This window comes from Bos taurus, chromosome 21, assembly GCF_002263795.3.
Source record: "Bos taurus isolate L1 Dominette 01449 registration number 42190680 breed Hereford chromosome 21, ARS-UCD2.0, whole genome shotgun sequence".
Classification (NCBI taxonomy): Eukaryota; Metazoa; Chordata; class Mammalia; order Artiodactyla; family Bovidae; genus Bos; species Bos taurus.
Genome location: NC_037348.1, coordinates 16562456 through 16632756, shown reverse-complemented (window position 1 = coordinate 16632756; position 70301 = coordinate 16562456). Strand labels below are relative to the sequence as shown.

Here is a 70301-nt window from a genome sequence, read left to right as displayed (position 1 = left end):
GTTCCGAAGTTCGTGTGGCCATCTGTCTGCTGAAGGACATCTGAATGCTTTCCAGTTTTTGACTATTACAAATAAAGCTGTTATGAATATTTGCATACAGGTTTGGGGGGAAATGTAAGTTCTCATTGCTCTGGGATAAATGCTCAATTGATAGGCTGAATGGTAAGTGCATATCCAACCTTATAAGCAGCTGTCAAACTGTTTCCCGGGGGTGATGGTACCATTTTATATTCACTTCAGCAAATGTAAGAGTGAGCCCATTTCTTTGTTTCCCCGCCAGCATTTGGTGTTGTCACTACTTTTTATTTCAGTCATTCTGCTGCTGCTGCTAAGTCTCTTCAGTCGTGTCCAACTCTGTGCAACCCCATAGACGGCAGCCCAACAGGCTCCCCCATCCCTGGGATTCTCCAGGCAAGAACACTGGAGTGGGTTGCCATTTCCTTCTCCAATGCATGAAAGTGAAAAGTCAAAGTGAAGTCACTCAGTCGTGTCTGACTCTTTGCGACCCCATGGACTGCAGCCTACCAGACTCCTCCGTCCATGAGATTTTCCAGGCAAGAGTACTGGAGTGGGGTGCCATCGCCTTCTGATACGTAGGTAATAGCTCATTGTGGATTTTTTTCCCTTTGAGATGTAGTTGTCTACAATAATTATTATTTTCAGGTGTTCATCATGGTTTTATTTTGTATTTCCCTGATGGTTGATGATGTTTAAGACTTTTCACATGCTTATTTGCCATCTTACACCCTTTTCAATGTCTTTTACCCATTTTCTAATTAGATTGGTTGTGGTTGTTGTCTTTTAATGTTGAGTTTTGAGTTCTTTATACATCTAGAAATTGCTCCTTTGTTGAATATGCTTTGCAAGTATTTTCTCCCACTGTGTAATGTTTCCTCTTCAGAACAAAAGTTTTTAATTTCAGTGACATCCAGTTTATCAACTCTTCCTTTTATGGATCACGTTTTTTTTGTGTGTGTCAAGTCTAAGAACTCTGTCTCTAGTTCTAAATTCTAAAGATTTTTGCCTGCTTTTTCTTAAAGTTTGTAGCTTTATGTTTATGTCTATGATCTGTTTTGACTTAATTTTTGTATAAGGTGTGAGATTTAGGTGAAAAGAGATTCTTTGTGGATGTTCAGTTGTCTTAGCACCATCTTAGTAAAGGCTATTTTCTCCTCCGTTGAATTATTTTTGCACCTTTGTCAAAAAACAGTTGAGCATAGTTGTTTGGGTCTGTATCTGGGTTCCCTATGACCTTGAGTATATCTCTCTGTCATTAACACACAGCCTTGAACACTGTAGCTACGCAATGTCCTGAAATCGGGTAGATTGATTTTTCCCACTTTATTCTTCCTTTTAAAAATTATTTAGGCTATCTTTTGTTTTGTATGTCTATATAAATTTTAATTTTTAATGTTTATTTATTTTTGGCTGTGCTGGGTCTTCACTGCTGTGCAGGCTTTTCTCTGTGTGAGCGGGGGCTACTCTCTCGTTGAGGTTCGTGAGCTTCTCATTGGAGAGGCTTCTCTTGTTGCAGAGCACAGGCTCTAGAGTGCAGGCTCAGTAGCTGGGACACATGCGGTCAGTTGTCCCATGGCATATAGGATCTTCCGGGATCAGGAACTGAACGTGTCTCCTGCATTGGTAGGCAAATTCTTTACTACTGAGTCACCAGGGAAACCCTCCATATAAACTTTAGAAAAGGCTTATCTTCGTTTGCAAAAAACCTTGTGAGATATTGATAAGGGTTGTTTTAAGCCTATCAGTCAGTCTGGGGAGAACTGGCATCTTTATTGAGTCTTCCAATCTATAACACAGTATGTCTTCCCATTTACATAGTTCTTCTTTGATGTTTTTCATCAGCCTTTTGCCGTTGTTAACATTCAGATCCTGTACACGTTTGGTTAAGTGTACAATATAAGTATTTCATTTTCATTAGACTGACTGAATGGTATTGTGAGAATATCTTTATTAGCTCTCAGAGGGTTGGGGCGGGGATTTTCTGTGTAAACAGTTAGGACATCTATAGATAAAGGTAATTTTCTTTTTTCTTTCTTACTCTTTATGCCTTTCATCTATTTTTTTCTTAGATTTGTGGACTGGCTAGCATTTCCAGTACCATGCTGAGTAAGAGTGGTGAGAGTGGACACCTTTTGCCTAGTCCCAGATCTTAGAGGGAAGGCAGGCAGTCTTTCACAGTTAAGTTTAAAGTTAACTGTAGGATTTTTGTAGAGGTTCTTTATCAAGCTGTAGAATTTCTCTTCTGTCACAAACTTGCTGAAAGTTTCTATCATAAGTGGGTATTGGATTTTATCAAATGCTTTTGTGTCATGATTCTGGGTGGCACCAGCAATAAAGAATCAGCCTTTGGATGCAGTGAGATGCAGGAGACACAGGTTTGATTCCTGGGTGGGGAAGATCCCCTGGAGAAGGAAATGGCAACCTGCTCCAGTGTTCTTGCCTGGAAAACTCCATGGACAGAGGAGCCTGGTGGCTACAGTCCATGGGGTCCCAAAGAGTGAGACACGACTGAGTGACTAAGCACAAATTATAATCATATGAGTATTGTTTTTTAGCTTGTTGATATGGTGGATTTCATTGAGTGATTTTGAATGCTGAACCAGTCTTGCATACCTGGAATGAATCTCACTTGGCCTTGGTATATAGTTCTTTTTATATTTTGCTAAATTCTACTTGCTAGTATTTGGTCAAAGAGTTTTGTGTCTGAGTTCATGAGAGATGTTGGTCTACAGTTTTCATTTTTGGTATTGTTTTTGGTATCAAGGTAATAGTAACTTCATAAAATAAGTTGGGAAGTGTTTCTTTCTTGACTGTTTTCTGAAGAAATTATATAGAATTATATACAAATTATATAGAATTATATAGAAATTATAGAATTATAATTATATAGAATTATATAGAAATTATATAGAAGAATATTAATTCTTCTTTAAATGTGTGGTAGAATTCTCCAGTGAATCTATCTGAGGATGGATTTTTTTTTTCAAGACTTTTAAAATGACTAGTTCAGTTACTCTAGTGGTTACAAGACTAATCAGATTGTCTGTTTCCTCTTGTTTGGATTTTGGTAGTTTGTGGGGTTCTTTTGAGGAAATGGTCCTTTTTTACTAAGTTGTCAAATTTATCACTGTAAAGTTATTCAGTATAGTATAACCTTATTATCCTTGTAGTAAAAGATCTGTGCTGCTGCTGCTAAGTCGCTTCAGTCGTGTCCGACTCTGTGCGACCCCATAGACGGCAGCCCACCAGGCTCCCCTGTCCCTGGGATTCTCCAGGCAAGAACACTGGAGTGGGTTGCCATTGCCTTCTCCAATGCATGAAAGTGAAAAGTGAAAGTGAAGTTGCTCAGTTGTGTCCGACTCCTAGCAACCCCATGGACTGCAGCCCACCAGGCCCCTCCGTACGTGGGATTTTCCAGGCAAGAGTACTGGAGTGGGATGCCATTGCCTTCTCCGAAAAGATCTGTAGTGCCCCCTCATTTTTAAAAGAGAAAAACAAAGAGTTTGTTACTCTATTGTATGTTACAAAAGAAGTATAGACTGTGGAATGCAGTTTAAAGATGACATATGCCAACAAGCACCTTGTATTATATAGCACTGCCATTATGCAAAATCTTTTTATCTTGGACTTGTTTGGCACTAAAAAATTAAAATTTGTGTTCACAGGCACACCAAGGCATGTATCCTATAAGGATGATATCAGTGATTTTTTAAAGTTGTTGTTATTCTGGAGCCTCAAGCATTATAACTTCTGTAATAATTATTTCTTTAACACTTTAATTATTTAATTAATTATTTGAATTATTATTATTTGAGCTTCCCTGGTGGCTCAGATGGTAAAGCGTCTGCCTGCAATGCAGGAGACCCGGGTTCGATCCCTGGGTTGGGAAGACCTCCTGGAGAAGGAAATGGCAACCCACTCCAGTATTCTTGCCTAGAGAATCCCACGGGTTGAGGAGCGTGGTAGACTACAGTCTATGGGGTCGCAAAAAGTCAGACATGACTGAGCTTCCCTTCACTTTACTTCACGTAACATTTTAATGTTTATTTCTGTAACATTCTACATTGATTTTTGGAAAATCATCGCCCTTTTTTTTCTTTTAACAAAGGGGGGTAGAAAGTTTGTTACCCTATTGAATGACAAAAAATTGACAGAATCTGTAGTGATATCCTCTATTTAATTCTTTTTATTGTTAATTTATGTCTTTTTCTGCTTCATCAGTCTTCCTACAGCCTTATCAGTTGTACTGATCGTTTCCCCGAGAACCAGATTTTTGTTTCATTGATTTCCTCTATTGTCCATATCATTGATTTCTGCTTTTGTCTTTATGCCTTCCTTCTTCTTGTTTTGGGTTTATTTTGCTTTTCTTTTTCTAGACTCTTGAGGTAGACGCTTAGGTTATTAACTTGAGACTTTTCCTCATTTCTAGTATAAGCATTCATTGCTGAAAGCATCTCTCTCTGCACTGCTTTTGTGTCATCCCAACACATTTTGATACATTGTATTTTTTGTTTTCATTCAGTCCTATAAGGTTTAATAGAGTGTGCTTTATTCATTCTCCATGACCCAGTCTTAATACAATGATGCCATGAAAAACTTCAGTTTACAGACAGTTCTCAGCTATGTCCTGTGTAAAAAAGAAAAACACCAAGAAAGTAGAATTGCTCTCAAACTCAAGTGTGCATCTGGAAGCAATTCAAAGGTATCACACTGACCTTAGAGGAGAGTCAGGAAGAAATTATGTGGGAAGAAGTGAATGTAGTAGACAGTCAGTCCAGCCACATGTCAGCTTCCTGAAGACCTGCTCTGCTCCTGTGAGGAGAAAACATGAGGCATTTACTAGCTGGTATGCGTGAAATTCAATCCTCTTTTCATTATGCCAGAAAGCTTCTTATTAAGACCTCGTTTTCTCTGCTTACAATAGTTTTACAGGGAATAAGAAAGCCTTCTTCAGTGATCAATGCAAAGAAATAGAGGAAAACAACAGAATGGGAAAGACTAGAGATCTCTTCAAGAAAATCAGAGATACCAAAAGAACATTTCATGCAAAGATGAGCTCGATAAAGGACAGAAATGGTAAGGACCTAACAGAAGAAGAAGATATTAAGAAGAGATGGCAAGAATACACAGAAGAACTGTACAAAAAAGATCTTCACGACCCAGATAATCACGATGGTGTGATCACTGACCTAGAGCCAGACATCCTGGAATGTGAAGTCAAGTGGGCCTTAGAAAGCATCACTACAAACAAAGCTAGTGGAGGTGATAGAATTCCAGTTGAGCTATTCCAAATCCTGAAAGATGATGCTGTGCAAGTGCTACACTCAATATGCCAGCAAATTTGGAAAACTCAGCAGTGGCCACAGGACTGGAAAAGGTCAGTTTTCACTCCAATCCCAAAGAAAGGCAATGCCAAAGAATGCTCAAACTACCACACAATTGCACTCATCTCACACGCTAGTAAAGTAATGCTCAAAATTCTCCAAGCCAGGCTTCAGCAATACGTGAACCACGAACTTCCTGATGTTCAAGCTGGTTTTACAAAAGGCAGAGGAACCAGAGATCAAATTACCGACATCTGCTGGATCATGGAAAAAGCAAGAGAGTTCCAGAAAAACATCTATTTCTGCTTTCTTGACTATGCCAAAGCCTTTGACTGTGTGGATCACAATAAACTGTGGAAAATTCTGAAAGAGATGGGAATACCAGACCACCTAATCTGCCTCTTGAGAAATTTGTATGCAGGTCAGGAAGCAACAGTTAGAACTGGACATGGAACAACAGACTGGTTCCAAATAGGAAAAGGAGTTCATCAAGGCTGTATATTGTCACCCTGTTTATTTAACTTATATGCAGAGTACATCATGAGAAACTCTGGGCTGGAAGAAACACAAGCTGGAATCAAGATTGCCAGGAGAAATATCAATAACCTCAGATATGCAGATGATACCACCCTTATGGCAGAAAGTGAAGAGGAACTAAAAAGCCTCTTGATGAAAGTGAAAGTGGAGAGTGAAAAAGTTGGCTTAAAGCTCAACATTCAGAAAACGAAGATCATGGCATCTGCTCCCATCACTTCATGGGAAAACAGTGGAAACAGTGTCAGACTTTCTTTTTCTGGGCTCCAAAATCACTGCAGATGGTGACTGCAGCCATGAAATTAAAAGACGCTTACTCCTTGGAAGGAAAGTTATGACCAACGTAGATAGCATATTCAAAAGCAGAGACATTACTTTGCCAACAAAGGTTCGTCTAGTCAAGGCTATGGTTTTTCCAGTAGTCATGTATAGATGTGAGAGTTGGACTGTGAAGAAGGCTGAGCGCTGAAGAATTGATGCTTTTGAACTGTGGTGTTGGAGAAGACTCTTGAGAGTCCCTTGGACTGCAAGGAGATCCAAGCAGTCCATTCTGAAGGAGATCAGCCCTGGGATTTCTTTGGAAGGACTGATGCTAAAGCTGAAACTCCAGTACTTTGACCACCTCATGAGAAGAGTTGACTCACTGGAAAAGACTCTGATGCTGGGAGGGATTGGGGGCAGAGGGAGAAGGGGACGACAGAGGATGAGATGACTGGATGGCATCACTGACTCGATGGACGTGAGTCTGAGTGAACTCCGGGAGTTGGTGATGGACAGTGAGGCCTGGCGTGCTGCGATTCATGGGGTCGCAAAGAGTCGGACACGACTGATCTGATCTGATCTGGACTTCTGTGGACTTTAATATTGAAAAGATGTCTTATTGAGATTGTGTGTGTGTGTGTGTGTGTGTGTGTTCTATTTCCCCGCCCCACCCCCCACCCCCCGCTGAACCCCCCAGGGGAAGGCTTCTTTTTTGATCCATGGTTTTTTGGAACTGAGTTGTTTAATTCCTACATGTACAGAAATATTCTAATTGTCTGTTATTGATTTCTAGTTTGATTCCATTATGGTCAGAGAACATTGTGTGATTTCATTTTATTTATCTATGTTTTTATTAAAGTGATTTTGTTTTTTAAAAAAATTATTGAGGTTTATTTTATGTCTCAGGAGATCATATATCTTGGTGAATGTATCTTGGGCACTTGAAAAAGAACTTGTATTTTGATGGTGGGTGGAATGTTTTATAACTGAATTAGAGCCTGATGATTGATTATGCTGTTCAGACCTCCTGTATCTCTGATTTTAAGGCTGATTACAACTGTAGTTGTTGTGAATCACTAAGTCATGTCCATCTCTTTGTGACCCCATGGCCTGCATCCTGCCAGATTCCTCTGTCCATGGAATTCTCCAGGTATCTAGTAATTCTTTTTTAACAGGTATTTTTAATTCATTTATTTATTTGGCTGTGGTGGATTTTAGTTGTGGCAGGTGGGATCTCTAGTTGAGTGTGGGCTCTAGTTCCCGGACCAGTGATTGAACCGGGGACCCCTGCATTGAGAGCTTGGAGCCTTATCCACTGGACCATGAGGGAAGTCCCAAGAATGCTAGTAGTTCTGTAAGTTGCTGAGAGGGAAGGGTTGAAGTCCTCAACTATAATTGACTTGTCTGTCTCTCCCTCCAAGTCTATCAGTTTTTACTCTACCTATCTTAAGGGTCTGTTGTTTGGTATATATATTCTATTTTCCTAGTGGATTGATCCTTTTTAATAACTTTTTAAACCCCTTTTGTTGTCATTGAGTCCTTTCTGTTTTCTATACCTCTTCAAGGTATTTTTAATAACTTATATTTTCCCAGAAAACCTTCCACATCATTGAGGTTCTCAAAACATTTTGTTATCCCAAAGCATATTGTGTGTGTATGCATACATGGTGTTTCTATATTTACATAGTATAAACAATAATGTGCAAACACTATATACTTTATAGCATTGCTTTGGAAGATTTTATAATATACATAAATGTGATTGCACCTATGTATCCATTTGTAGATTGCTTTTCTCACTCAACATCATGTTCTCCAGATGTATCCATATTAACACATAAAGATACCTCATTGCCTTTAAGTGCTGTGCAGTAACCCTTTGTGTGAATACACATGAACAGTTTATCCGCTCTCATGCCTGGTTTTTCCTGTCCTGAATTTTCATTGTTATGGGCCTGAGTAGACTCTGATGCAAGACAGTTAATTGGGAGTTAGTCACACTCTTCCCTGCCTTCTGGTGCTTTCTCCTTTCCCTCCACCACCCATCTCCCTTCTCCCTGCCCTCCCACAAACTCCTCCTGGGGCTCCTCTTTTTTTCTGAAATCTCTCTCCAAAGTTTTTTCATGTCAGGCCTTTATACCTTGGGAAGCTTTCTCTACCCTGTAGAATTTTCCTCAGTCCGCCAGCCCAGGGCAAATGTTGTTCAGCCTCTTGTTGTCCAACTCTTCATGACCCCATGGACTATACTAGCTAGGCTCCTCTGTCCTCCACTGTCTCCCGGAATTTGCTCAGATTCATGTCCATTGAGTCGGTGATGCTATCTAACCAGCTCATCTTCTGCCGTCCCCTTCTCCTTTTGCCTTCAATCTTTCCCAGCATCAGGGTCCTTTCCAGAGAGTCAGCTCTTCACATCAGGTGGTGGTGGAATTGGAATTTCAGCATCAGTCCTTCCAATGAATATTCAGGGTTGATTTCCTTTAGGATTGACTGGTTTGATCTCCTCATGGTCCAAGGGATTCTCAGGAGTCTTCTCCAGCACCACAGTTTGAAAGCATCAGTTCTTCACTGCTCAGCCTTCTTTATGATCCAACTCTCACATCTGTAAGGGGCAAACACGGTCTCCAAAAGCCATCTTCCCCTCCTCAGCTCTGCCACAGCCTTTCATTTGAATCTCTGTGGAATTGTCAGGTTCATTTTGCAATGTGTGCATTTTCTGCCCCCATTGGGTCTGGTTTGTGCTATTTTTAAGGACAAGTACAATGATTTATTGACCTCTGTGCCCCATCTCCCTTCAGATTTACTCAGCTCCCAGCATTGTTCTAGAACCTGCTGGGTGCTTGATCGACATTTTTCAAATCAGCACACCGATGAACAAAGCCTGCAGCTTTTAAACAACTTCTACAGGCCACTCCCACTCAGCTATGCAGGGACTCATTTGAGTGTGGAATAAAATCCCACAGGGCACACTGGCTGTTTTCCTGGGGAAGCTTTTCTGGAGTCAGACTCAGGAATCCTGCAGTCCAGTCCTGGCCACACCCTGCACTGCTTATGTGCATGTTTGAGAGAGGTCCTGAGGGGTGGAAGGCCCCCATCCAAATAACTGGGAGGGATCAGACCCCTAAATGGAACAGATTTTCAGGGGGGCCCAGTGAGAGGTCCAGGACTCACACCTATCCAGCTGGGGAGTCACCAGAGACCACCTGCAGAGTTTAGTATTACTGAATGATAATTACAATTAGTTCAATACTTAGGGTAAGTCACCCAGGAATATCTCTCAGCATTTGACAAATCCCAGCTGCTAATCATTGATGGTTTATTAGGGCCAAGACTCTGGGCTAGGTGCTCCTCACAGATTTTTCTTCTTAACTGAACCCTTTTAAGTTCCCTATGTGTGCTTCCCGTCTGGCTCATCGGTAAAGAATCCGCCTACAATGTGGGAGCCGCAGGAGACCTGGGTTCGATCCCGGGGTCGGAAATGGCAACCCATTCCAGTATTCTTGCCTGGACAATCCCACGGACAGAGAAGCCTGGTGGGCTACGGTCCATAGGGTCGCAAAGAATTGGACACAACTGAAGCGACTTAGCATGGCACGGCACAGCAAGCACCCTTGCTATAGTGGGAACAAGCAGCAGTGCTAACAGTACTGTTCCCACTTTACTGATGGAGAGTCTGAGGCTCAGATGAGGCAAAATATCCTGCTTATGGTCACACAATAAGTAGCAGAGCCAGGATACAAGCCCAGCTGAGTCTGCAATCTCCAAATGCTGTTTTTCCTTCCCTCCCTCCCTTCTTTTCTTTCTCCCTTCTTGTTAAACATGATTCTTTATCATACAAAGAAAACCTGATTCCAGGCCATATACCTAGGGTACAAATCTCCTTTACCCTTCTCCCATCCTGGGGCTTCCCTGGTGGCTCAAATGGCAAAGAATCTGCCTGCAATGATGAAGACCCAGGTTCTCTCCCTGGGTTGGAAAGATCCCCTGGAGGAGGGCATGGCAACCCACTCCAGTATTCTTGCCTGGAGGAGCCCATGGACAGAGGAGTCTGGAGGTCTATAGTCCATAGGGTCACAAAGCATTGGACATGACTGAGTGACTAACACTTTTTCTCCCATCCTAATCTGAGCATAGAAACACGTGGCTCTATTTCATTTCGAAGCCCAAGACTAGTTTTTAAATGATATTTTTGGAGAGGCGATAGATTCCCATGGCTCAGAAATCAAACTCTCTAACTCTCCAGGACTGTCAACACCTCTACCCCGCACCAACCCCACCTCCCCTCCTCACCCACTGGGCTCCTTTTTCCAAGTCCTCCCAGAGCATCTTTATTTACATCCATGCATGGACAAGCGCCCTTTCTGATTCCTCCCACTTCAGCCCAGAGATAGCACGCTGTGCACACTGCTTTGCATCTTCAACAGTTGTTTATGAACCATTGTTGCATACTGTGTTTTGCCTCTGGTTTGAGAGAAGGAAAGGAGTGGGTTTAAGGCCCCAGCCAACATTTCTCAAAGGAGGCGTTTGTTCTGAAATGTTCTCTCCTCTTCCTTCCTTCGGTTCATTCCCAGCCCCTCCGCCTGGCTTCTCCTTTGCTGGTGCCTGGATGTCGGAACCTCTTCCCCAGTGTCTCTGCATGTGCCCACTGACCAAAGGCATTCCTCCCTTTGCCCTTCCCACACTGCCAGGATGCACTGCTTGATACAGAAGCATCAATGTCCCACTCTATTAAGGAAAAGGGGCTTTTTCGGCAGTGTAGGGAGAGTGCCCGTGAGAAATGGGCTTCATTTGTTGTTGTTCAGTCGCTCAATCGTGTCCGACTCTTTGCAACCCCATGAACTGCAGCCTGCCAGGCTTCCTTGTCCATCACCAGCTCCCTGAGCTTGCTTAAACTCATGTCCATGAGTCAGTGATGCCATCCAAGCATCTCATCCTCCGTCGCCCCCTTCTCCTCCTGCCTTCAGTGTTTCCCAGCATCAGGGTCTTTTCCAGTGAGTCACCTCTTTGCATCAGGTGGCCAAAGTTTTGGAGTTTCAGCTTCAGCATCAGTCCTTCCAATGAATATTCACAGTTGATTTCCTTTAGGATTGACTGGTTTGATTTCCTTGCAGTTCAAGGGACTCTCAAGAGTCTTCTCCAGTACCACAGTTCAAAAGCATCAATTTTGTGGGCTTTATGGGCACTGCTGAATGGAGATTGCCAAATGGCTACAGCATCTTGGGTTGGAAGGAACAGGAAACCCAGAGTCCTTCTTCCTCATGCATTCCCACACTGCCACCAGTGAGGGCAGGATGCTGTCCCGCCTCCTGCAGCCTCTGTCCTGCCAGCCCCAGCCCTGCCCAGCTCCTTTGTACTCCCAGAGCTGAAACGATGACTCATCAGTGACCTTGATCCCCGCTGCTCCCCTAGAAGGGCCGTCACTGCCTCCCGGCCCCTCCCTTGGGAACCAAAGCTGACAAAGCCATCTCTTGCCACAGCCTTGCCCTAGGTGGGGCCCACCTGACCAGGAGTTCCATTCTGGGGGAGCTTGACCAAAAATGCAAGGCCTGATTGAATTTATCCAACACTGAGATCAGAAACCACTGACTTAATGGTGGCTAATACTGCTGCTAAAGCTACATTCAATTCATTCTGAATTCATTCAGTACAGATGTATGGAGAGCCTACTGTAGTGCAGGCACTCTTTAGGTCTAGAAATGGAGCAGTGACTACAAACCCTTGTTCTCAGGGAATTTACACCCTGGGAGAGAAGGCAGCCAGTTAGATACCCCCATGCCAAGTAAAGTGTGTGTGGGGTGGGGGCGGTACTGCCAATATTTGTGTATTTGCATGGTCAATCAGGAATACCTATAGATGAACAAGTTGAGTCTATTACTTGTTGCAATAAGGGAGCCCACATACCATGGGAGAACAGAGGGCATCTCGGCCCAAGGGTGTTAGGTGGTACCTAGAGTAGGATTTGGGCTTTGGCTGGGTAGTTTGGGAGATAGCCCGGGGAAGTGGGGGCATTGGTCTGAATTGTGTGCTGTCCGAAAGCAGTGATGAGTCCATGATGGTGTATCTTAGTAAACCTTATCTAAAAGGAAGGAGACCAAGTGGAGGCCAAAGCTGTAAGTCATAAAGAAACAGAGGTCACTCCTATTAACCAGGAGACACAGATTTGAGTATTTTGTGGCTTGGATGGTGCTCATGTTTTGCAGTGTTCAGATGTGATTATGGTCTTGTTTTTGTCTTGACACAGTGCGATCACAGAGAGACCTTGTCTGATGGTGATGTTCTGCCAATTATTTACCTTCAACTGGAAAACAGCACAGCCTAGCTGTGCATGCACGGCCAGTTCCCAGGGGTCATGGCTGCTTGTCCGTCAAGCTCTCTCTCACTTATTCGCTCTACCTTGTCCAACTCTTTGCAACCCCATGGACTGTAGCTTACCAGGCTCCTCTGTCCAAGGGATTTCCCAGGCAAGAATACTGGAATGGGTGGCCATTCCCTTCTCCAGGGGATCTTCTCGACCCAGAGATCAAACCCAGGTCTCCTGCATTGCAGGTGGATTCTTTACCATCTGAGCCACTGAGGAGCCCATATATGCTAGTATACCTGTTTAAAAAGATAAATAAATAAAAAGCCCCCTCCAGCTGCTGTGTTGAGAATGGACTCTAGGGAGCAGAGATGGAAGATGCTTTGAGGGGCTGCTGAGATGGCTCAGGGGAGGAGAAATGATGGTGGTTTGGATAAGCCTGGCAGAAAAAGTGGTAGGAATCACTCAGATTGGACACAGATTTAGAGGTGGGGTAAAACAGAATGGTGCCAAGATTTTTCATTCGAGCAAAATATTGAATTATCCTTTCCTGCGATGGGGAAGCCCCCTGAAGGAGCAAAATGTCTTTTGCAAGGTAATGCATCAGGAGCTCATGGGGGAGGGGGCATGCCAAGTTGAGGTGTCCCTAGAATCCAAGCCCAGCCGTTGAGTAAGCAGATGCACCTGTAGGCCTGAAGTTCCTGGAGAAGTTTGGTGGGACGACAGATCGAGAGCTGCCAGTGTTTATGTGAATATAAGGCTTGGCCCTGGATGAAATCACGTAGATCCGAGCATATTTAGGGAAGAGGTTTTGTCTATCTTCACTCACTTCCCAAGCACTCCAATTATTTGGACATCTGGGAAGTGAGGAGGAATCACCAGAGGAAACTATCACCAGACTATCATCCAGTGAGGTAGAAGAACCAAGAGTTTAGCCATCTATTCACAAATATGTATTGAATTCTGCACATCATCTCAGAATTTCTAAGATGTTAGATTTTGAACTACTAGAGTACTGGACAGGTGGCATTGCCAGGTCGGGAAAAAAGGTGTGAGCCAAGACTGTTGGCTGACACCAAGAATTTGTTCCCTCTTTCTTGATAAAAGAACCACGACTCTGTTTGGAGAGGCAGTGTACCCATATAAGTGTCTACATAAAATGTAAATGGACGTATTATGTGGAACTTTTACAGCCTGCTTCAGTGGAGCTAATGTGGCCGGGAGGCACACACCTGCTCTTCTACTCTTATTCCTTCCTGCTGTCTGAAAGATAGATGTGACAGTTGGAGCTCCAGCAGCCATCCTGAATCACGAGGGCTCAGCAAATGGAAACCAAGCATTAAGGATGGCAGAATGGAAGTACAGGAGCCCATAATCCTCATAACTGTGGAGTTGCCAACGAGTCATAGATTACTTAACTTTAGATTAAGTTAAGAAAGAAACAAACTTCTATCTGTTTAAAATTCACAGTTATTTTAGGTTTTCTGTTATACTGTGGCAAAATTCAATTCTGACATGAGATTTATTCACAGTATTTCAAAACTATGTGGGCCACTTGTGTGAGGAACCAAGTTGTCTACAGAGTCAGTCATGATCCCTGCTCTCCCAGGACTCAGTCGAGTGGACTAACCAGTACACCGCTGTTACTTGGGTCATAACAGCATAGGCTGGAAGGGGCTGTGCTGGTGGGTGTGCTCCAGGGTCTGCAGTGCGGACTGAGACAGATGGCAAAGCAAGTTCCATCTTCTCAGCTCCTTTCAAATCATATCTAAATGCAATGACTCAACACGTGTTCTTGGTCTGATTTTTGTTCCATTGCCTACATTTAATTTTAATTTATTCCAGTACCTAATTTAAGCTTGGAGTTGAGGAGGGGGAAAAATGATAATGTGGACCAGATTTTAGACGGTTGGCACTTATAATTTCACAGAGAACCTCGATGGAATAATAAGCAATGGTTATGAACTTGCTAAGAATCAATTTGGTATGTGGAGCTTCATCCAACTGACAATTATATAAAGACGCAAGCTCTAGAAAATTGGCAGGAGGCTAAAACTACAAATGTGATCTGTGTCATTTCTTTAATGGACAAGTTATTTTGATGCCTCTTTTTCCCCTTGGAAGGCACCTTAACACACACTTGGCTAACTTCTTACTTCTGGCCAAGACTGCTCTTGACTATCAGAACTTTTGTGTCTGACCTGTCTCCAGATTGAGGCCCAGTGGAGACATAAATCTATTACACGTATATGCTGTAACTGCACAGTTGCTCAGTCATGTCTGACTCTTCCTGACCCCATGGACTGTAGCCTATCAGGCTTCTCTGTCTGTAGGATTTTCCAGGCAAAAATACTGGAGTGGGGTGTCATTTCCTCTTCCAGGGGGTTTTCCCTACCCAGGGATAGACCCCGAGTCTCTCTTGTCTCCTGCATTGGCATCTGGATTCTTTACCACTGCACCACCTGGGAAGCGGAAATCTGTGATATACTGAGCACTGATTAGGTACCAGGCCCATTGCACGTGGGCTCTCATCTGTTTACAATAACCCTGCAAAATAGGTTCTAGAATCTTCCTTTCACCAATAAGAACCCATCACTCAGAAAGCCTGAGCACTCTTGTCTCTAGTCCTCAGCAGCTCTTGAGAGTAGAGCCGGGATTCAAACCCTTTGCTCTACACCGTAAGGCTTCTGTCCCATAATGCCTTGTGTCTCCCCCTGTCCTCTAACAGCTTTTGAAGGCTGGAATCTCTTCTGTTCAATCTAAATGGCTTCCTGCCCTGGGGGTCTCCTTCCCAGTGTCCACCAGTCACAATCCCACCCCTCACACAGATCTTTTGTGCAATCGACCTCCCTCCGCCATAAACTTCCTTGTGCTCCCCGTCTGTGTGAACTCTGCTTCCTGGGAATTCTCCCCACCCCATGCGTGGCTCCACCAGGGCTTTTGGTATCCTTAAGTGACATACCTGAATGATCCATTTTCAGTGGGAGGGCGGAACGAAAGGACATTTTTTTGTGCACTTAATTTTGTTATAGGAGTTTGTTTCTTTTCATTCCTCAAATAACCCCATGAGGACTTTTTAACCCGCCACTTTATAGGTGAAGAAGTTAGATACACAGCAGCCTAAAGTGGTGCAAACCCAGGAAGCAAGAAGGAGAAATTATAATTCCCGCCCCCCGCCCAACCCCCACTCTGAGCCTAGCTCATCGCTCAGGCATCCAGCAATGTTTGTGGAGTGAATTAATGAACGGATGAATGAATGAATGCCTGCCGGTCAGCTTACAAAAGGAACTCGGTGAGAAACGACACTGGGAGAAGATCCGAAGTACCCTGAAAAATGCTTATTCCAAGTACAGACGGGATTCAGTGGCTGAAGAAAATCTAAAACACTGAGGCAAGCTCAGCATAAAAGAGAAACGTTTGTTTAACGCTTTCATGACTAAAAGTATGTCTCCGAAGAGCAGGCACAGAGGAGGCATTCGCAGTCCACAAAGCTCGCTCCTTAGGAGAGCCCCGGAACACCCGTCGGGTTTTGTTCACCAACTTCGGCCGGCCGCGGGGGCGGGCCGGCGCCTGCCCCTTTAAGAATCTGGTCGAAGTCCTTTTCCTCTGCCTGCCCCGCCCCCTCGCGGAGCCGGCGCGGCCCGGCGCCCACCCCTTTCTCCCCTGGAGGACTTAGCTACGGGCTCGACTGCCCGTCCGTCACAGAGGTGCCGCCTCTGATTGGCTGCGGGGCGGGAGGCGGGGCGGGAAGGCCAGAGAAACAAGTTTGCTGGCGGCGCCCGGGCTGAACCGCAAAGCGGCGGCGCGCTCCGCGGCGTTTGGGAGCCGGGGGAGGGGAGCGGCAGCGGCGAGGGCTGAGGGACCTCGCGCTCGCGCGGCCTGGGGGGCGGCCTCTGAGCGCGGCGGGCGGAGCAGCCCCGAGCGGTGAGTACCGGGGCCGGGCTGGGGACGAGAGTCGGTGTAGTTGCGCTCGCGGCCCCGGCGTTGGCACTTGTCACCACCCACCCCGCCCCGGGGCCGAGACCAGGGGCGCCGGGTCCTGCGCGCCCTGCCGTGTGAGCACCCCCCCGGGCAGAGTGAGCCTTGCGGGCTCGCCTGCCAGGGGTGCAGCGCCCCGGGGCTCGAACCCCCGGAATCCCCTCGTGCACCACGGGGTCTCGGGGCCGGGGACAATGGTCGGGAGTGGAGGTCTGGAGAGAAGCACCTCTCCCAGCTCCGCTCCTCCGGTCTCGTGCGTGCCTGGGGACCCGGAGAGGTTATTTGCTTGAAAGCTCTGAGCGACGGAATGAATTGTTTTACAAATAGGATGTTGCGCGCGGGAGCTTCAGCTCCCCCGCCCCCCCCTCTCCCCCCCGGGAGTGCTTGATTCATTGAGTCCGCAGACTCTCTTTTTAAAAAATTACTATCGATCCTGGAAAGATGAGGCTGCCTGTCTTTGAGGATGTGAGCGGCCCGGGCTCTGCGAGGTAGTCCCCGCGCACTTGACGCCGAGAGGCCAGATGGCTGCCTGCCTCGTGCAGAGAGAGGGCCGAGGGGCTTCCCCACGGGAAAGATCGTCCACGCGAGCCGCGCCCCACTTGCGTCCCACCTGACAGGGCCCCTTGTCCTGTGCTGAGAGCTTGGAGCCGCCGAGGAATGGGCACCCGCCCGAAGTCCCGCCGCCCGGGGTGGCCGCCACCCTAGCGGTGCAGAGCGAGCCTCCTTTGGCCCGGCTGTCCGGTTCACTCCATTCCGCCCTGGCTCCGGGACCCCGCTGCACCTGGGCACGCACTCACTCCTTTTCCCCCTTGTGGTTGCTTGAGGGATCTTCGGGTTGGGAGTCCGTGCCCCTGAGGGGCACCGTACACTTCTGCGCTGGTGTTTCAAAGCCGTCCCCGCCAAATTGATTTCCGCTCTCTTTGAGCAGAGGAATCTTTATAGAGACCTTAACAAAGGGGTTGGGGAGGGGACCGACCCAGGACCCCCGCAGGTTTAGTGCAGCGGCTCTTGTTCCTGCTGGGTTGCTTTGGGGCTGGGTCAGGGCTCCCTGAGCTTTGGCCCTCCCTGCTGATTCAGGGTGGAGAAGGCCAGGTGTCTGGGCCTTTTGGTTTCACTCTGGCAGCGTGCTGGAGGGAGGGAAGTTGCCAATGGCCATAAGAGAGGAGGCGGGAACCCCAGCGGCTTGTCATGGGCCAGACTCCGGTGACTGTGACTTGGGGTCAAGCCCTTTCAGACCCAAGGCTTCAATCGCCCCATTCACGGATGGGTCTGATGCTCCTTGAGCCCAGGTGCTGTTCTGATTGCTTGCTCCAGGGTGTTGTTAAGGCTTGCATTTGAGGACTGGGAGGAGCAGCACCCAAAGCCCACCCCACCCAGGGGGCAGGTTTGGTATTCTTCTTAACATGGGGGCCTCGAATCCTCAAGACCTGCCTTTGAGGATGACGAGTCAGTCTTCTTACAGGCCGGGCAGCTGTCTCCGCCTTGAGTCATTCCCTTTGTCAGGAAGTGACTCCACGGAGGTTGTTAAAAGGAAGGTAGTTAATGGTAGACACCTTGGTCCTGGGGCTGCAACCGGTTTTATGTTTGCAGTGCCCAGAAAGGAGCTGGGGGCGAGTTGCACACTCCCCCTAGGAGGCGGTTTCTGCAGCCTTATGCCCCTTAATAGCATCTTAGACCTGCAGGCGCTCCGTGTGGGAGAGGAGAGCAGGAAGAAAGACCACATTACCCGGGCCTCGGACTTCCTGGGCTGCAGGGGAAGGAGGCTTGGGTCTTTCCATCTCTCACTGTGATGGGCTAGGGGCACAGAGGGAGTGTCCTTTAGTGGGTGGTGCGTTCATTCATGTGTTAATTAATGTTTGAAGGGGCTTGATTGGGCCCATGCCTTCCGGGAGCCCCCCTGGACCAGGATGTGCTGCCACGTGGGGTTAGGAGGTGCCCATGGTACCCCCAGTGAGAGAGACAGCGAGGGGATCTAAGAGGGGCACAGGAGGGGAGCACGGGTGGCGAAGGCTTCCTGGAGAGAGGATGCTCTGATTGGGTAAAGATGAGAAAAGCAGGTCCTGGGCTACCTTCCCCGACCCATTCATGCTTCTCCCAGAGGCCGCTTCGTTGGCAGCCTCCAGGCTGGCGCAGGTTGAGGGCAGAGAGCAGGCAGGTGGGAGGCAGTGGAAAGGTTAACCTGGGACTGTGGTGGTCTGGCCCAGGAGTCCCCCAGGAAGATGAGGGGGGCGCTCCTGGATGTAGCCTCTCTGCGCAGGGAATCCTGGGAGGTCCACCCCATGAACCCCCAAGACCAGCCTGTCCCCTGAGCCCTTAGTCGCTCTGGACCGACCAGCCCTCAGTGTGGGTGTGGCCCGTGAAAGGAGGGGGCCAGCAGGTCTGGCACGAGAAAACAGGGTGACCAGACACAAATGAATTGGCTGATTGAGATGCTGGTTTTCATCTAATGTGGTAAATTTCATAATTGAATTGCCTTAGGCAGCCCAGGCTGTTGAAGCGTTTTCCCAGCCAGAAAACACTTAGTTTTCCCAGACATCTGGGGGGCGGGGGTGGCAATGGGGAGTGTGTGTCCGGAGCTTTTTACACTGCCTCCCTGCAGGCCTTTCCCCTTAGGAACCTGGGTCTGTCCGCAGGTAATGGAGTCAGTCCCGCCTCCCCAGCAGGTTCCAGTCCCTTTCCCAGATCCCCTGGCCCCTGAGCCACACTCCTCCCACCCCAATCGGCTGAAGCTGATACCTGTCACCTTCAGGTGCTCACCTGGCCAGCCTGACTCCAGGTCCCTCAGCCGTTCATTAGGAGCAGGGAAGGGGGCATGTGGGGCTGGAGGTCAGACGGGGACTCGGGGCTGGGAGGGCTCCCTGTTACGAAGTCTCTTCGGCACCAGGTTGGGGAGCGGGGAGAAGAGCATGGGCTCTTTGAACCCGACCTTCTCCTGGGGCCCCAGCCACCTGCACCCACCCTGCCCGCTCCCTTTAGTGCCAGGAGACTCTGTTCTTTCTTACTGGTAAACCTTTCCTTCCCAGTCCTGTCACTACACTTTTGGATGAAAAACGGTAGGCGTGTGTGGCTCATCAACCTGTTTTTAGAAGTGCCAGCTCTGTGGTCTCAGAAATCCAGTTAAGCTGGGAAATTCCAGTGCATTTTCTGCAAATACACAACGATCTCCTAAGCTGTTCCTTTCCCCACGATCATCTCCTGCACCCCTGGGCTGGACAGAGTTTAGAAGAGGATCTCTGGGCCTCACCTTGTTTCAGTGTGACCGAGACCAAGGCCACCTCTTTACCGGCCATCTCGCAATTGGAACCCTCGCACCTGGAAGGTGTCGGCAGATAAAGCCCTGACGGTGGGGCCTGGGGGTCCTGCCCTGCCGCTGCCTGGCTGTGTGACTTCCTGTAGGTCTGCTTACCTCTCTGGGCCTCGATTTGCTCTTCTGCAAATTGGGTGGATGCTCTTCTGTACAGTGCTTCTATTAAATGTCTTGCTGTTAAATCTCAAAAAAGATTTTTGGTATCATGTCATTTTATAAGGCACGAGTTACTTGCATAGCTCTCCTGGGCAGGAGGGGCGAGGGGCAGCTGGTAGAGTGGAGGGAGCTGAATTAGAAGGCAGGAGCCTGGCATCCTGGTTCCCAGCTCTGCCTCTGACGACGGGTGCTGGGCCTTTGGGCACATCACCTTCATTCTCTGGGCCCTCATTTTTTCCATCTGTAGAGTGAAAGGGGGAGTGGTCGGCAAGCGCCCCACTTCCTTTTCTTTCTGGGTGAGTGGAAACTGAGTCAGACTTTCTCGGTAACTCCAGAGGGACAGGGCTGTGCCCTGCCTCTGGCCCCTTGGAGTCTGGGGCCCAGGGGTGAAGGGCAGCAGGTGAGGGTGCACTGAAGTTGCTCCCTCCACTCTGGAACAGATGGAGTGAATCTTGCCTGGGAGGTGTCCCCTGGGCATTCCCCGCACTTTGCCAAGGAGGTGCCTGCAAGGCCAGTCTGATGGCTCCTCGTGCGAGGAGGCGGGTGGCGGGGGCTGAGCAGGGCCGTGGGAGAACTGTGTCAGACGCCGCCAGAGGGAGGCCCACATTGGCTACGGTGTGGCTCCCCACCCACTTCTGTCTGCCAGGAAGGCGCCTCCGACTGGCGGCCTCCCCTCAGAGTAGCATGCAAGGGATAGGGTGGAAACTGGAAGCCTGGCTGGTTTTCTGCCTACTCCTTGAAGGAGAGGCCGACCGCAGATCAACGTCGGCTGACCAGAATTGATCTCCTAGTTAAGATAAGGAAGGCTCGGCCCCTTCAAACTCCAGGACGAGGTGCCTGCCAGGTTTGCAATTGGCCAGGTCAGATTCTTCTGCTTCGTCTGGGCTGGGGTGAGGGCCGAGAGACGGGGGAGCTTTTTTTCTCGAAAGCCATGGTGATTGCATCCTCCATCCAGTGTTCAAGTCCTGCTGCGTCCCAGCTGGGCTTGCGAGACCCTGGGCAGCAAGTTCCTTAATCCGCGAGTGAAGGCCCGTGTTGTTTGCAGCTTTGGAAATTGGATAAAGCAAGAGGTACAGCTCCATTCAGGCAGTGAACATGTATTTAGCACCTTGGGAATGGCTCACCCTGGACTAGAAACTGGGAGGGGAAAGTCAGCTTCAAAGACGGTTGTCCTTGGAATTCCACTCAGCCTCTGGCTTGGGAGACAACTAGCTGGGTGGTTATGGCTCAACGCTAGGCTGTGAGTGATGTGACCAGAGCCACAGGACACACGAGGAAATGGACTGTCGTTGGTGTCCCGATTCTTCATGTGGCCAGTGAATTTTTAAAATTTTGTTTATTTTTGGCTGTGCTGGGTCTCTGCTGCTGCACACAGGCTTTCTCTAGTTACAGGGAGTGGGGATGACTCTCTAGTTGTGGTGCTCAGCTTGTTGCTGTGGTAGCTTCTCTTTTGCAGGGCATGGGCTCTCGGTGCATGGGCTCCGTACTTGCGGCTCTCGGGCTCAGTTGGTCCGTGGTATGTGGGATCTTCCCCAACCAGGGATCAAACCTGTGTCCCCTTCATTAGCAGGCCGAGTCTTAACCATGGGACCATCAGGGAAGTCCCCAATGAGTGTTTTTTTGCAAGCTGTTTTCTGCCAGGCTCTGCGGTGAAGCAGAGAACAAGGCAAGGTCCTCACCATCCTGGAGCCCCCATTCAACTGGAGGAGGCAAACAACAGATAGATAAATAAATAGAGCTGAGGTTGGGCTGTAGGAGGTGGGTGGGGTGGGGTGGCAGCATGAGGAAAAGGATCAAGGTGGGGCATCCCCTTAGACTGCTGCTGCTGCTAAGTCGCTTCAGTTGTGTCCGACTCTGTGCGACCCCATAGATGGCAGCCCACCAGGCTCCCCCATCCCTGGGATTCTCCAGGCAAGAACACTGGAGTGGGTTGCCATTGCCTTCTCCAGTGCATGAAAGGGAAAAGTGAAAGTGAAGTCGCTCAGTCGTGTCCGACTCTTCTCAACCCCAGGGACTGCAGCCTACCAGGCTCCTCCATCCATGGGATTTTCTGGGCAAGGGTACTGGAGTGGGGTGCCATTAGGGAGCCTAAAGAAAGCTCCTCTAGGCTGACAACGTTGAGCCGAGACCTCCAGGACAGCAAGATGCAGCTGTGGGAGGATCTGAAGAACAGGGTGTCAAACAAGTGCACAGGCTGTGAACATTGTGTGCTGGAGAGGGGTTTGAGATGAGACCCAGAGATAAGCTGCTCTTCTGATTTGTACAGAGGCCAAGAAAACATGTTCCTTTTAAGATGTTTTATTACCTTTAATGTCAATCATACATTGGTGGATTCCTTTATCAACAAACAGTATCAGAAGAAGTGGAACCTGCTATGAAACCAGCCTGGTCCCTGGTACCTGTCTGCAGTTTGGGGCATACCCTTCTTGTCCCCCTTTTCTTATGCAGATTTTGTCCTTATGTAATTTGGATCACACTCAGTATTCCAGTGTCTATCACTTAGTGTGTGGGTGGATCTTGTTCCCTTTTCACAGCTGCGTAATATTCCACAGCGTGGCCAAAGCACTGTCTTTTCTTTTCTTTTAGTCTCCTAATAGGGGACTTTTGGATTGTGTCTGATTTTTTTTTTAAACCCTCCATACAAGCCATGAATTCATGTACGTCTTGATCATGTATCTTTCTGATCTTTAAATTTTCATTGTCTAATCTAAATGCTTCTTGCAAAGACTAATAAGCCAGTTTACTCTCCTACTGATGGTGTCTGGGAGCCCACCTCTCCACCCATACTTGCTATTATCTACATTTTCCTTTTTAGCTAATGTGATTGGTAAAAATGATCTCATATTCCTTTAAAAAAAAAAATGATCCAGTTTATTCAGACTTCCGGTTTTTTTGTAATCCATCATTGTTTTTTCCAGAAGATCAAGGTTTAGCGAGTGCTGGCTCTGCCTCTCGCTGGTCTCCTGACCAACGGCTAGGGACTTAGCCTTCACCCTGCGTGCTCATCTGTGAAATGAGGCCCTTTTAATCCCTGCCCCCTGCCAGGCTGCTCCGTGTTGTGCATGGGGAAACATTCCGGAAAGTTCATTTTATGCTGAAAAGCTCTGCAGACATCATGGGTTTTGCTAGTGAAAGGCGACTATCTGGAGCCTGGAATATCTGAACGGATGTGAGTGTTTCTAAGCAGCTAGTGTGTCCAGGGGAGGGGCTGGGGTGGCTTTAGGTGGGATGTCTGCCTTGCATCCCTGAGATGGAAGAGGCCTCATCCAGCCCAGGAGGGTAGAGAAAATTCTCTAGCTGGTCCAGGGAAAGGCTCAGAAAGGGGCATTGATCAACACAGACTGATCCCTCCTTTCTCTTTTGTTCAGTCGCTAAGTTGTGCCTGACTCTTTGCGAGACCCCATGGACTGCAGCATGCCAGGCTTCCCTGTCCTTCACTGTCTCCTTGAGCTTACTCAAACTCATGTCCATCAAGTCAGTGATGCCATCCAACCATCTCATCCTCTGCCATCCCTTTCTCCTCCGGCCTTCAATCTTTCCCAGCATCAGGGTCTTTTCCAGTGAGTCGGCTCTTTGCATCAGGTAGCCAAAGTATTGGAGCTTCAGCTTCACCATCAGTCCTTCCAGTGAATATTCAGGATTGATTTCCTTGAGGATTGACAGGTTTGATCTCCTTGTAGTCCCAGGGACTCTCAAGAGTCTTCTCCAACACCACAGTTCGAAAGTATCAGTTCTTGGCGCTCAGCTTTCTTTACAGTCCAACTCTCATCCGTACATGACTACTGGAAAAATCATAGCTTTGACTCTATGGACCTTTGTTGGCAAAGTGACATCTCTGCTTTCTAATATGCTGTCTAGATTTGTCATAGCTTTTCTTCCAAGGAGGAAGCATCTTTTAATTTTGTGGCTGCCGTCACCATCTGCAGTGATTTTGGAGCCCAAGAAAATCAAGTCTGTTACTATTTCCGGAGGCCAAAGGCTGGGGCTCCTAGAACTTTGTGGATTGCCATGTTTATTACTTTGGGGGTCCTTGTCTGTTTTCCTGTAATGGGAGGCTTTAAAATAAGCAAAAGATTGACACAAGAGCTTTTGTACTTGATGTGGAGACAGGAGGGGAAACTGTGGGGCCTAATGAAGGAAAGATGGGGCCTGGAGCCTCAGGCCCCACAGTGGGGGAGGTAGGGAAGCTGGTGGACCGGAGTCCCTGGAGAAATTCATCTCCACTGGGATTCAGGAGCCTGGGGACATCCAGCCAGGCGCTCCTGTCCTTCCCCAAGTGGGCTGTGACATGGTGAGCCCCTGTCTTGGGGAGCAAGCAGCATCCAGGCTTGGCTACAGTTCCCCTTCAGCAGCGTGGGACCTCAGGCCTGGTGAAGGCGTCAGCCTGACCTGGTTGGGATGGCCGCAGGGCCATGGACAGGAAGGTGAACTGGGCAGGGTGACAGCATATGAACAAGGGGACAGTGGCATTCCCAGAGGGCTCTGGTCAGGAGGCGTCCTGCCTTTTTAGCTCTGCAGCCAGTGAGCAGGAAGAGAGGCAGCGGCGGCTGTGGCTGCAGATGTGTTTCCACCTTTGTTTGTTGTTGTTCAGTCACCAAGTCATGCCCGTCTCTTCTGCGACCCCATGGACTGTAGCAGGCTGGATCCTCTGTCCACAGGATTTCCCAGGCAGGGATAAGGGAGTGGGTTGCCATCTCCTCTTCCAGAGGATCTCCCAGGCCCAGGGATCAAACTTGCATCTCTTGAATTAGCAGGCAGGTTCTTTACCACTGAGCCACCAGGGGAGATCTTTTTGCAGTTATTGGGGCTGGGTTTTTCATGGAGAGAGTGAGGGGAGCATCTCACGCAGGAGTTGGCAGTCAGCGGGGGCAGGGCAGGGCTTTCTGGCTAGGTGCCTCCTCACTGCATGCCCAGCCCAGCTCAGAGGGGCTTCGTGGAGTCGGAGTCAGATGGAGTCCCCAGGTTCAGTTCCAGGCAGTGGGATGGACTGGCCCGTCCGTGTCGCAGGAAGTTGCAGCTGCTATTTTTACCACTCCAACTAGGACTTTTTTACAGGAAGGTACAATTACAATACAAACAAAATGTCAGGGTTTGGCTGGTCAGCTGAGCCCTGGGAGGCTGCCACAGCTTGAGGCCGGGACCGCAGCATGGTCCGTGCTTGTGTAAAGTGAGACTCATTTGCTGTGGACACATACCTACCCTGGGTGCTGGGTGACTTCCTCTGAACTGCCTGCTGTGTCTAGGGTTTTTCCTCCAGGCCAGAAAGAGACCTTTGCTGGGATTTGCCCAGATTGGTGCCCTGATTGGGGCACCTTGACCTTGTGATGGGTCGCACGGTGGTGAAGCCAGCCTGGACAGCTGTAAGTCATTCTGTTCCTGACTGCCCGGGGAGTTGAAATCTTATCAAATGAAATTATTTAGAACCCACCGTGTGATAGCCACACTGCTGAGTGCTAGGGGTAGGGGCGGGTTAGACAGAGCCTGCTGTAGAGCATCGCCCGTGTAGCAGTAAGGACCCAGAAAGCGCCAGCTGTCCACGTTGGACCAGCACCTGATTTTTTTTTTTTAATATTTACTTGTCTGTGCCAGGCCTTCATTGTGGCACACGGGATCTTCAGTCTTTGTTGTGGCGTGCAGGATGTTTCGTTGCAGCAGGAGAAATCTTAGTCGCAGCATGTGGGACCTACTTCCCTGACCAGGGATCAGACCCATGCCCCGTAGATTGGGAGCTCAGAGTCTTAGCCACTGGACCAGCAGGCAAGTCCCCACCTGATGTTTTTAATGTATATGCATTACGGCTAGAGGACAGGCAGGGCTTATGGTAGCTTCTGTTGCTGCCTAACAGATCAGTACTAACTTAGTGGCTTAGTACCTGTCTATTAGCTCACAGTTCTCTGGGTCAGAAGCTTGGACTGACTCAACTGAATTCTCCACCTAGGCTGTCACAAGTCCAGGGTCAAGTGCCAGCTGGACTGGGCTTTTATCCTGAGGCCTTGGGTTGGGGGTGGGAGGGAGATTCTGCTTCTAGGCTCATTCAGGTTGTTGGGAGACTCAAGTTCCTGGTGGTTGTAGGACTGAGGTCCCTCTCCTCCCTGGCTGTCAGTAAGTGGGCTCCTTAACTCCATGCCAAATACCCTTCCACCCCACCCCACCTCCAGGCCAGCAGGACCCTCAGGTCCTTCCCTGCTTCAGATCTCTGACGTCCACTTCTGCAGTCAGCTGGAGAAGACTCTGCTTAAGAGGAGTCATGTGATTAAGCCAGGCCCACCCAGAGCATCTCTCTATTTTAAGGACTCCTGATTAGTTAGTAACATCAGTTATGTCTGCAACTCACTTTGCCATGTAGGTAACATGGTCACAGGGGTGGAGAGAGTCGTCTTTGACTTTTTCTGCTAAGGGCTCATGCCAACAGGGATTATGATAGCAGCAGTATTAGTAACCTCTGTACTCTTGAGTGAATTTTGTGTGTCTCACTGTGCTCTTTACATGGGCTGTCTTTTATTTATTTGGCTGTGTTGGGTCTTAGTTGTGGTGTGTGGTCTTTCCCTGTGGCGTGTGGGATCTTAGTTCCCCAAGGAGGGATCAAGCCCTCATCCCCTGCATTGGAGGGCAGACTCCCAACCACTGAACCACCAGGGAAGACCCTGGACTGTCTCATTTAATTCTCAGGATAGCTGTTGACATAGGAACAGTTATTTCCCCACCACCGCCACCCGCCCCCCGCCATTTTCCACATGGAAATACTGAGGCTCAGAGAATGTAAGTACCTTGGGCCAGTCATACAGGTAGAAACAGCAGTGCTGGGATGGAAAATCAGGGCCTTAGCACCTCACCACCCCATCAGGTGCTTGCAGCCAGCATCTCCAGTTTGAGTCCTGTGATTGGCAGAACACCCTTTAGAACACGGAGGAAGGTTGCTCTTTCCCATCCAACCTTTAAAATACTTAAGTGTGAAACATGCCTATCACACTGCAGGTTAGCACAGCAGATACTGAGGGCCACTCACTCGGATATTTTTGAACTTTATTGCAGTGGGTATTTGTGGTTCATCTTCTTCCCTGCTCAGCAATATTACTGAACATCTGATGTACTCCAGGCAGCAAAGAAGACACAGAATACCGTCCTCAATGAGTTGGAGATAAAAATAAAGGCAGAGTACACGATACTCTGAAGGAATAGATATTGCTGGGCTAGAGAAGAACTGTCACAGCGCTACTGCCTAGGCCAACAGCTACTAGAATGTTAATTGCAGGAGCTGTTGTTGTTTAGTCACTAGGTCGTGTCCGACTCTTTGCAACCCCATGGACCGTGACCCACCAGGCTCCTCTGTCCATGGAATTCTCCAGGCAAGAATACTGAAGTGGGTTGCCATTTCCTTCTCGAGGCGATCTTTCTGACCCAGGGATTGAACCTGGGGCTCCCACATTGGCAGATGGAGTCTTTACTGCTGAGCCACTGGGGAAGCCCTAATCGCAGGAGACAAGACAAAAAGTGTTCTCCTGACTCTCTGCTGTGCTCCTGGTGCAGCTCAGGGCCCAGCAGCTTGCAGGCGCTCCGAAATTACTTGTAAGGTATCTGTTGGGTTGGGTTAAAACATTTGTCTGAAGTTTTCTGAAGGATGGAACAGAAAAACCTGAGTGAACTTTTTGGCCGACCTAATACTGTGTCCGAAGTCCTTACACGCCAGACAGATATCAAGTCCAGGAGGCTTACGGAGAGAGTGAGTGGAGCTTGAGCAGGAAAATGGGGGAGGAGAGAACTTTAAAGTCCAGTGTGTGCCCCAGTGAGTGGTGGGGGGCGAGGGGCTGGGGAACAGTGAACGAGACTTGGACGTCAGAGCCTCCTTGGAGGCTTTTGAGCAGGTGGTCCAGAACCAAGCGTCTGGCACCGGAGTGCCAGGAGAGGGGCAGCCCAGGCCGCAGTGGCCAGGCCCGCCCCTTATTTCTGGAAGAACTAGCCACACAAGGGACCCGGGAAGCAGGATTTAATGGAACTTGGTGGGGCCAAACGGTATGCTAAAAATGTATCTATGAATGAGTTGCAATTTCTGGGCACCCATGTATTTGGCTATAAATACACATTACATGTGTAATTTCAAGAGACCAAGAATTATCAGCTGCGAAGCCCAAGGGCAGCAGCCCACGCCAGCCCCTGTAGTTTGCTGTCTCAGGCCCTGCCCTCTGCAAACCGCCAAGGACTGTTATTTGGGGGGAAATGAGGGGCCCTGTGGCGAGAAGACAGCATCTGCGGATGGAGGGAGGAGCAGAGGGGCCTGGGTGCCCCGAGGGGAGGCTGGCGAGTGGGAATCAGAGGGCGGCCCTGGCGTGCCCGGTGCCCTCACGCTGGGGAGGGGCTCTTAGGAGCCCCTCCAAGCAGGTGATTGCCCTGTCACTGCCCATCACTTTCCACGGCAGTTTCTTTTTCCGAGTTCTTATTTTAAAAACATGGTACACGTGGAGGGTGAGGAAGTTCTGCTTCTCACAGCATAGTGCTAGAAAGTCCCTGGGATTGTTTTGGGGTCCACGGCATCAAAGCTGTTTTCATAGTAACACCCAGATATTATTTGCCTTTTTCACCCATTCTCTCCAAGTGCAAAACCCCGTGAACCAGTGTTTTCCAAGTAACCATTGCACGAAGCTACCAAATCACACATGGGTAAATGAGCCAGAGTGCAAGACAGACCGGAAGACGGGAAGGTCAGAGTATGTATGTTCACCACACGGCTCAGGTCCCACACTGCAGTTGATCTTTAAGAAACTGCTGGTCAGGCTGCCCTGGTGGCTCAGTGGTAAATAATCCGCTTGCCAATGCGGGAGATACGGGTTCGATCTCTGGTCTGGGAAGATCCCACAGGCCGCAGAGCAAGTACTGCTCAACAAGTCTTAGCGTTTTGTCAAAGAGGAATATCCACAATAATCTGGAGAGGCTCTTAAAATCTCCTCCCTTTACCAACTCCCCATCCAGGTGAGGCTGTATTTTCTTCTAGTCTTCAATGAAAATATTTTACAATGTTTAGGAGTATGGGATGCATAGATACATACTACTATATATAAAATAAGCAATGAGGATTTACTGAATAGCACTGGGACCTACGTTCAGTATCTTGAAATAATTTATGATAGAAAATAATCTACTATATATATATATATATGTAACAGTCACTTTGAACACCTGAAATTAGTACCATATTGTAAATCAACTATATTTCAATTAAAAAAAAAACAAAACACTTTTAACAATAAATTGGATGCAGAAGCAGATAGAGAATCTGGCTGTTAATACAAAAATTTTTTGAAATTAGATTTATGAAAAACAACTTATTTATGCTAACATATAGCAAGTTTATTATTATTTTTCAGTTAACTAGTATACATTTCAGTTTTGTCTCAATTTTAATTTTGTATGTGATAAATATCAGTAGGTTGAACCACGTAACAGAAGCCCCTTAGGGCCCTCAGTCACTTTGAAATTGTGAAAAGACCCTGAGACCAAACTATTTGAGAACAGCTGTGCAAGGCAAAGCCCCTGAAAGCTGGGGGCCGGATATGAGCCCAGCACCCAGCTCTGTTCCTCTGTTTTCCCCTTCAGTCCCTCAGGGATCCTGCGAGGTTGGTGTGATTATCTTCACACCCATTTTACGGATGTGGAAGCTGAGGCACTGAATGTCTGAATACCTGGCATAAGCTTTGCAGTACAGAGGTGACTTTGCTGGCAGCGCTGGCCAGCGGGGAGGTCCCAGACCGAAGTCCCCGCTCCCCAGGCAGGGAGGAAGGCAGACGCCCAGGAGAGAGCCTGTTATCGCAGGCTGGGTCTGTGTCACGCGTTCTTCAGGGTGGCATGGGGCCTGGCCAACTGCGAGCACACAGCCTCACCCTGCCTCCTCTCCAGAGGCCCAGGAAGGAGGGCTCACGTCTGCCAAGTGGCAGCGAGGCACTTGAGAAATCAAGTGCTTTTCATTAAAAACAATATTTCCTGGTCAGGCATACCCAGCCTTTGCAGCCAGGAAGTTTCTTCTTTCTCAACAGCTCATGAGGTGCCATTTGAGCAGGGGCTTTGGGTTTTTTTGATGGGTTTTTTGGTTTATTTGTTTTTTCCCAAGTTTTAATAATCAGGAATAAAGCTGCTGTAATAATTTGTATACAGGTTTTTGAGTGAACATGGTTTCATTTCCCTTGGATAAATACAGGGAAGACAGTGCTGCTGGTTACTGAGCAGTGATTTGTGTACGGCAGTTTCCTGGCAGCTCAGATGATAGAGAGTTCGCCTGCAGTGTGGGAGACCCGGGTTCGATCACTGGGTGATCAGTGGCTACCCACTCCAGTATTCTTGCCCAGAGAACTCCAGGGACAGAGGCGGGCTACAGTCCATGGGGTCGCAAAGAGTTGGACCCAACTGAGCAACTAACACTTCCACTTTTCATGAACATTGTATAGATACAAATGTATTATTAAACGGACTTAGTATAGCACAGAAACACAGTTACAATGTTTTGGAAGCTAACTTTGCAATTCTTTAAGCCTGCTAACTTCTCAAGATTAAAATTTCACATTAAAACCTTGGTCCTTTCTTTGCTGCAAAAGGTATTCAGTTCAGTTCAGTCGCTCAGTTATGTCCGACTCTTTGAAACCCCATGAATCGCAGCACGCCAGGCCTCCCTGTCCATCACCATCTCCCGGAGTTCAATCAAACTCACGTCCATCGAGTAGGTGATGCCATCCAGCCATCTCATCCTCTGTTGTCCCCTTCTCCTCCTGCCCCCAATCCCTCCCAGCATCAGAGTCTTTTCCAATGAGTCAACTCTTCACATGAGGTGGCCAAAGTACTGGGGTTTCAGCTTTAGCATCATTCCTTCCAAAGAAATCCCAGGGCTGATCTCCTTTAGAATGGACTGGTTGGATCTCCTTGCAGTCTAAGGGACTCGAAAAAGTCTTCTCCAACACCACAGTTCAAAAGCATCAATTCTTCAGTGCTCAGCTTTCTTCACAGTCCAACTCTCACATCCATACATGACCACTGGAAAAACCATAGCCTTGACTAGATGGACCTTTGTAGGCAATGTAATGTCTCTGCTTTTGAATATGCTATCTAGGTTAGTCATAACTTTTCTTCCAAGAAGTAAGCGTCTTTTAATTTCATGGCTGCAATCACCATCTGCAGTGATTTTGGAGCCCAAAAAAATAGTCTGACACTGTTTCCACTGTTTCCCCATCTATTTCCCATGAAGTGATGTGACCTGATGCCATGATCTTCGTTATCTGAATGTTGAGCTTTAAGCCAACTTTTTCACTCTCCTCTTTCACTTTCATGAAGAGGCTTTATAGTTCCTCTTCACTTTCTGCCATAAGGGTGGTATCATCTGCATATCTGAGGTTATTGATATTTCTCCCGGCAATCTTGATTCCAGCTTGAAAAAGGTATTAGGTTGGCCCAAAAGTTCATTAGGGTTTTTCTTTTATTTCTTTTTTATTTTTTAATTGGAGGATAATTGCTTTACACTGTTGTGTTGGTTTCTGCCACAAAGCAACCCAAATCAGTCACAATTATACACACACACACACACACACGCACTCTTGAGCCTCCCTTACCTCTCCCGTTCCACCCATCTAGGTCATCACAGCGTGCCATACTGGGTGCCCTGTGTGAGCAGGGACTCTGGAGCAAAACAGCTCTGAGTACTGAGGACATGTGCACATTTCTTACCTTCTCTGAGCCTCAGTTTTCCCATCTGTGTAATGGGGACAATGATGGCCTTGAAGAGGTGCCATAGGAATACAGTGAAAGAAGGCTTGTACAGGGCTTGGGAGAAACACTCGCTCACAGCAGGGTTAAAAAAAAAAAAAAAAAGTGACCTGGGTCTGGCGTAGCATCCGGCAGGTTCTTGGGGTTGTGAGGCGAAGACTCTCCTCACTGTTCTCACCAGCAGTACCTACTGTCAACTGGCTTTCTTGCTCAGCCTACTGAGACAGTCTGTGCAAACCCAGCAGGTGTGTGTGTACTACGGGTCTGTGTGTGTGACTAGGTAGTCGGTTTTTAACAGATATAAGAGGCAGCCTCCTATTCACAGCACGTCTCATTTTAGCAGAGAAAGCCAGTTGCTTATTGTGTGTGTGTGTGTATATGTATAATATAGTCCTGTAGTACTCCACTGTATGAATGAACCACCGTTTCTTTAACTGGGCCTCTCACCCATAAACATCGAGGCATTTGCAATCTTTTGCTTGTAGCCAAAAGGCAACAGAGGGCAGGAGTCCTGGGTGTGGAGAGGCTGGGGCAGAGGGCACGTGCTTCTGTCCTTTTGAAACATCTTGCCAAAGCGCTGTCTAGCCACACACCCCTGCCCTCCGCCCTCCCCATGGGAGGGGATACCCAGAGCTGTGTCCTGGGCTTTGACGCTTGAGGCACCTTCCCATTCTGGTTTGACACTGCCAGCCTGGACTAGAAGGAGCTTCTGGAACACCGGGAGAAAGCAGCCCATGACCTGTAAGTGGCTGGTGCTTGACTATTTTTTTTCCCCTCTTCTGTCTTTTTCTGTATGTTCATTTTCCTCCCAGGCTGTCACTCCAGGTGGCTTGCTGAAAGTGATATCTAGGCCAGAGTGCTCTTAATGGCTCCATCTGTGGGCCGCTGCAGATCTTTCAGGGGGCCAGACAGGAAGAGAGACAGCCTCCCTCCCCATCCCCAGCCCCCGCACCACCTCTGTTTGCCAAGGGCCCAACCAGTCCTGCTGCCGAAGGAGGAACCCAGGACCGGGTGGCGATGTTTGCTTTGCACGAGGGCTGTTCTCTGCTCCCAGCTTTGTTTCTCTGCTCTGTCTCGCTCTGGATAATTGAAAGGAAACAAGCGAATTCAACAGATGGGCGAACCTGAGCGCTGAGCTCTTTGTCCCCTCTGAGAGCCGGGATGTCCATTTCATTGGCCCTGCTCCTGTTTGCAGCAACAGCTGGGCTTGCAGACCCCCAGTCTCGGGGCCAGAGATGGTCCAGGAGGCCCCAGCGAGCTGAGGAGCAGCAGGACGCAGCAGTGGAGCCGAGGTGGCAGCGTCTCCCTGCCCCACTGAATTTGGAGGCATCTGAGCCATCCCTGTCTAAGCTGAAAGAAGCCTCTTTGTTGCCAGGTTGCTTTCATGAAGCAGGGTAAACAGAGCTGCTAGGACAATCTGACATCAAACGTCTGTAATAATTCTCCAAAGATTTTTATCTCAAAGTGAAAGTTGCTCAGTCACGTCTGACTCTTTGTGACCCCATGGACTATACAGTCAATGGAATACGCCAGGCCAGAATACAGGAGTGGGTGGCCTTTCCCTTCTCCAGGGGATCTTCCCAACCTAGGGATCGAACTCAGGTCTCCTGCATTGGAGCTGGATTCTTTACCAGCTGAGCCACCAGGGAAGCCCAAGAATACTGGAGTGGGTTGCCTATCCCTTCTCCAGAGGATCTTCCTGACCCAGGAATCCAACCGGGGTCTCCTGCATTGCGGGAGGATTCTTTACTAACTGAGCTATCAGGGAAGCCCTCAAGAGAGTAGCATAATTCACAGTTCAGGGCAAGCAAAGGCAGTGGGGGAGGGGGCTTCCCTGGTTTCTCAGACGTAAAGAATCTACCCGCAATGCAAGAAACTTGGGTTCGATCCCTGGTTTGGGAAGATCCCCTGGAGAAGGGAATGGCTACCCGCTCCAGTATTCTTGCCTGGGAAATCTTGTGCACAGAGGAACCTGGTGAGCTACAATCCGTGGGGTCGCAAAAGAGCCGGACGTGACTGAGCAACCAAGCACACCACAGCACAAAGACGTTGTTGGATACAAATTCAAAACTATGGATGAATGTATTAGTCAGGGTGGTTCTATACTGCGCAGACATTAAAAATTACAGCCAGGCAGAGAGACTGCGCAGGTTCATCCCAGTGTTTGCACGCAGGAGGCCCCAGTCAGTCTGTGTTCAGTGGTGAATGGAGCGTGCCAACTATGTGAATGGGTAAAAACAATGTAAAAGTGTTCCGTAACTGCAACAGTGTAAAATGGGGATAAAGGCTGAAAATAAGAAGCCAAAGTGAAAATAGTTACTCTCTTCAGTATTTCTCAACCTTAATCACTTCCCCTACAAACCTTTTTGGACCTTTTATTCCTAATTGCATTCCACCCAGCCCTTCCCCTGCGTCAATTTTAATACCAGGTATACTATACGGATATACTTAACCTTCCCTGGTGGCTCAGATGGTAAAGAATCTGTCTGCAATGCAGGAGAGTTTGATCCCTGGGTCGGGAAGATCCCCTGGAGGAGGGCATGCAACCCACTCCAGCATTCTTGCCTGGAGAATCTCATGGGCAGAGCAGCCTGGAGGGCTGCAGTCCATGGGGTCGCAGAGAGTCGGACTCGACCTAGCGGCTCACACTGTATGTCTGTGCTTCGTACCAGAAACACACGAGAGTTTTTTCAGTCCTCCAAGAGCCAGTGGCTGCCTCCGTAGGACAGTGTTCCAGCCCACCACCTCCTGACTGCCTCACCCCCATGAGAACGTCTGTGTCTGTGTCGGGGCTGTGATTCCCGGGGATCTTCATCTTTTGTATTTTGCCTCTTCTTTTGTGTTGTCTTTTCAGTAATGATGGCTGAGATCTGGGGTGTGCCTGTGGGCCCGTCTCACTTGGTTCGTGGAGCTCACACCCAGCGGAGGGGGTCTTGGGCAGAAGCAGGGGCGCCGACCCTCCGTGGCTGCATCTGCTGGGCTGGACGCGTGGCAGTTATTTCAGGGCGTCATTCCACATCTTGCCCAGTGGCCCAGCCTGTAAAAAGCACTCGGCACAGAGCCTGGTACACAGTCGGTGCTCATCACGTGGTTTAGTAGTAGTAGTAGTACCGTTGTAATCCCCATTCGTCTCTGAGCTGCCGTTTTCTTATTTGTAAATTACAGAACTGAGAGGCCGTGTGGTAGGATCCCACCTCTGATGCTCTTCTAGGTGAGTGAAGCCACGTAACTGCATGTGCTAAGTCATTTGGGTCGTGTCTGGCTCTTCGCGACCCCATGAACTGTAGCCCACCAGGCTCCTCTGTCCATGGGATTCTCCAGGCAAGAATACTGGAGTGGGTTGCTATTTCTTCCTCCAGAGCATGCTCCCAACCTTGGAGTCGAACTCATGTCTCTCTAAGTTTCCTGCATTGGCAGGTAGATTCTTTTACCACTAGCGCCACCTGGGAAGCCTAGTTTTGGCCAGTGAGATGGGGGCAGAAGTGATGTGTGTCCTCCTAAGCCAAATACCAGTGCCGCACTTGCTAGAGCTTTCTCTCTCTTCCCAGTGGCATGGTGACTGGTGATAATGGTGTCGTTTGGGATGCCGGGAGTGACAGTGATGAGAAGAGCACTCTCCACCCCTCGCCCCCACCACCAGCTAGCCCACAGAGCACATCGCATGAGCAAGGAATATCTCTCCCCCCAGCGCCACTGAGACTCGGGGGTGTTGGTTGTTGCAGCCCAGCCCAGCCCATCTTGATTAAAACCGAGTCATCACCTTGTCAGGCTTGGCTATGAGGATGAAATCTTCCATGTAAGATGCCCAGCACAGTGTGGGTACATGGTAGTCAGGCACTCCATCTGGCTCCCTTCCCAACCAGATTTCCCGCTGATTGTTTGCAACAGGTGTTGCTTCATCTTTCAGCAGCCTTTCACAGGCCTTGACCCCTTACCTCCTGTCCTCTGCCTCTTCTGGGAAGAAAGCCTGTTGCCTGGGAAATGCCAGGGCAGCGTGCCACCCAGACCCTTCCTCCAGGGGCAGCCCACCCACCCCAGTGGAGCTGGTGTCCATCCACACAGTATCTATCAACTCAGAATAATAGCCCTGACAACCAGAGACCGTGTCCGTCTGGGCCTGGCTATATCAATCATGAGAGCTCAGTGGCTGCACTTCAAGTGTGCATAACAATCATGTGCATCAAGTGAAAAGGCCAGAGCACGTGGAGAAGGCCCTGAGGTGTCTGCCCGCTCCTCTGGGACCCCCTTTCCCTTCCTGACTTTGGGTGTGGGTGGACAGGGTCACTACCCGCCTGGGAGTGTGTGTGAGTGTGTGCACGTGTGTGCGACCCTTTAGCGGCGGCACTGCTGCTCACGACCTCAGGACGGCAGGTAGGTACCTGGCTGCCCCACAGGGTGCCTCATCAGAGGGTGTGGAAGGGTTGGGCTTCTGTCTGTGGGTGTAACCTCAGGGGTGGCCTCCGCCCCTCTCTCTGGGTTGCTGTTTGACACAGGACATTCTATGCTACCCGAAGAGAAGCCCCACTTACTGCCGGGCTGTGTATGAGGCAGACAGCCTCACCACTTGGCTGAGCCTCACTGTGTTCTAGAACCGCCCCCACAGCCAGCCCAGTGCCCTGCAGGAGGGCCAGGGCTTGTGATGAGGCCAGGATGGGGTGAGGCCGCGGGGCGGGGCGGAGCAGCACCCAGCAGACGCTATAACCACGCGAGACCAGGAGGCATGCCTTACACAATTCCCAGGACTTCCCTGCAGATTTGAAACCTTCACAATCCCAAGCTGAAAAACGAGATCAAAATAAATAAATGCACAGTGGAAAACATCAACAGTTTTAAAACTGTTGCAGGTATGTCCAACTTTTGAACAGATGTATAGTTTTTGTTTTGGTTCTCTTTTTTCAAAGAAAGGGCCATTGAAAAGTAGAAGTATCTAGGGAAAGGCCCCATTGACAGTTCACTTGTATCTAGGATCTGTGGCTCTGCTTCCGTTGCAGCGATCTTACTGATTTTACTTTCAATTAGCAGTGAGATCTGCCTGCTTCATGAGGTGCTTAGTTTGTTTTCCACTTGAAACCTGAACAGACGGCTGCCCCTGCACCCCAAGAGCTCCCCGAGGTGCGTGTGTCCTTCAGGTGTGGGCAGAGCGGGGACCTGGGCTGCAGCATCACGGGGTGTCCTCTCGGAAGCCCCCTCCCGGGACCTTGGCTGCAGCATGCGGCCCTGCATGGGTGTGTTATCTTATAGCGTTGGAATCCTTCGTTATCACAGTTCTAGAAGTAACCCAGACCCAGCAGGCTTGAAGAAAACCTTCAGAGTTTTTCCTGACTACAAAAATACTGCATACTTGTTAAGAAAAAAAAAAAAAATCAACTTAAAAATGAACAGAGTGGACAGTGAAAAAGCCCTTTATTCAGAAGTGAAGGCTGCGGCTGGAGCAAGTCTTCTGAGTTTATTCCTTGACAGTGGTAATGGCAGCAGTAATAAAACAGCCGACTGGGTGAGAGGGTGAGGGCGCGGCCGTTCCGATGCTTGTCTCCTGTAATTCTCCCAACAAACCTATGAAGCCGCAGCTGCTTTCATCGTTACTTCTGTGGCTGAGAAAAACAGGCCCAGAGAGGTGAACTCACTTTCCCAGGCTCGCACAGGAAGGGCTGGGCTGTCTCCAGGGGCCCTGTTCCTGTGCGGGAGATCCGGCTCCAGACTGCATGCTGCCCCTCCCCTCTCCGGGCTGGGGTCCGCTTCTTACAGCTGGCACGTCCGCGGCGAATCCTTCACGCGCACGTGTGGCTCCAGGGCTCGGAAGTCCCTGGCCCTGTGTGATGGTGTCCCTGCCCATCCCTGGCCTTGCTCTTCCCTGTAGGGCTGGTGGTTTCTGCCCGGCATCTGCACCTACCGCTTCTCCACCTGAAGCCTCCCTTCCCTGCCAGGTGGGGAGGGGTCAGTGATCCAGGACAGAGCTGGGCCTCCCAAAGAGTGACCTCCAAAATGCAGTTCTGGTCTCCTCCGGTGCCTTTTTCTCTGAGAGTGGCACTGGAATCTTTGGAGAGCTTGGCAAGTTTTCTTTCTGGCTCCGTGCATCCTGGCTCCGTGCATCACTCAAGTTTAAGCCCACGCGTCCCCTCTTCAGAGGGGCCTGAAAGAACCCACCGTCATCGTCTTGCCTGGTGGCCCACCACCTTTTATTTTCTTCATAGAACTTCAAGGACGTGAAAGTGCCCTGTTCCCTGGTTTGTGTGCTCACTGATGCCAGGTCTTGTCTGCCCCATTCCCTACTGCCAACCCCAGAGTGCAGCCCCGCTCGGGCAGGAACCTGTCTCCCTGCCTGGCACGTGGGAGTTGTTCAGAAAGTTTGTGGAGAATGAGCGGGTGAGAACATTACCTGCAGCCCCTCAGCTGGGCCCTGGGCTTTTCCAGCTCCCTCTGGCCTGGAAGGATGGAGTTGACACACTCATTCAGAAAATCGCTGACTCCTGGCTGGGGGTGGAAGGTGGGGAAGGGTGAGTGATCCAGGACAGAGCTGGGCTTCCCAAAGAGTGACCTCCAAAATGCAGCTCTGGTCTCCTCCAGTGCCTTTTTCTCTGAGAGTGGCACTGGAATCTTTGGAGAGCTTGGCAAGTTTTCTTCTGAATGTTTTGCCCCTTGGCTTGTTTCCTTGTTTATTTGGGTAACTTTCCAAAGAGCAGGGAAGGGATGAGCTGGACCCCTTGTTATTTGGTGCCTTTTTTTTGGAGGAGGGGGCAATTTTAAAACATTTTTTTTATATATTTTTTATTTTATTGGAGTATAGTTGATTTATAATGTCAGTTTAAGGGGTACAGCAGGATGCTTAAATTAGACATACACATATATTCATTCTTTTTTATTGTGTGAGGTGATGTCTCATTGTAGTTTTGATTTGCATTTGACTAATAATAATAAGCTATGTTGAGCATCTTTGCATGTGCTTGTTGGCCATCTGTATGTCTTTTTTGGATCGTCTGCTCATTTTTTGATTGAGTTGTTTGTTTTTCGGATGCAGAGCAGCAGGAGCTGTTTGTGTATTTTGGAGATTAATTCCTTGTTGGTCACATTGTTTGCAAGTATTTTCTCCCATTCTGTGGGTTGTCTTTTCATTTTGTTTATGGTTTCCTTTGCTGTGCGGAAGCATTTAAGTTTAATTAGATCCCACTTGTTTATTTTTGTCCTTATTTTCATTAGGAGGTGGGCCCAAAAAGATATCGCTGTGATTTATGTCAAAGAGTGTTCTGCCTCTGTTATCCTCTAAGAGTTTTATAGTGTCTGGCCTTATGTTTAGGTCTTTGATCCATTTTGAGTTTATTTTTGTGTATGGCATTAAATAATGTTCTGATTTCATTCTTTTACATGTAGCTGTTCAGTTTTCCCAGCATCACTTACTGAACAGACTGTCCTTTCTCCATTGTTATTCCTGCCTCCTTGGTCATAGATCAACTGAGCACAGGTACCGGGGTTCATGTTTGAGTTTTCTATCCTGTTCCATTGATCTAGTCAGGTTTTGCGCCAGCACCATACTGTTTTGATGACGATAGCTTCGTAGTATAGTCTGAGGTCAGGGAGTCTTATTCCTTCAACTCTGTTTTTCTTTCTTAGGAATGCTTTGGCTGTTAGGGTCCTTTGTGTCTCCATACAAACTTAAGAATTTTTGTTCTAGTTCTGTGAAAAATACTCTTGGGAATTTGCTAGGGATTGTATTGGGTCTGTAGATTGCCTTTGGTGGTGGACTCATTTGTCCTATCTTGGTGTCATCTTTGATTTCTTTCATCAGTGTCTTCTCATTTTCAGTCTACAGATCTCTTGTCTCCTTGTGTAGGTTTATCCCTTGGTATTTTATTCTTTCTGATACAGTGGTCAATGGGATTGTTTCCTTAATTTCTCTTTTTGATCTTTTGTTGCTGCTGCTGCTAAGTCGCTTCAGTCGTGTCCAACTCTGTGCGACCCCGTAGATGGCAGCCCACCAGGCTCCCCCGTCCCTGGGATTCTCCAGGCAAGAACACTGGAGTGGGTTGCCATTTCCTTCTCCAAAGCATGAAAGTGAAACGTGAAAGTGAAGTCGCTCAGTCGTGTCCGACTCTTAGCGACCCCATGTATTGCAGCCCACCAGGCTCCTCCGTCCATGGGATTTTCCAGGCAAGAGGACTGGAGTGGGCTGCCAAGTATATAGAAATGCAGCAGATTTCTTTGTGTGAATTCCATATCCTGCAGCTCTATCAGATTCACTGACGAGCTTTAGTGGTTTTCTGGTAGCATCTTAAGGGTCTTCTGTGTATGGTAGTATCGTGTCATCTGCAAACAATCACAGTTTTACTTCTTTTCCAATTTGGATTCCTTTTATTTCTTTTTGTTTCTCTGATTGGTATGGCTAGGACTTCCAAAACCCCATTGAATAAAAGTGGTGAGAGTGGACATCCCTGACTTGTTCCTGATCTTCGAGGGAATGCTTTCAGTTTTTCCCCATCGAGAATGATGTCAGATGTGGGTTTGTCATATATGGCCTATATTATGTCAAGGTATATTTTCTTTGTAACCACTTTCTGCAGAGTCTTTACCATAAGTGGGTGTTGAATTTTGTCAAAACCTTTCTCTGCATCTACTGAGATGATCATGTGGTATTTATTCTTCGGTCTGTTAATGTGGTATATAACACTCAAGTGTGATGGCATTTGTTAATGTGGCGTATAATATTGAAGAATCCTTGTATCCCTGGGATAAATCCCGTTTGATGGTGGTGTATGATCCTTTTAATGTATTGTTGGATTCAGTTTGCTAGTATTTTGTTGAGTATTTTTGTGTCTGTGTTCATTGTCCATGGAATTCTCCAGGCACGAATACTGGAGTGGGTAGCCATTCCCTTCTCCAGGGGATCTTCCCAACCCAAGGATTGAACCTGGGTCTCCTGCGTTGCAGGCTATGCATTACCATCTGAGTCACCAGGGAAGCCCCTCATCAGTGATACTGGCCTGCAATTTTCTTTTGGCGGTGGGGTGGGGGGTGATGTCTTTGTCTGCATTGGTATCAGGGTGATGGTGGCTTTGTAAAGTGAGCTTGGGATCTGGTCCTTCCTCTGCAGTGTTTTGAACAAGTTTCAAAAGGGTAGGTATTAACTTTTCTCTAAATACTTGATAGAATCACCTGTGAAACCACCTGGTCCTGGACTTTTCTTTGTTGGAAGTTTTTAAATCATGGTTTCAATATTAGTACTTGTAATGGCCTATTCATATTTTCAATTTCTTCCTGGTTCAGTCTTGGAAGTGTGTATCTTTCTAAGAATTTTTCCATTTCTTCTAGGTTGTCCATTTTACTGGCATATAAATGTAGTAGTCTCTCATGATCTTTTGTATTTCTGTGATGTTCATTTTAAGTTCTCCTTTTTCATTTCTGTTTTCATTGATTTGAGCCCTCTCCCTTGTTTTCTTGATGAGTTTGACTAAAATTTATCAATTTATTTATCAATTGTTTATATTTTCAAAGAACCAGGTTTTACTTTAATTGATTTGTTTTCTATTTTCTTATCTATTTCTTTTATTTCTGTTCTTTATCATTTCTGGGCCTTTGAGCTACGATCAAATGTATTTCTGCTCTGATCTTTATGATTTCTTTTTTTCTAACTTTGGGTCTTTTTGTTCTTTTCTGGTCACCTTGGGTATTTGGATTTTTTTGTTCTTTCTCTAGTTGCTTTGCGTATAAGGGTAGGTTATTTGAGATTTTTCTTGTTTCCTCAGGTAAGACTGTACTACTGTAAACTTCCCTCATAGAACTGCTTTTGCTGCATCCCATAGGTTTTGGATTATCATATTTGTGATATACTAATCTCAAGGTATCTTTTGATTTCCTCTTTGACTTCTGTGATCCACTGATGGTTTAGTAACATATCGTTAAGCCTCCAGGTTTTGTGTTTTTTATAGTTTTTTGCCTCTGTAATTGAATTCTAATCTCACAGCATTGTGGCTGGACAAGATGCACGATGATATGATTTCGGTTTTCTTCCAGTTTACCGAGGCTTGACTTGTGACCTAAGATGTGACTCTGTGTTGGAGAATGTATGATGTGCAGTTGAGAAGAGAGGGTGTTCTGCTTTCTGGATGCAGTGTTCTATAAACACCAGTTCGGTCCATCTGGTCTAATGTGTCATTTAAGGCCTGTGTTTCCCTGTTGATTTTCTGTCTAGGTGTCTGTCCAGAGAAGCCCCTCACTCTTACTGTGTCACTGTCAAGTTCTTCTTTTATGGCTGTTCGTGTTTGCCTTGTGTATTGAGGAGCTCCTATGTTGGGTGCTGTTACAGCTGTTACGTCTTCTTGAATTGATCCCTCCATCATTGTGTAGTGACCTTCCTTGTCTCTTGTAGTCTGTTTTGTCTGATACGAGTATCGCTGCCCCAGCTTTCTTTCGATTTCCGTTTGCGTGGAGTCCCTTTTCCCGTCCCCTCACTTTGTATTTGTCCCTAGATCTGAAGTGTGTCCCTTGTAGACAGCACACAGGCAGGTCTTGTTTTTGTATCCATTCAGCCAGCCGATGTCTTTCGGTTGGAGCATTTAATCTGTTTACATCTAAGCTAATTATTGATATCCATGTTCTTCTTGCCATTTTGATTGTTTTGTTTTTGTAGGTCTTATTTCTTCTCTTCTTTTGTAGTCTTTTGATTTGATGTCTGTCTTTAGTGTTGTATTTGGATTGCTTTTTCTTCATTGCGTGTGTATTTACTGCAGATTTTTGGTTTGTGGCTCCTGGGGGGTTTTGCTTTTGCAGGTTTGGTATTTATGTGCCAGTCTGTTTTAGGTTGCTGGCCTCTTTTTTTCCAGAGCATTTCCAGTATCCTGCATTTGTATTCTCATCTGCTCACAATTGCTGGCTTTGATACTATGTTTAATGTGTAGATGTTTAATGTACTTCGTTTGCCTTCGTGTTTGCCTTTACTGATGGGTTTTCCCATTTGTAATCGTCTTGACTCCATTGTACTTGGGTCTCTTCTTTTCGACGTAGAGAGGTTCCTTTAGGATTTAAGGCTGGTTTGGCGGTGCTGAATTCTCTTAGCTTTTGCTTGTCTGTAAAGCTTTTGATTTCTCCATCAAATCTGAATGATGAACCTTGCTGGATAGAGTATTTTTGGTTGTAGGTTGTAGTATTTTTTTTCCTTTCATCACTTTAAATATATTGTGCTACTCCCTTCTGGCTTGCAGAGTTTCTTCTGAAAAACCAACTGTTACCTTATGGGGATTCCCTTATACGTTATTTGTTGCTTTTCTCTTGGGCTTTTGGTAATTTTTCCTTGTCTTTAATTTTTTTCAGTTTGATTAATATATGTCTCATTCTTTTCTTCTTGGGGTTTATTTTGTGTGAGACTCTGTGCTTGGACTTGAGCGTTTCCTTTCTTGTGTTGGGGAAGTTTTCAGCTCTTATGTCTTCAGATATTTTCTCAGGTCTGTTCGTTTCCTTTTGGGACCCCTGCAGTGCCATTGCTGGTGTGTTTAATGTTGTCCCAGAGGTCTCTGAGACTCTCCTCATTTCTTTTCATTCTTTTTTCTTTATTCTGTTACACTTCAGTGATTTCCAACACTGTCTTTCAGCTCAATCATTTGTTCTTCTGCCTCAGTTATTCTGCTATTAATTCTTTCTAGTGTATTTTTTTTTTTTTTAGTTAAAAATTTTTTTTAATTTTAGGTACAGCATTCTATTACAGAGGTACATTTTGTGGTCCTTTCTGCTTTTAATCTTTAAAGATTTTTTGTTTATTGTTATTTTTATACAATTTTTAAAGGTTACTTTCCATTTACAGCTGGTCCTGGGGCTTGTTCAGGCTTCCTGGTGGGAAGGCCTGGTGTCTGTCCACTGTACGTGGAGCTGGGTCTTGTCCCTGTGGTGGGCAGGGCTGTGTCCAGTGGTGTGTTTAGAGGTGATGTGAGCTCAGCACCACTTTAGGCGGCCTGTCTGTCCATGTGTGGGGCTCTGTTCACGTGCTGCTATTTGTTTGGCCTGTGGTGATCCAGCGCTGGTGCCTGCAGGTTACTGGGTAAGGTCGGGTCTTGATGCCTAAACGGCAACCTCTGGGAGAGCTAACGCGGATCAGTATTCTCCCGGGCCTCTGCCACAGTGTCCTGTCAGGCAGTCAGCCACAGCCGACCCTTGCCTTCCCAGGAGGCCCTCCAGGACTCAGGTCGGCCCAGCCCCGGCTCCTCTGGAGCTTTGGGCCGGGTCTCAGTGTACCCTGTATGCCCCCCCAGAGTGGAGTCTCTGTTTCTCCCGTCCTGTGGTTCTCCTGCACTGCAGCCCCACCGGCCTTCAAAGCCAAGTGCTCTGAGGGCTCTTCATCCCGATGCCAGACCCTCAGGCTGGGGAGTCGACCAGGTGCTCAGGACCCTCTGGTAGGAGAACCTCTGTGATGTAATTACTTCCCAACCTGTGGGTCGCTCACCTGGAGGCTGCAGGATCTGATGGTGTCATGAAAGCACCCCTCCTGCCATCTCGTGGCGATTTCTTTGTCTTTGAATGTAAAATGTCTTTTTTTTTTTGGTAGGTTCCTGTCTTTTTCTGCTGATGGTCGTTCAGCAGTTCATTGTGATTTTGAGGTTTTTGTGAGAGGAGGTGAGCTTGAGTCCTTCTGCTCTGCCATCTTTTCCAGTCGAGAGCCTTCCTTCACTGAATGCTTGCTGTCTCTCCTGCCCGTGCTGGCCGTTCCCCCCTTGACGTGGGTGTGCAGCTGCAGAGGCCCCTGTACACTGTTGGGATGGCGTGGGCACTGCTTGGCGTCTGTTTGCAGGTCTCGTAGTGGCAGCTTGTGTCCATGCCACTCCTGGGACAGCGGGAGCAGGGTTTGGAGCCTGCTCATGGGTCTCCTTGGGAATTCCCTGGTAGCTCAGTTGGTAAAGAATCTGCTTGCAGTGCAGGACACCCGGGTGTGGAAGATCCCCTGGAGAAGGCAGTGGCACCCCACTCCAGTATCCTTGCCTAGAGAATCCCATGGGCGGAGGAGCCTGGTGGGCTATAGTCCGTGGGGTCACAAGAGTCGGACAAGACTTAGCAACTAAACCACCACCACCACATGGGTCTCCTGGGGCAGCTGCCGTCTGTGTACTCCTAGGACAGCGGGCACAGCGCTTGGCGCCTGCTTGCGGGTCTTAGAGCAGCAACTCGCTCCCACCCCCAGAGCTCCTGCAGGCGGCGTCCTGTTGCCTAGGAGCAGTCATAGGGAGGGATGCCCTTATGATGGTCTGGCCCTCTCCTGGGGTACCCCCTAGAAATGGTGCCTTACCTCTCTGGCGGGCCCTCGCTGCTCCCGAGCATACCCTCAGTTGCCACACTCCAGCCTCTCCACGCAGCCAGCCCCTGTCCTCTTCTGACTGAAACCTGAGCCAGCACCCAGCCACCCCCCGCACCAGCAGATGAGTGCCTCAGGCGGGGGAGCTCTGGGCAGTGGTGCCCACCTCCCATGCAGGTTACTGTCTGCAGTGCCTTCTGCAAGCCAGGTGCCACGCTCTCCTCCTCCTCGGCACTGAAGCTCCCCCTCCAACTAGTCTGGTCTCCCCGCCAGTGAGAGGACTCCCCAGCTTGCAGGGACTTTTCCTCCTCCACAGCTCCGACCCTGGGGCACAGGCCCTGTTCCAGTTCCTTTCTTTGTCCCTGGGTCCTGTGTGGTTACACGGAGGTTTTCTTTCCCATTGAGGAGTCTGTGGCCTTATGGCGGCATTCGGTAGGTGTTCTGCATGAGTCACTCTGCTTGCAGATGTATTATTAGTGTTTGGCGGGAGGAGGTGAGCGCCCCGTCCTGGTCCCCTGCCGTCGGTCCCGTGCCTTCTGTGTGGTGCATTTTAACCGCTTCCCTGCAGGGAAAGCCTGTGGTCACAGGAGCGGAGCTGTTGTAGGAGCTGGATCGATACCTCTTAGTGGGATGATATATTGCTCGTCAGGAGCCTGGCAGTGTTGTGCAGGTAATTGATGTGCCTTGTATCCATCAAAGCCCAGGGTGATGCTTAGGTCATCAGAATAATCCTGAGATGCCTACAGCTCGAGAGGGTCTGACTTACTGGGGCCTCCGAAGGCAGGGGGCCACGGAGACAGGCTTCCAAGAGCCAGGACAGACCTGACTTGGCAAACATACTGTTGTTCCCCCCCGCCCCACCCCTTCTTAAAATCTTTAGTTTTGAGACAGGACAGAAGTCTTACAGGTACTCATGGAGAAGCAACACATGATCACAGTTGAAAGCAAAGACAGTCCAGTTGGAAAGTTTTTATACCTGTCAGCTAATGCTGAAGCTGAAGCTCTGAGCATGGCACGCTGCAGGGCTCAGAGGAATGGTGCTTAATATTCTTCCCCTTTTTCCTCTCCCTCTCCCAACAGAATCCACACCAGCCTCCTCATAGTCCTCCTCAAGGGCAGCCATGTCCTCATGGGCCCCAGAAAACACTCCTTCCTCTGTGCCTTCACCCACGTGGCAGTGACCAGAGGCACGCTGGGCATCCCTCAGGTCAAATGTGTGGTCCAGGCCGCAGCGATGGCCATGGTGTTGCTCGGCAGGCACCCAGCTCGCTGGACTTGGCCCACACTTTCGGCGCTCACCCCTCCCGCCACTGGGAACCTCCTGTCTCACACCGGCTCTGGCTCCTCCAGCCCCAGCACAGGGCTGTGTGTGTCACTGGTACCAGTCACTGGTAATCATCTCGTGAAACCCATTCTTGGTGAATGGGGTGGCCTCCCCTGGTGGTGGGAGGGGTGGCAGGACTTCCCCCGCTGAGACCCCCTGGCAAGGCCAGCATCCTGTCCCCCAGTCCCAGTGAGTCCTGCACTCACTGGGACTCCTGGCGGCCCGGGACGGGAAGGAAGGGGCAGAGGGCCTCAGGTCGGTGGTCACCAAGCCCCCGCGCTCCTCCTGTGCACAGCTCCCATCTGGGGCGGCACTGCACTCCCGGCCTGTGTTCAGCCTCTTGGCGGCCCCGGGGGTGGATGCCATGTCACCCCACGGCTGAGTCAGCACCGCAGAATAGCGTCTCCAGGCCCCTCCTGGTTTTGGGACCTGTCACCATGGCTGGGCAGGTGCTGGGACCCCAGGGATGTGCGGCTTTGGCCAGCCCTAGATCCCATGGATCCCATGTCTAAACAGCCTGGAGCGGGAAGAGAGTGGTTCCTGAGAACAGGCGGGTGTCAGGGTAAGCAGGAGGGGGTGCCTTGCTGGCTCAAGGGTCTCCCACTCGGATCCATTGTCACAGTCGGCCTGGCAGCATCCACAGCTGCCTCAGCCTGCATCTTCTCCGGAGCATGGCCGTGCGAGCACTGCAGCGGATGCTAGCAGGGAGAGCCTCGTGCTCCGTGTGCAGCTCGTCTTGGTCATCCAGTCCGGCTGAGCCTCCACTCTGTGCCAGGTCCCATCGGTTAGCACCACACACAGTCCTTGCCTCAGGGGCTGGAGATACAGAAGGCAGATAAGCCTGTGATTGTAAGTTGTGACAAGTGCTGTAAGTGGGGGAGGTGTGGGGAGGAGAGAGAGCAAGCCTTTCAGGGACAGCGAGGTGGACGGCAGAGCATTCCAGGCAGAAGAGCAGCTCATGCAAAGGTCCTGAGGCCAGGGACACATCCAGCACAGCTGGAGGGGCAGCTCTTTGGGAAATAGCAGGATGTGAGGACCCAGAGGCCACGGTGGGGACCTGGGATTTTACTGAGACTGCTGAGATGTCCTAGAGCTGGGTGTGGTGTGATCCAGGTGGTGCTTTTTAAAGGATAACTGTGGTCTCTGGGTAGATTCAGACCCGAGCAAAAGCAGAGGCTGGGGTGGGGGTTCTGTGAGTCGGGGGTGGTGGGGAGGGTCAGACAGGGATTCGTGTAGGAGGTAAGGCCACAGGGCTTGTATGAACTGGTGTGGGGGGCGGGGGTGGGATTTGAGCACGAGGGAGCGTGTTGGTGCTGTTTCGCAGGTTTGGGGGAACACTGAGAACTTCCCCAGACATGTCACAGTGGAGGGAACAATTCGGCTTCTGGGGATCTTGTAGCTGTGAGGCAGGGAGCCCAGGGTCGGGTACGCAGCCCTGGGGGACCCCTGGCTCCCAAGCCTGACCTCCCACACTGCTGGCCAGAGCTGAAGGGCAGCCCTGGGTACCTGTGGGCCTGGGTGAACACTGTGGTCCCCTCCATGTGTCTGAGCCTCAGTATTCCTGTCTGTAAATTGGGGCCAGTGGGCCTCTCACTCCCTGGAATCCTGGGGCTTCGGGGCTGTTGCTAAAAGGCTGGCTCAGATCCCGGCATCTCCTGAGAGGACGTGGGGCAGACAGGGAGGCGGCTGGCCTGGTAGGCAGCCTGCTCCCGGCTCTGCTCCGCAGAGCCAGGCCGGCCGCCGTCTGGGGGCTGGAGCCCACTGGGTGTATCTGTGCATCTCAGGATCTTGGCCTGGGAGGGGGTTGGCATCAGCGGGCAGGCATCCTCAGCTGAGTGGGACAGAAGTCAACTCTGGGCCCTGGCCACCCACTCAGCACTGCCCTCGGAGAGGTCACCTGACCTCATTCTCCGGGCACACGTGGCTACTCTGTCGGGGTTTGCCGTGCTTTGGGGCACTTTCTCATCTTGGAGTCCTGCTCTGTCCTGCCCCTAAAGCCCCGCCCCCCCACCAGGGTGTCTCCACCTGGATCCGTCCAGGACGGTCCTGTGCACAGCACCCCAGGATGGAGGTGGGCCTAGCCCAACCCCACAGTCCCCTGCCCGGCCGCCCCAGCGTGGACCAGGGTCTGGGACAGAGGGAGGCGGGCCGCACGGGGCCAGAAAGCCTGAGAGGGCCTTCGCCCAGCAGCTTAGAGTGTGTGTGTGTCCATGTGTCACCACGTGGGGAGAGCAGGGCTGTCCACTCTCTGGCTGGCCCTGGGGCTGGGCCCTGTGCGCAGCAGCCTCCAAGCCCCCCGCCCCCACTCCCCGCAGGAGCAGGTACTGGTGACATCCTGGTCACACGGCTGGCATTCCACCCCGGCGCTGTCTGTAAAGTGAGTCCAGGAGGAGCTGCGCACCCACAGCATTCCAGACCACACTCCAGTGGGGCTCAGAAGCAGCCTGGCTTCCTGGCTGGGTGGGGCGCCGGGCAGAGGTGTTCAGGGACCCGGAGCAGGTGGGGCTGTGGGACAGCAGGAACTGAGGTCAAGCCTCGCCATCAGGGCCCTGAATCAGAGGCCTTGGAGCCAGTCCCCCAGGCGCCCCCAGATCAGAGGCCACGTCCCTCTAAAGGCCCCGGCACGCAGGGGCATGGTGGATGGCATCACCCAGTTGCACACGTGTGTGTGCTCAGTCGTGTCCAATGCTGTGCAACCCTGCAGACTGTAGCTCTCCAGGCTCCTCTGACCATGGGATTCTCCAGACAAGAGTACTGGAGTGGGTTGCCATTTCCTCCTCCAGGGGATCTTCCTGAGCCAGGGATTGAACTCAGGTCTTCTGCATCTCCTGCATTGCCAGGCGGATTCTTGACCACTGAGCCACCTGGGAAGCCCCAGTGGACGGCCACATTTGGGAAAGTGTCCGATGATTGAGGGGCAGTAGCAGGAATGAGGATTAAGCAGTCACACAAGGTGCGGGGACCGTGCTGTGCGGTCTGGAATCAAGGGTGGGCAGTTCAGACCTGGTTGGGGGTTGCTGCTGCTGAGCTTGTGAGGCCAGGTCAGCACAGCCTGTCGTCTCTGACGCCCGGTCCCAGGGCCAGGCTCAGAGGTCAAGCTCTGTAAATAATTGCCAACAAGTGAGGGGCTCTCAGGAGGCCTGAACAGGGCAGGGGCTTTGTCTTACAAAAGAGGAGACTGAGTTGCAGAGAGAGTGGTGCCCTGGGTGGGTGGTAGCTTGGGGACCACTGTGTATAGTCTGGGCGTGGGGTCCTGCATTTTCCCACTCCTGCAGACTGCACACGGACAAGTACACCCCTGAGCCTGAGCTCTTCACCTGAGCCCTGTGGGCCACAGTGGCTGGTTTGCGCAGCCGTGTTCCTGGCGGGCCACTGGCCCATGGTCTGCCTGGAGCTCGGGGGCCAGAGCAGCGAGGCCAGGCCCAGCCCCGGTGTCTTCCCTGCCCAGCCAGGGAGCTGGGGCCTTGCCCGGGCAGCTCTCATCACGTCCCTGTGGCTTCCCTGGTTCTTTGCCAGGAGAGGAGGGAGCAAGGGAGACAGGCGTGCACTTGGACTCTAACTGGCAGTCCACCGAAGCTGGAGCACCGCCTTCCTTCATCAGGTCGTCGTCGTTCAGTTGCTCAGTCGTGTTCGACTCTTTGCAGCCCCATGAACTACACGCCAGGCTTCCCTGTGCTTCACCAGCTCTTGGAGTTTGCTCAGACTCACGTCCATCAGGTCTGTGATGCCATCCAGCCATCTCATCTTCTGTCGCCCCCTTGTCCTCCTGCCCTCAATCTTTCCTAGCATCAGGGTCTTTTCCAGTGAGTCAGCTTTACAATTCAAGTGGCCAAAGTATTGGAGCTTCAGCATCGGTCCTTCCAATGAATATTCAGGGTTGATTTCCTTTAGGATTGACTTGATTGATCTCCTTGCTGTCCAAGGGACTCTCAAGAGTCTTCGCCAACACCACACCAGTTCGAAAGCATCAGTTCTTCGATGCTCAGACTTCCTTATGGTCCAACTTTCACATGCGTACATGACTACTAGAAAAACCATAGCTTTGACTATATGGACCTTTGTTGGCAAAGTGATGTCTCTGCTTTTTGATACGCTGTAGGTTTGTCACTGCTTTTCTTCCAAGGAGCAGCGTCTTTTAATCTCATGGCTGCAGTCACCATCTGCAGTGATTTTGGAGCCCAAAAAAATAAAGTCACAGGTCATTGCTTCAGTACAAGAGTGACCTGGAGTGAGGAGGGGTCGGGGGTTGTTACACGTTTTTCTGGCCTTGTTACCAGCTGGAAGCACAGACTTCTGGGGTCAGGATGCTGAATGCAGTTTGCTTTTGGCCACTTCAAGGCCTAGGGTTTTGCCTGCTTGTTGGCTGAGCCTCGTTTCCACAGCACCATAGTGGGGTCTGGGGTCGTGTCATTGACCAGACTATTAATTAAAGTGCTTTGGAATCCCTGCATTCGAGCCCATGTCTGCTCCGGGGACCAGTGCCCTGAGCCCCATGTTCCTGGCCCAGCAGAGATGGGCAGACTGGGGCGTGTGGGGTGCTCGCTGCGGCCCAGGAGCCCAGAGTTGCCTGTCGGGACCAGGGGGACTCCACCGGCTGCAGGTGTTCTGGCTGTGGTGGTTGAGGCAGACCCGGGTTGCTTCAGTGTCCTGCTGTCACCCAGGGCTTTGTCTCGACTTCCCGCTGGGATTCAGAATGGAGCAGGTGTCCAGGCAGTGAGCCACAGGCCAGCTGGCCTCATCGCAGCTGGGTCCAGAGGCCTCTAGAGAGCCCTGGATTTGCAGAGCATGTCTACACCGAGCACTTGGGCTGACAGTGGTTCATGGCGTGCTTTCCAAGGGCAAGGGGTGGTGAGTGTGGCCGTGGCTGCGTGCAGCCCGGCTCAGGACAGGGCCCCGCGGGGAGCAGAGCGGGGCATGAGGCTCTGCCTGGGCTCTGTGGCTCCTCGGGGATGTTTTGCAAAAGCCCCCCCTCCGAATCTGAGTCTCCTTGGCCAACGGGGTGGCTGCTGGGCTGGAACTGGACAACCCACATGGGAATCCTGGCTGTGGGAGTCAGGCAGCCAGGGTGCCTCTCTGAGCCTTGGCTTCCCTGGCTGCAGAATGGGGCCATGCAGCAGCATCTCTGAGCCAAGGAATGTATCCAGAGCACATGCTGCTTAGCACTGCCCTGCTGTCCTCTTTTTTATTCAAATTTATTTATTTTGGGCTGTGCTGGGTCTTCGTTGCTGCACAGGCTTTTCTCTGGTTGCAGCAAGCAGGAGCTCCTCTCCAGTTGTAGTGTACGGGCTTCTCATTGCGGGGGCTTCTCTTGGTGCAGAGCACAGGCTCTGGGGCCCATCACCAGTAGTGGCGGCACGTGGGCTCAGTAGTTGAGGCTCCCAGGCCCTGGAGCGCAGGCTCAGTAGTTGTGGTGCACGGGCTTAGTTGCTCCCCAGCATGTGAGGTCTTCCGGGTTCAGGGATCCAACCCATGTCTCCTGCATTGGCAGGGGGATTCTTTACCACTGAGCCACCAGGGACGCGAGCCCACCTGCTGTCTTCTTAACCGGGCCGGGGACACCGTGGCATGTTCTTGCAACCATGGGAGATGACTGTAGGTCAAAGTCACCTGGGCAGGCTCCTATTCAGAGATGAACCTCAGGTTTTACCACCGGAGTTATCCTTTGGCCGTCAGATTGAGGGGCGGGGCTTGGTCTGGGTGTGGCAGAGCTGAGCAGGGGTGGAGGGGGCCGGCCGGCTGGGTTTGGGGGATGCTGCGGGGGGCCCCAGGCCTGGCCCCTCTCACCTGTGGCCTCATCCCTCCCCCTCCCCACCGCCCAGCAGGTCGGCTCAGCATGTCGGTCAGCGTCCACGAGACCCGCAAGTCGCGGAGCAGCACGGGCTCCATGAACATCACGCTGTTCCACAAGGCCTCGCACCCCGATTGCGTGCTGGCGCACCTCAACACGCTGCGCAAGCACCGTATGTTCACCGACGTGACGCTCTGGGCCGGCGACCGCGCCTTCCCCTGCCACCGCGCCGTGCTGGCCGCCTCCAGCCGCTACTTCGAGGCCATGTTCAGCCATGGCCTGCGGGAGAGCCACGATGACACGGTCAACTTCCAAGACAACCTGCACCCTGAGGTGCTGGAGCTGCTGCTGGACTTCGCCTACTCGTCGCGCATCGTCATCAATGAGGAGAACGCCGAGTCGCTGCTGGAGGCGGGTGACATGCTGCAGTTCCACGACGTGCGGGACGCGGCCGCCGAGTTCCTGGAGAAGAACCTGTTCCCGTCCAACTGCCTGGGCATGATGCTGCTCTCGGACGCCCACCAGTGCCGCCGGCTCTACGAGTTCTCCTGGCGCATGTGCCTGGTGCACTTCGAGGCCGTGCGCCAGAGCGACGACTTCAACAGCCTCTCCAAGGACACCCTGCTGGACCTCGTCTCCAGCGACGAGCTGGAGGCGGAGGACGAGCGCGTGGTCTTCGAGGCCGTGCTGCAGTGGGTCCGGCACGACCTGGAGCAGCGCAAGGCCCACCTGCCGGAGCTCCTCCGCGGCGTGCGGCTGGCCCTGCTGCCCTCCGACTGTCTGAAGGAGGCCGCGTCCGGCGACGCCCTGCTCATGGCGGATGAACGCACACGGCTGCTGGTGGACGAGGCGCTGCGCTGCAAGACCCGGATCCTGCAGAACGACGGCGTGGTCACCAGCCCCTGCGCCCGGCCGCGCCGGGCCGGCCACACGCTGCTCATCCTCGGGGGCCAGACCTTCATGTGCGACAAGATCTACCAGGTGGACCACAAGGCCAAGGAGATCATCCCGAAGGCGGACCTGCCCAGCCCCCGCAAGGAGTTCAGCGCCTCGGCCATCGGCTGCAAGGTCTACGTCACGGGGGGCCGGGGCTCTGAGAACGGGGTCTCCAAGGACGTGTGGGTGTACAACACCGTCCACGAGGAGTGGTCCAAGGCGGCGCCCATGCTGATCGCCCGCTTCGGCCACGGCTCCGCCGAGCTGGAGAACTGCCTCTACGTGGTCGGGGGCCACACGTCGCTGGCCGGCGTTTTCCCGGCCTCGCCGTCGGTCTCGCTGAAGCAGGTGGAGAAGTATGACCCCGGGGCGAACAAGTGGACCATGGTGGCCCCGCTGAGGGATGGCGTCAGCAACGCTGCGGTGGTGAGCGCCAAGCTGAAGCTCTTCGTGTTCGGGGGCACCAGCATCCACCGGGACATGGTGTCCAAGGTCCAGTGCTATGACCCGTCGGAAAACCGGTGGAGCATCAAGGCCGAGTGTCCGCAGCCCTGGCGGTACACCGCGGCCGCCGTGCTGGGCAGCCAGATCTTCATCATGGGCGGCGACACAGAATTCACGGCGGCCTCGGCCTACCGCTTCGACTGCGAGAGCAACCAGTGGACGCGGATTGGGGACATGACCGCCAAGCGCATGTCCTGCCACGCGCTGGCATCGGGCAACAAGCTCTACGTGGTGGGGGGCTACTTCGGCACCCAGCGGTGTAAGACCCTGGACTGCTACGACCCCACCTCGGACACGTGGAATTGCGTCACCACCGTGCCCTACTCGCTCATCCCCACGGCCTTCGTCAGCACCTGGAAGCACCTGCCCGCCTGAGGTGCAGAGCCAGCCAGGTGAGCCCCACTCCCCGCCCGAACCCACTCGGGGCAAAGGCTGCATCTTCCGGGGAGGCTGGGTCAGTCAGGAAGCAGGTGACTGGGGGGCCTCTGGGACCCCTTTTTTCTACTCTGGAGCCAGAACCTAGCCCGCCCCCCCCACCCCCCTGCCCCTTACTGACAGTTAATCTTGAGCAAAGCGTGTAACCCTTTTGCCAGATGGGGGCAACCGTCTTAGACTGGTTCCTGGGGTCTGGCTGTAGATCAGTCATCAGGGGTCTGTGGACACATAATATGTGGCGTCTAGGCTAACTTTTGAAGTCTGGGGGCACAGTCTCCATGCAAGGGCACCCTCAGAGAACGGGGCTTCCAAGGACCTGTGGGTGTACAGCCACCAGCTGTGAGGTGAGGGTTCCCCAGAGCCATCTTAGATCCAGCACTGGAAGCGCTCATGAATGTGCTGAAGGTATATATTCCCAGTTATGGTTTAATTACGGGGAAAAGATGCGGATTAAGAGGAGAGGGTGGAGATGCCTGGGGCAGAGCCCTGGACGGGGGTCCAGACCCGGAGCACCCCATCCACTCCCCGTGTGTTAACAGCATCCGTGAGTGATGGCACATGCACGGTACTGCCCACCAGGGAAGCTCACACAGCGTTGGTGTCCAGAGTTTTTATCAAGGCCCCATCGTGTGGGCATGACTGCTTGGCCACACGGTTACTCTCAAGTCAGCTGGTCCAGCATGACCCAAAGCCCCCCTAGGTCACACGGACGTCACTCTAAACAAAGACCCTCCTATCGGGTATGACACAGATCACCTCCCGGAAGCTAAGAGTGGACCTCTGGGGACTGAACTTGGGTCAATTACAGGCAGATTCTTGACCGTCTAAGCCACCAGGGAAGCCCCTCTGTTTGGGCAAGGCCACCAATTCTGTCCTCCGCAAATGCTGAGCCCAGGCCTCAGCCCAGACCACTGCAGTTGGGGCGTCTGGGGCCCAGGGCTCAGAGCTGGAGTAGCCCTAGGCGAGTCCAGAGTGCAGTCAGGGCGAGCGCCCCACTGGGCGGGCGCATGAGGAGCAGCGGGAGGGGAGTGGACGGGGCACTCGGGGGTGGGCGCGGGCACCGCGGGGCCGGACGCCGCTGTGGCATCTGGTGGGGCCAGGGCCCTGGGCCCAGCCTCTCCTGGGGGCAGCCGTGTGCTCCCCCGTGCGTGGGGGAGCCTCTCTTCTCCTCCCATCCCTCCACGAGATGGAGAGGAGGCCTTCCTCCGAGCATGGGAACAGCCCCCAGCAGGGCTGCCTCAGTTACCCCGGGTTACCACACTCTCTGATTTCAGTGACATCATTCCATGAAGTCACCGTGTGAAACAGGAAGGACATCGTGGAGGCCAGGGGCGAGGTGACACGGTCAAGCGCTCCTTGTGGGCATTGGAGGGGCAGGGGGCTGGCAGGAGGGGCTTGTCCAGGGTGCAGGACGGATGGAGTCAGGGGAAGGAGGCCAGCCTGTCCTGGCGGGGCCCTTTCTGGGGTGGGGGGTGCTTTCCTGCAGCCCTTCTGGGGTGATCCAACTGGCGCTGAGGTTGGATTCAGGTGTCCTGAGCCAGCCTGGCAGGGGCACAGGGGCTGGGACGGGGTATAGACTGGTGGGCATTGGAGAAGGTCGTCCATGGTCACGTCCCAGCTCTTAGCTCGCCCCGGGTCTTCGTCCCTTGGGGCGGTGAGGTCCCGGGACCCCTGGTGGGTGGAAGGCAGAAGGCATTGGTCCTGGGGGCTCCAAGAAGCTCAGGGGAGGGTGGGATCAGATGCCAGGTCATGCCAGGGTGCCTTGATGCCCACCCCAGGCTGTCCTGGGTTCCAGCCTCTCCCTGCCCACAGCTGCTGCGCCATGCTCCTGCAGATCGGAGGAGCCAGCCCTTGGCCCCACGCTGTTCAGGTCACAGGAACAGTGTGAGGGGCCAGCCTGAGCTGAAAATTCATTTCCTCAATGGTCTGGCGGCTGCTGACAAGAATACTGAAAACCACGCGACGGAGGGAGGCAGAGGCAGTCGTACTTGGCCGGGTGGCTTCTGAATGGAATCTGATGTTTCAGCTGCTAAGTCAGATCCAGCCAGGCCTTCGAGGCCCTTAAAGGGCTCCATCCCCAGCAGGCAGGTGAGGCTGGCCCCCTCAAAGAGGTCAGATCCACACAGGGTGTGAGGCCTTGTAAAAGAGTGGCCTGTGTGGGAACAGGCTTTGTTCTCCTTTAAGGTCTCTCTGCTTTGTTTGTTGAATCTGCTCTCTTCCTCTCTGGGAGAAAACTGACCGGCCACAGACCTTGGTCCCCTGGGGAGCAGGCTTCAAAGAGAACGTTGGCGTCTCCTTGTTGGAAACCTGTGGTCTGTGGGCCCTGACGCCTCGTCCCATCTCAGGCCGCCCAGGGCCAGGGGCTGTGACCTTGTCTGGTGTTGGCCTGTCCTTGGGGCCCTGGAGGGCAGTTCCTCCCAAATAGGAGAGGGTGGGCGGGGAGATCAGCAGGACCGCATGAGCCTGCTACTTTACCAGGACTTCCCCCTGTTTCAGGGACTGGGGAAGGGAAGCAGGAGTGGATCCTCAGCTCTGATTTCCTGGCTGCTTGACCCCAGTTGCTCAACTTCCCTAGCCTCAGCTTTGCCATCTGGGAAATGGGGATAAAAATTGTATTCCTCACACTGGTTGAGTAGAAGAGATCAAGTGAGGGGCCGGGTTCAGAGTCAGCTTTCCTTTGAGGTTGTGATGAGGCTGGGATGGTGGTGATGGTTTCAGAATGCTTTGGGTGGCTACGGCCTCTGGATTGGGATGTCCGTGGGCCAGCCCCTCCTTCTGGAAGGGTCCTTCCCGCACGGTCGGGATTGCCCTTTCTGCGCCCTTGGCCGAGAGACGCACAGGTCTTGTCTCTTAGGCGCTCCTCAACCTGCGGCAGGTTCTGTGGACGAGGACCCAGCAGGGGCGCTGGGGCGGAGGGTGATGCCTGGGTGTGCCCGGCCCACCCTTGGCTCCAGGTGGATGGCGCAGTTGTAGCAGGATGGCCACCCGCGTCTGCTGCTGCCAGGCACGCAGAAGGCCCTGGCTCAGGTCCTGAGGGCCTTGGCCGGGGGCGGGGGTGGGAGTGGGAGGGGCCCGACAGCAGTGGTGGGTGAGAGGCTGGGCTCGAGCACCCTCGGCAAGGCTCACGGAGGCCGGGATGAGCAGAGACTACTGCCCCTGCTGCCCCTGCCCCCTCCAGCGTGGACCACCCCTCCCAAAGCCTGGCTGCCAGCCAGGAACCCCCAGTGCCGGGGCCAGAGAAGGGGGTCTGTACCAGTGTGTCCCGAGTGCCCGCCTCCCTGTGCTGCTGTTCCAGCCCCTCCTGCAGGCATCGGACCAGCCTGGGGTCCAGCCTGCAGTGCCTCTCTGGTCCCTGAACCAGAGATTCCAGGGACCACCAGCTGGAGAGCCCCTGCTCTGCAGCCCCCCGTCACCATGCCGGGTGACTCCCCCAGTCATCTCCAAGGGCTCTGTTTCTCAGCCGTGAGCTCGTTCCGTCCTCTCGTAAGTGTCGGAGGTGCTGCTGGTACCGAGACCTGGGGTGGGCATGTCAGGCCACAGCTGGTGAGGGCCGGAGCGGGATCTGAACCCTGGCTGGGCCCCAGGCCTGCAGGTGGCTCTGGAGGCCCAGGCCCCGAGCATCCCTGTGTCTGCGCCCTGGCACCAGTCGCTGCCCGCTGCAGTCCACCTGAGTGCTGCCTGGCAGTGGGGGTGGGGCGCTCTTCAAAGCTGACTGCCGGCAAGATCTCCAGGGCCAGCCCTTGGCTCCCGGGTCGCAGTCTGATCCTTGTCTCTAGGTGACAGTGGCCAGGAGGCTCCTGGAGCTAGGGTAGGCACCCATCTCTCTGGGCTGCCCGCCAAGTGTGGACCATACATGGTCCTTCTTTTCTCTTGTTCTCTCTCCTGCCCTGACCCTGCCTGCCTCTGGCCTGTCTTTAAAGAATCAGGGCGGAGATGCAGGCTGCCAGGATCTGTCTTCTCCTCCTGGGCACTGTGGGGGACCAGCGCCAGGGGTGGGTGTGGGCAGGCACGCCCTCCAGTCCCGCTCTGGGAGAGGCCGAGCCTGTGATCCCCCTGCCCGAATTCCGGGGCACACCCCGCCACCACAGGAGGGCAGATTCAGCACATCCTGTCTGGCCTTAAAGAGGTGGTGGCCAGGAGGAAACCCCAGAGCTCGGGTTCGGGGCTGTGCTGAAGGGGGATGAAGCACCCCGCGTCCGTCCGTCCGTCTGCATGGTGTGGCCCCATGCCAGCCGGGATGGCCTTGGTGGCTGCGGGCCGCCTGCCAGGCCCCCCGTTGGGTGATCCTCAGGACTGCGAAGGGTGGTCATGGGGCTGGCGGGGCGGCTGTGCATGGTGGTGGGGTGACTGCTGACCCCACGTCTGCTCTGCGAGGTGGACACGGGTCCTGTTGACTGGAAAAACAGTGCATAACCTAAGGGTTGAGAATTATGTTTTGTTCAGCAGACAAAACTTGGGACTTAAGCCCAGACCACAGCATCTCAGCTCTGAGGGACCACTCTGAAGAGGTCGGAGGGGAAGCCAGAGTATATAGGAGATTGTGCAACAAAGACCAGGGAGTCCGAACATGAAAAGATAACTGTTAATTAAGACAACCAGTAGCTCAGCTGGTGAAGAATCCATCTGCAATGCAGGAGACCCTGGATTGATTCCTGGGGTCACGAAGATCCCCTGAAGAAGGGACAGGGTACCCACTCCAGTAGTCTTGGGCTTCCCTGCTGGCTCAGACGGTGAAGAATCCGCCTGCACTTCGGGAAACCTGGGTTTGGTCCCTGGGTTGGGAAAATCCCCTGAAGGAGGAACTAGGAACACACTCCAGTATTCTTGCCCCAAGAATCCTATGGACAGAGGAGTCTGGCGGGCTACAGCCCATAGGGTCGCAAAGAGTCAGACGTGATGAAGCACAGCACAGACATCACAAAATTCTTTCCTATGTATGGGAAGATGTAGGAGTCCGGGCTATCTGAGGTCATCCCTTTGATGCGCACCTCAGCTCCTGGGGCCAGCGCCCTTGCCTTCCCTTCCTAGTCTCCCGGGTGCCCAGTCCGGGGAGGCTGTGATGGCTGAGGGCTGCAGCATTTTTTGTTTACTGATGTGGCAGGCAACGGTTTTTTTTTAATGTAGTCCATTTCACAGATAAGGAAACTAGGTCCCAGAGAGGCAGCTGCCAAAACTCAGGGCGGCCCGAGTGACCTCGGAGTGGGTGCAGGCCTGGGCAGTGCCGCCCCCCAGCTCCTCTGCCGCCTCCTCAGCAACTCAGGACAGCCTAGAGGGGCTCCCCCCGGGTCAGAGCCTGGTCTGGGGCAGCAGTGGCGCCCTGCCCTGAGGGGAAGTCCATGTCCACCTTGTGTGCTGGCCGGGGATGGGGGGCCCAGGCCCCCGAGTTTTGGGTTCACCACCTTAGAGCATCTCCAGGTGTTCGGGGCCCGTGAGGAGCTCTGGCTAGTGAGGCGCTTGGAGGGACTAGGGGGCCTTCACCAGCCCCACCGAGAAAACAGCAGTCGCCCTGCCCAGCACACACCCGTCTGGGAGCTTGCTGACTCCTGGGCTCCAGCAGCTTCGGCAGAGCCGGAGTCCGCCTTCCAGAGCCATGGGGGCAAGGGCGGCATCCCACTGAAGGAGAAAGGTCCACAGGTCCCTGCGCCGGCTGGAACTGTGTTCGTGATCCTGTTACTTAAGCAAGTCCAGACTCAGGACTAGACGTAAGCTCCCTGCCCTCGCAGCTCTCTCTCAGCTGTCAGGCTGACAGATGCGCAGGTGAAACACCCAGAGCTGCAAGGCCAGGGATGCCGTCGCTGGGACCGAGGCTCTGCCTGCGGTTGTGTCGTCTCTGCCTCTCGGGTGGCTGAGTGTGTGCGTTGACGGGGAGGGGGGGGCCTCCCCATGAGGCCCTCTCCGGCAGTTGGGTGTCACGGAGGGGGCGTCATCTATGTCTCCTGGCACAAGGCTGCCTCCTTGGTTTGGGGCCACCTCTGAGCCCGTGGCACTCAGTTGGCCAGAGTAAGAGTGGCATCTGGCGTGGAATTGGCGCGTGGATGGGTGTGGACCGTCGGGGTGGGGAAGACCCTTGGCGGCGCCCCAGCCCTGTTCCCAGTACCCCAGCGAGCCTGTTTTTGTTTTTTAATATCTATTTATGTATTTGGCTGCGCGGGTCTCAGTTTCATCTTTAGCCATCAGGGCAGCCCTCAGGTTCGGCACGTGGGACATTTGATCTTCGTTGCAGCATGCCAACTCTTAGTTGTGGCATGCAGGATCGAGTTCCCTGACCAGGGGTTGAACCCGGGCCCCCTGCTTTGGAAGCATAGAGTCCAGCAACTGGACCACCGGGGAAGTCCTCAGAGAACCTGTTGTTAGAACCGCGCAGAGGTGGACAGCCCTGCGTCGCTGTCCCGAGTGTTCCCCGCTCCGTACCCCCTCCAGCTCCTTTCTGGGCCTGCTGTGTCCTTTCTCCACGAGGTGAGCAGCCCAGGAGCTGAGCTCCGGCCAGGGACCCCACCTCCTGGACGGACACACGGCCACATCCCTGCTGGGAGCCGGGCCAGATAACGCCGAGCTGTCGCTGCGGGTTGGCCTATAGAAACTGACTGTACTGGCCAGCTGGGCTTTCTTTGCTGCTCCCGGGACGTTTTACACTAAACCTTTCACATGCGTTACATGGCTCCATCCTTCTCTGGGAGGCAGGTATCTCGCCTCATTTTCTGCAGGGAAACGTGAACCTCAGAGCAGAGCACCCCGCACTGGAGCGGCCAGCGCTGGAGCGTGAGCTCTGCGACCGTCTGAACTCGTTCACCACTGCGTCTGTCCTGTGGGGTCCGGGTTGATAGGCTGTGCAGCGAACATTTGTCGAGTGCAGGAACGAGTGTGTTGCCTGCTGCCCGCAGCTGTGCTGTAGCCGTGGCCACGTCTGCACACCGCCCGCCCCCATCCTCTGACCATGTCCACCCTCCCCACCTTAGCATTTCCACCTCACTGGCCTGCGTTCTGCCTCAGAAGTGCAGGACTCCCACCCCAGGGTTTCTGCACATGCTACTCCTGCCTGGACTGCTCTTTGCCTCTCGAGCAAACTCCTCTCTGTCCTGCAGGTCTAGGGGTGTCCTTCCCACACCCTCTGCCACAGTACAAGTTCTTGTTTTAATCTCTATTTTTTTTTACCATTATTTTTAAAGCTTTTATTTTGCATTGGAGTGCAGCTGATTAAGTGTTGTGTTAGTTTCAGGTGTGCCACAGTGATTCCGTTATCTGTATACTTATATGTATTCTTTTTCAAATTCTTTTCCTGTTTAGGTTATTCTAGAATACTGAGCAGAGTTCCCTGTGCTGGCTATACAGTGGATCCTTGTTGGTTATCTTTTAACTTTATTACTTAAAAAGAAATCTCTTTCTCAGAGGAGAATTGCTTTACAGCATTGCGCTGGTTTCTGCCACACGTTCTGTGTGGGTCTTTGTTGCTGCGTGGGCTTTTCTGTAGTCCTGGGGAGTCGGGGCTGTTCTCTGTTACGGTCCGGGCTGCTCACTGCAGTGTCTTCTCTCCTGGTGCACAGGCTCCAGGGCGTGCAGGCTCGGTAGCTGTGGCTCCCGGGCTCTGCGGCACAGGCTCAGTTGCTCTGTGGCATGTGGGGTTTTCCCAGACCAGGGATCGAACCCGAGTCTCCTGTATTGGCAGGCAGATTCTTTACCACTGAGCCCCCAGGGAGCCCCTCGTTATCATTTTAAAATATAGCAGTGTGTAACGTTAGTCTCAAATTCCCAACCTCTGCCCACCCCCAGCTCCTCCCCTCTGGTAACCACGGATTCATTCTCTCAAGTCTGCGAGTCTGTTTCTGTTCCGTAAATAAGCTCATTTGTATCACTTCTTCACATCTGTAAGTGATATCCTGTGATATTTCTCTTTCTCTGACTTCACTTAGCATGAATCTCTAGGGGCATTCATGATGCTGCAGGTGGCATTAATTCTTTTTTTTTTAGTTCAGTTGCTCAGTCGTGTCTGACTCTTTGTGACCCCATGGACTGCAGCACACCAGGCTTCCCTGTCCATCATCAACTCCTGGGGCCTGGCTCAAACTCACGTCCACTGAGTTGGTGATGCCTTCCAACCATCTCATCCTCTGTTGTCCCCTTCTCCTGCCTTCAATCTTTCCCAGCATCAGGGTCTTTTCCAATGAGTTGGCCCTTGGCATCAGGTGGCCAAAGTATTGGAGCTTCAGCATCAGTCCTTCCAAAGATATTCAGGACTACTTTGCTTTAGGATTGACTGGTTTGATCTCTTTGCAGTCCAAGGGACTCTCAAGAATCTTCTCCAACATCACAGTTCAAAAGCCTCAGTTCTTCGGTGCTCAGCTTTCCTTATGGTCCAACTCTCACATCTATACATGACTATTGGAAAAACCATAGCTTTGACTACACAGACCTTTGTTGGCAAAGTAATGTCTCTGCTTTTTTAATATGCTGTCTAGGTTTGTCATAGCTTTTCTTCTAAGGAGCAAGTGTCTTTTAATTTCATGGCTGCAGTGATTTTGGAGCCCCCCAAAAATAAAGTCTCTCACTGTTTCCAATTGTTTCCGCATCTATTTGCCATGAACTGATGGGACCGGATGTCATGATCTTTGTCTTTTGAATGTTGAGTTTTAAGACAACTTTTTCACTCTCCTCTTTCACTTTCATCAAGAGGCTCTCAGTTCCTCTTCGCTTTCTGCCATAAGGTTGGTGTCATCTGCATATCTGAGGTTATTGATATTTCTCCCAGCAGTCTTGATTCCGGCTTGTGCTCACCCAACCTGGCATTTCGCATGATGTACAAGTTAAATAAGCAGGGTGACTGTATACAGCCTTGACGTACTCCTTTCCCGATTTGGAGCCGGTCCATTGTTCCATGTCCAGTTCTAACTGTCGCTTCTTGACCTGCATACAGATTTCTCAGGAGGCAGGTAAGGTGGTTTGGTATTCCCATCTCTTTAAGAATTTTCCAGAGTTCGTTGTGATCCACACAGTCAAAGGCTTTAGCATAGTCAATGAAGCAGAAGTAGATGTTTTTTTGGAACTCTTGCTTTTTCTATGATCCAACACATGTTGCCAATTTGATCTCTGGTTCCTCCACCTTTTCTAACTCCAGTTTGAACACCTGGAATTTCTTAGTTCATGTACTATTGAAGCCGGGCTTGGAGAATTGGGAGCATTACTTTGCTAGCATGTGAGATGAGTGCAATTGTGTAGTAGTTTGAACATTCTTAGGCATCGCCTTTCTTTGGGATTGGAATGAAAACTGACTTTTTCCAGTCCTGTGGCCACTGCTGAGTTTTCCACATTTGCTGGCATATTGAGTGCAGCACTTTCACAGCATCATCTTTTAGGATTTGAAATAGCTCAGCTGGAATTCCATCACCTCTACTAGCTTTGTTCATAGTGATGCTTCCTAAGGCCCACTTGACTTCACACTCCAGGATGTCTGGCTCTAGGTGAGTGATCACACCGTCATGGTTATCTGGATCATGAAGATCTTTTTTGTATAGTTTTTTTCTGTGTATTCTTGCCACCTCTTAATATCTTCTACTTCTGTTAGGTCCATATTGTTTCTGTCCTTTATTGTGACTATCTTTGCATGAAATGTTCCCTTGGTATCTCATATTTTCTTGAAGAGATCTCTAGTCTTCCCCATTCTGTTGTTTTCCTGTATTTCTTTGCACTGATCACTGAGGAGGGCTTTCTCTCTCCTTGCTATTCTTTGGAACTCTGCATTCAAATGGGTATATCTTTCCTTTTCTCCTTTGCCTTCTGCTTCTCTCCTTTTCACAGCTATTTTTAAGGCCTCCTCAGACAACCATTTTGCCTTTTTGTTTTTTTTCTTGGGGATGGCTTTGGTCACCATTTCCTATACAGTGTTATGAACCTCTGTCCATAGTTCTTCAGGTACTCTGTCATATCAAATCCCTTGAATCCATTTGTCTTTTCCACTGTATAATCATAAGGGATAAGTCATATCTGAATGGCCTATTGGTTTTCCCTACTTTTTTCAATTTAAGTCCGAATTTTGCAATAAGGAAAAATCGTCTCTTGTAACAGACTTAATAAAGTCTGTTTTGTCCGATATGATGATTGCTACCACAGCTTGCTTCTGGTTTCCATTTGCATGGGGTACCTTTCTTCATCCCTCACTTCTGGTCTGAGGCGCCCTAGGTCTGAAGTGGGCCTCTGTGGACAGCATGTATACTCTCCTTTTGCCATTTTGTTAATTGTTTTGGATTTGTTTTTGTAGATCTTTTTTCATCCCATTTTGTTCTCTCGTGACTTGATGACTATAGTGTTGTGTTTAGATTCCTTTTTCTTTTTTGTGTTTATCTATTGTCAACTTTTGGTTTGCAGTTACCTTCAAGTTTTGATATAGCGGCCTATATATAAACAAGGTTGTTGTAAGTTGCTGGTTTTTTCATCTCGAATGCATTTCCAGCATCCTGCATTTGTGTTCTCTTCTCACGCTGATGTCATATTTGTATGTAGGTCACTTCCTCATTTCCTACCTTCACTGTAGTTTACCTTTATCAGGGAGTCTTCCCATGTGTACTTTGTTTCTAGTTGTAGCTTTTTCTTTTCCACCTTGAGAAGTTCCTTTATCATGAGCTGCATAGCTGGTCTGGTGGTGCTGAATTCTCTCAGCTTTTGTCCGTCAGTGAACCTGTTGATTTTTCCATCAAATCTGAATGAGAACCTTGCTGGGTAGAGTATTCTTCGTTGTCGATTTTTTCATCAGTTTAAATGTAGTGTGACGCTTCCCAGGTGGCTCAGTGGTAAAGAGTCCTGTCAGTTCAGGTGGTGTGGGTTCAATCCCTGAACCCCTGGCAGGAAGATCCCCTGGAGAGGGAAATGGCAACCCACTCCAGTATTCTCCCGTGGACAGAGGAGCCTGCTGGGCTACAGTCCACAGGGTCACGAAGAGAAGGCTGCATTCTCAGGATGTGTCTAAGCAACCCGCCTGCTGCTGGGCGGGGCTGGGTGGGGTCAGGTCCTGGTGAGGAAATGATGCCCTCCAGGAGGGCTCACGTCAGTGAGTACTCCCCAGAACGACCGCCTTCAGTGTCTGTGTCCCCGCCGTCTGCCACAGCTGCCCCCCCACCTCCACAGGAGACCCTCCAGTACCAGCAGGTAGGTAGGTCTGGCCTAGGCTCTTATGAGGTCACTGGTTTGTTTTTTTAACTGGGCCCTCGTGTGCATAAGACCTTCCGTGCAGCCTCCCAGAGTGGAGTTTCTGTTTCTCCCAGTCCTGTGGAATTCCTGCAGTCCAACCCTGCTGGCCTTCCAAGCCAGGTTCTCTTGAGGCGCCCCCTCCCATTCCAGACCGGGGAGCCTGACAGGGGGCTCAGAACTTTCATTCCCGCGGGACAACTTCTGTAATAATTTCCAGTTTGTGAGCTGCCCTCCTCGCGGGTCTGGGATTTGATTGTATCAAGATTGCACCCCTCCTGCTGTCATATCCTGGCTGCTTTGTCTTTGGACGCAACGTATCTTCTTCGGTAGGCTCCAGCCTTTTGTTGTTGATGCCTGCTCAGCAGTTAATTGTAATTTTGGTTTTTTCGTAAGCAGGGGTGAGCGCACATCTTTCTGCTCTGCCGTTTGTCTCCGCTGCTGTTTTATGCACTTGCTTTCTTCCGTGTTTTGTTGGCTTTTTCTTCCTTTGAGTGGAGCTCAGTTTCACTTGCTCATAGGCTGCAGATGCAGAAGGCTCTCACCCAGGACTTTAGACTGCCGTTCCTGGTGCAGAATGGCTCTCATCTCTTTTTTAAGTTTTGTTTTTTTCCCCACATATAGCATTTCTGTGTGTGTTGGCTGTATACATTTGTTCGTACAAGCCTGCAGTTTCTCCCGCTGGAGCACGATCCACGGAGACGGTAGCTGTGTCTGCCGTCCCCTTTCTCTGGGCCTGGCACGTTGCCTGCTGGGTTGACGGTGTGCAGAGTGTGTGTCTGGAGAAGCTGAATGGAGGTGAGCAAAGCACAGCTCAGGGAGGTGATGGGCCTGTTCCGGGCCACACTGCTGTAGACGGGCGAGCTCCATTCTCATCCAGGCCTTCTGGCCGGGGCCTGAGCCCCAGCCCCTCCATGTGGCCTTGCGATCACGTCCAGCCCCAGGTGAGGACGGGGGGCAGTGGGGATTCACCTTTTCTCTCTCTCGTTCCTCTGCAGACGCTGCGCGTTTCTCCCCGCCCCACGGCCACGGCCCTCGCTCTTGCACGTGGCCCTGATCTTGTCCAGGGGATGCTCCGCCCGGCCCAGCGCTCTGAGCCGCCAGAAGCCGGCCCACCAGCCCTGGGAGTGGCGGCCTCGGGGGCTGCTCTGAGCTTCAGGGAAGAAGAGCCGTCTCCGTGTCCTGTGGGTCTGGCTGAGGCCTTGCCTGCTTTGCAGTGGTTTGCGGGGGGAGAGGACCTTCCAGGGGGCGTGGACGGATACCAGGACTCTCTCGGCCTGGAGGAGAAAGACACGTCTGCCAAGCCTTGAGGGCATCCTGGACTGGGGCAGGGGGCTGGGTGGGCTGGGGAGGGCGGGCAGCACAGTCCTGGGCTCCAGGCTTCCCTGGCGGTGTTGTAAAGTCTCCCCACACAGGACGCCCCTGGGAATGGGTGCATCAGGGCTGAGACTGGATTGTGCTGTGGAGAAAGTCTTAAGGAAGAGAACCGTTCAGTGACAACCACTAGGCTTTCTCAGCAAATGACCTCCAGGCCACCAGTGTTAAATAGGCTCCTGAGAGTCGGGCCTCACCCCCAGCGACCTCACCATCTCCCCGTCAGACCAGCCATGCCCCGGGTGCAGACACAGGTGTGCAGAGGCCCTGGGTGGCACGTGCCTGTGGGGCTTCCCATCACCTCCCCTCAGAGCCCAGCCCAAGAGGCAGCGATGACCCCATTTCCTGCCAGGAGCACACTGACCCCAGAGTGGGACCATACCTGCCCAGACCAGGAGCACATGTGAGCTGGGGACCACTGGGGGACTCCAGGGTGCCCACGACAGACCCCACCAAGGGCTGGACTCAGCTTGGAGGATGACACAGCCCCATGACACTGGCCTCTCAACCTTCCAGCTGGTGATGGGGTCTGGCTCATGTGTCCCCTGAGCTCAGAACGTGACCATGGTCATGAGAGAACTGCCAGGCCTTTGTTCATTTTCCCACCTCCCAAGTATTGGGCTCCTCACAGGTCCAGCCGCAGCCTTGGGTTTCTGGAAAGGTCGGCTCCTACCAGCGGCTCCCGTCACGTAGTGTTAGAGGGTGTGGGCTTGTTCCCTGGCTGCCCTGGGGCACCGTGGGGGCCAGACAGGTGGTTTCCCAGGCCGCATGCCGTGCGCACCGTGTGGCTTGGCGCTCCCAAGTAGGCTGTAGTACTCGTGGGGCCGGTTGCTTTCCAGTTGGCCCTGCCCCCTTACAGGGCCTGTGGGCGTCTCCTGGGGCCCCAAGGGCATCTTTAGGGCACAATTCGCCCACATATGTGCACCAGCCATAGGCCATCAGTTTCCCCTGGGGGAAAGGCAGAAGGCACGTCTCCAGGTTCCTGGGACCCCACGGCCCCCGTCTTTGTCAGAGGCCACCCCCTGCTCTCAGTGCTTCCTCTCAGCCACCCAGAAGCCGGGGCCCTGGTCCCAGGAGATGCCTCAGCCTGAGACACCCGGGAGGTGGCAGCCCCGGCCTGTTGGATTGCTGCGCTAAGCACAGGTCTGACAGCACAAAGGACCTCACAGTGGTGCTTTCTCCACAAGTTGTGTTGTTTTTACCCATTTCTAACTTAATAAAAGAGTTGAGAAATCTTGCCTTCCTGGGGTGCCGAGGCCAGTCTTGGGGGACGCAAGGCGTGAGCAGGCTGATGTCCGCTGCAGCAGTCAGGGCTCACGGCCTGCTGTGCTGGGGAAGACCCACAGGCACCCAGAGGACAGGGCCTCCTGCCCTCAGGTCGTTTCAGTACCACAGGCCTTACATTGATTCTCCTGTGGCGTGCTGAGTACTCCTTCCCTGAAAAGCCCCTGCATGAGTGTCAACTTAAAGATGTAATTCCCCTGATTGCCGCGTTTGTGTGCTGTGAGCCCCCAGTTAACGCTAATTTGTGTGAAAGTAACACAAGCAGCGTTAAGGGAGGCATCGCTACTCGAGTGTCCAGCATCAGTTACAACAGTAATGCCCCGTTTGCCTGTGCTCCTTTCACACGTGGTCATAGCTATCAGGCTCTGTAAACTCAAGAAGGTGGGACAGACAGGGCTGTGACAACCCCAGAGTAAAGAGGAGGCCCTGTCCAGTGTCCCACCGCAGGCTCTGGACGCCACACACACCCTGATCAAGGGGACGGTGGCCAGCACACCTTGGGGCAAGATGAGGCTGGCGTCTGTTCCAACAGTGGCCTTCACACCTAAAATACTGCACTCACACAGTCTACACAAGGATGCTGCCACAGGAAAAGACCCCTTCGGGACCACAGTCGGCAAGTGTTCCTTCTAAATGTATAGAGACGAAAGTAAAATGAAAAAGCAGAGGACCTAATCCCCATTAAAAGAACAAGAAGTCCTGTGAAAGTACAAATAATGAAGTGGACCTCACCAGTCTACTAGACCCCAAGTTCAAAGAGCAGCTGATAGAAGTGCCGAAGTCATTAAGAAAGATTGTTGATAGAAATTACTTCAAGCATCTTTTCGGAACACAGTGGGTATGAAGCTCAAGATCAATCACAGAAAGAAAAATGGGGAAAAAATAAATACATGGAGACTAAACATGCTACTGAAGAAGCACTGCTCAAGGATCACATCAAAGAGGAAATCAGAAAACAGCCTGAGACAAAAGAAGTGAGACGGCGATCTCAGGAAATCTGTGGGACGCAGCGCAACAGTTCTAACGGAATTTCATAGCGATACAGGCCCTCCTGAAGAAGTTAGAGACTCTCAAGCAACCTAAAAGATTAAACAAAACTCAAGTCAGAGGAAGGGAATAAAAAGTTCAGAGAGAAAACAGATTTAAAAAGAACAATGAAAAAAAAAAACCAGTGAAACTAAGCTACTTTTTAAAAAATAAAATTGACAAACCTCTAGTCAGGCTCACCAGGGAAAGAGAGAAAACCCAAATAATCCAAATAGGACGGAAGAAGAGAAATAACTTCCAGTATCACAGAAACACAAAAACATCATGCTAGAACACTAGGAACCAAAAAAAAAAAAAAGAATACTAGCAACAGTTAGTTGGCGGTGATGTAGTCGCTAAGTCATGTCCGGCTCTTGCGACCCCATGGACTGTATCCTGCCAGGCTCCTCTGTCCAGGAGATTTCCCAGTCAAGAACACTGGAGTGGGTTGCCATTTCCTTTTCCAGGGGATCTTCCCAACCCAGGGATCGAACCCGGGTCTCCTGCATTGCAGGCAGATTCTTTACTGACTAAGCTATGAGGGAATCCAGTGGACAGGCGGCAACAAATTGGACAACACAGAAGAAACGGGCACTTATAGAGACCTACAGCTGCCAAAATTGAGTCAAGAAGAAGCATCTTTTTAACAAACCAATCACTAGAAGTGAAACAGAATCTGTAATTGTAAAAACTCCCTGCAAACTGAAGTCCAGGACTGGACAGCTTCACTGGGGAATTCTACCAAAGAATTTATCCTGATCCTTCTCAAACCCTCCCAAAAGACTGAAGAGGAGGGGACAATCCAAAAGTCATTCTATGAAACCACCATCACCCCGATACCAAAACTAGACAAAGCCACTAAAAAAAATTTACAGATGAATATCTTTGATGAATATTGATGCAAAATTCCTCAACAAAATATTAGCAAACCTTGACAACTGGCAGTCTAAAGAGAAGGATGTATCGGGATCACGGCTGCAGGGATTCACTTGGGATCCCCTGGCACGTGGCCTGCTCCGTATCTTTCTGGTGTGCATTTCTTGGCCTGGGATTGGGGCTGGGGACCAGGAGACAGGGGCTTGGTTACCTTTTACTGAATGTTCCTGGGCCAGGTGCAACTGCCAGCTGAGGGTGGACAGGGCGGGTTCCTCCCCAGCATGTCTCCTGGGCTGTGCCGGGCTGGTTCCAGACACTGGAATTCACTTCGAGTTTCACTGCAGGCATCCTGCTGGGGTCACCCTCAGCCAGCCCAAGCACTCAGAAATTTTCACCAACAGAAAGATGTCCTTCCTACAGCAGCTGCTGTCATTTGGACACCCTTTACACGTGGAGAAAGTACTTTTTATCCTCCACCATTGCTGCAATGAAAAAAAAGATCAATAAATAAGACTAATAAAAATATGGGAATACTTAAAAAAATCAGCAGACTCAGGGACTTCCCTAGCGGTCCTGTGGGTAAGACTCCTCGCTCCCAATAGAGGGGACAAAGGTTCAATCCCGGGTTGGGGGACTAAGATCCCACATGCTACATGGTATGGTCCTAAAAAAAAAAAAATTAGCAAACAGAATTCAGCAGTACAGA

At 51.2% G+C, this 70301-nt stretch overlaps 1 protein-coding gene and 1 non-coding gene across 8 annotated transcripts; both read left to right on the top strand.

Annotated features, from left to right (window-relative positions):
• Positions 1-3835: 3835 nt before the first annotated feature.
• Positions 3836-3907, top strand: TRNAC-GCA (transfer RNA cysteine (anticodon GCA)). Its single transcript has one exon. It is a non-coding gene; the product is annotated as a tRNA-Cys (tRNA).
• Positions 3908-16223: 12316 nt separating this feature from the next.
• Positions 16224-67648, top strand: KLHL25 (kelch like family member 25). Of its 7 annotated transcripts, none has more exons than XM_005221749.5 (4): positions 16224-16356; positions 34778-34823; positions 52023-53820; positions 66034-67648. In XM_005221749.5, the coding sequence occupies exon 3, from the start codon at positions 52034-52036 to the stop codon at positions 53801-53803; it is 1770 nt and encodes a 589-aa protein (XP_005221806.1). In that variant the 5' UTR covers positions 16224-16356; positions 34778-34823; positions 52023-52033; the 3' UTR covers positions 53804-53820; positions 66034-67648. The 7 variants fall into 7 exon arrangements, with proteins under 7 accessions (XP_005221806.1, XP_005221808.1, XP_005221811.1 ...); XM_005221751.5 differs by having other exon boundaries at positions 52020-53820; XM_005221750.5 differs by lacking the exon at positions 16224-16356 and adding an exon at positions 32272-32353.
• Positions 67649-70301: the final 2653 nt, after the last annotated feature.

Coding starts and splice junctions, on each gene's coding strand:
- KLHL25 (XM_005221754.5), top strand. CDS start 52,034: ATGTCGGTCAGCGTCCACGAGACCCGCAAGTCGCGGAGCAGCACGGGC.